We start from the raw sequence: 72,089 nt of genomic DNA on the forward strand, positions 1-72,089 counted from the left end.
ACCTTCCCTTGGCAGCCTATTCACAGGCACAACAGCACTGGGGATCTGTGCTTTCCCAGAGATGTCATATCTCATGATGCTCGTTCTCAGCAGAGCCTGTTTCGGAAAAGGCAAACGTCTAGCTCCTTCTCCCACATGGAATGTGCCAGCCCTAAAAGGTGTTGATGGTCTTCACCTTCCCTTGGCAGCCTATTCAGAGGCACAACAGCACTGGAGATCTGTGCTTTCCCAGAGATGTCGTTTCTCACGGTGCTCGTTCTCAGCAGAGCCTGTTTCCGAAAAGGCAAACGTCCGGCTCCTTATCCCACAAGGAATGTGGCAGCCCTAAAAGGTGTTGCTGGTCTTCACCTTCCCTTGGCAGCCTATTCACAGGCATAACAGCATTGGGGATCTGTGCTTTCCCAGAGATGTTATTTCTCATGGTGCTCGTTCTCGGCAGAGCCTGTTTCCGAAAAGGCAAACGTCTGACTACTTTTCCCACAAGGAATGTGCCAGCCCTGAAAGATGTTGCTGGTCTTCACCTTCCCTTGGCAGCCTATTCACAGGCACAACAGCACTGGGGATCTGTGCTTTCCCAGAGATGTCATATCTCATGGTGCTCGTTCTCGGCAGAGCCTGTTTCCGAAAAGGGAAACGTCTGGCTATTCCTCTACAAGAAATGTGCCAGCCCTGAAAGATGTTGCTGGTCCTCACCTTCCCTTGGCAGCCTATTCACAGGCATAACAGCACTGGGGATCTGTGCTTTCCCAGAGATGTCGTTTCTCATGGTGCTCGTTCTCGGCAGAGCCTGTTTCCGAAAAGGCAAACGTCCGGATCCTTCTCCCGCAAGGAACGGGAGAGCCCTGAAAGATGTTGCTGGTCCTCACCTTCCCTTGGCTGCGTATTCACAGGCACAACAGCACTGGTGATCTGTGCTTTCCCACAGATGTCATATCTTATGATGCTCGTTCTCGGCATAGCCTGTTTCAAAGAAGGGAAACGTCTGGCTATTCCTCCTACAAGGATTGTGCCAGCCCTGAAAGATGTTGATGATCTTCACCTTCCCTTGGCAGCCTATTCACAGGCACAACAGCACTGGGGATCTGTGCTTTCCCAGAGATGTCATATCTCACAGTGCTCGTTCTCAGCAGAGCCAGTTTCCGAAAAGGAAAACGTCCGGATCCTTCTCCCATATGGAAGGGGCAGCCCTAAAAGGTGTTGCTGGTCTTCACCTTCCCTTGGCAGCCTATTCACAGGCACAACAGCACTGGGGATCTGTGCTTTCCCAGAGATGTCATATCTCATGATGCTCGTTCTCAGCAGAGCCTGTTTCGGAAAAGGCAAACGTCTAGCTCCTTCTCCCACATGGAATGTGCCAGCCCTAAAAGGTGTTGATGGTCTTCACCTTCCCTTGGCAGCCTATTCAGAGGCACAACAGCACTGGAGATCTGTGCTTTCCCAGAGATGTCGTTTCTCACGGTGCTCGTTCTCAGCAGAGCCTGTTTCCGACAAGGCAAACGTCCGGCTCCTTCTCCCACAAGGAATGTGCCAGCCCTAAAAGGTGTTGATGGTCTTCATCTTCCCTTGGCAGCCTATTCACAGGCACAACAGCACTGGGGATCTCTGCTTTCCCAGAGATGTCATATATCATGGTGCTCGTTCTCAGCAGAGCCTGTTTCCGAAAAGGAAAACGTCCGGCTCCTTCTCCCACAAGGAATGTGCCAGCCCTAAAAGGTGTTGATGGTCTTCACCTTCCCTTGGCAGCCTATTCACAGGCATAACAGCATTGGCGATCTGTGCTTTCCGGGAGATGTCATATCTCATGGTGCTCGTGCTCGGCAGAGCCTGTTTCCGAAAAGGCAAACGTCCGGCTCCTTGTCCCACAAACAATGTGCCAGCCCTGAAAGATGTTGCTGGTCCTCACCTTCCCTTGGCAGCCTATTCACGGGCACAACAGCACTGCGGATCTGTGCTTTCCCAGAGATGTCATATCTTATGATGCTCGTTCTCGGCATAGCCTGTTTCAAAGAAGGCAAACGTCTGACTATTCCTCCTACAAGGATTGTGCCAGCCCTGAAAGATGTTGCTGGTCTTCACCTTCCCTTGGAAGCCTATTCACAGGCACAACAGCACTGGGGATCTGTGCTTTTCCAGAGATGTCATATCTCATGATGCTCATTCTCAGCAGAGCCTGTTTCGGAAAAGGCAAACGTCTCGCTCCTTCTCCCACATGGAATGTGCCAGCCCTAAAAGGTGTTGATGGTCTTCACCTTCCCTTGGCAGCCTATTCAGAGGCACAACAGCACTGGGGATCTGTGATTTCCCAGAGATGTCGTTTCTCATCGTGCTCGTTCTCGGCAGAGCCTGTTTCCGAAAAGGCAAACGTCTGGATCCTTCTCCCACATGGAAGGGGACAGCCCTAAAAGGTGTTGCTGGTCTTCACCTTCCCTTGGCAGCCTACTCACAGGCACAACAGCACTGGGGATCTGTGCTTTCCCAGAGATGTCATATCTCATGATGCTCGTTCTCAGCAGAGCCTGTTTCAGAAAAAGCAATCGTCTGGATCCGTCTACCACAAACAATGTGCCAGCCCTGAAAGATGTTGCTGGTCCTCACCTTCCCTTGGCTGCGTATTCACAGGCACAACAGCACTGGGGATCTGTGCTTTTCCAGAGATGTCACTTCTCATGGTGTTTGTTCCCAGCAGAACTTGTTTCCGCAAAGGCAAATATCCGGAAAATTCTCCCACAAGGAAAGGGAGAGCCCTGAAAGATGTTGCTGGTCCTCACCTTCCCTTGGCTGCGTATTCACAGGCACAACAGCACTGCGGATCTGTGCTTTCCCACAGATGTCATATCTCATGATGCTCATTCTCGGCATAGCCTGTTTCAAAAAAGGCAAACGTCTGGCTATTCCTCCTACAAGAAATGTGCCAGCCCTGAAAGATGTTGATGATCTTCGCCTTCCCTTGGCAGCCTATTCACAGGCACAACAGCACTGGGAATCTGTGCTTTCCCAGAGATGTCATATCTCATGGTGCTCGTTCTCAGCAGAGCCTGTTTCCGAAAAGGCAAACGTCTGACTCCTTTTCTCACAAGGAATATGCCAGCCCTGAAAGATGTTGCTGGTCTTCACCTTCCCTTGGCAGCCTATTCACAGGCACAACAGCACTGGGGATCTGTGCTTTCCCAGAGATGTCATAACTCACGGTGCTCGTTCTCGGCAGAGCCTGTTTCCGAAAAGGCAAACGTCTGGCTATTCCTTCTACAAGAAATATGTCACCCCTGAAAGATGTTGCTGGTCCTCACCTTCCCTTGGCAGCCTATTCACAGGCACAACAGCACTGGGGATCTGTGATTTCCCAGAGATGTCGTTTCTCATCGTGCTCGTTCTCGGCAGAGCCTGTTTCCGAAAAGGCAAACGTCTGGATCCTTCTCCCACATGGAAGGGGACAGCCCTAAAAGGTGTTGCTGGTCTTCACCTTCCCTTGGCAGCCTATTCACAGGCACAACAGCACTGGTGTTCTGTGCTTTTCCAGAGATGTCATATCTCACGGTGCTCGTTCTCGGCAGAGCCTATTTCCGAGAAGGGAAACGTCTGGCTATTCCTTCTACAAGAAATGTGCCAGCCCTGAAAGATGTTGCTGGTCCTCGCCTTCCCTTGGCTGCGTGTTCACAGGCACAACAGCACTGGGGACCTGTACTTTCCCAGAGATGTCATATCTCATGGTGCTCGTTCTCAGCAGAGCCTGTTTCCGAAAAGTCAAACGTCCGGATCCTTCTCCCGCAAGGAACGGGAGAGCCCTGAAAGATGTTGCTGGTCCTCGCCTCCCTTGGCTGCGTATTCACAGGCACAACAGCACTGGGGATCTGTGCTTTCCCAGAGATGACATTTCTCATGGTGCTCCTTCTCGGCAGAGCCTGTTTCCGAAAAGGCAAACGTCCAGCTCCTTCTCCCATAAGGAATGTGACAGCCCTAAAAGGTGTTGCTGGTCATCACCTTCCCTTTGCAGCCTATTCACAGGCACAACAGCACTGGGGATCTGTGCTTTCCCAGAGATGTCATATCGCATGATGATCGTACTCAGCATAGCCTGTTTCAAAAAAGGCAAACGTCTGTGTATTCCTCCTACAAGGAATGTACCAGCCCTGAAATATGTTGCTGGTCTTCACCTTCCCTTGGCAGCCTATTCACAGGCACAACAGCACTGGGGATCTGTGCTTTCCCAGAGATGTCATATCTCATGGTTATTGTTTCCCGCAGAGCCTGTTTCCGCAAAGGCAAAAGTCTGGCTATTCCTCCTACAAGGAATGTGCCAGCCATGAAAGATGTTGCTGGTCCTGACCTTCCCTTGGAAGCCTATTCACAGGCACAAAAGCACTGGGGATCTGTGCTTTCCCAGAGATGTCATATCTCATGGTGCTCGTTCTCAGCAGAGCCTGTTTCCGCAAAGGCAATCGTCCGGATCCTTCTCCCACATGGAAGGGGACAGCCCTAAAAAATGTTGCTGGTCTTCACCTTCCCTTGGCAGCCTATTCACAGGCACAACAGCACTGGGGATCTGAGCTTTCCCAGAGATGTCATATCTCATGGTGCTCGTTCTCAGCAGAGCCTGTTTCAGAAAAGGCAAACGCCTGGCTATTCCTCCTACAAGGAATGTGCCAGCCCTAAAAGGTGTTGCTGGTCTTCACCTTCCCTTGGCAGCCTATTCACAGGCAAAATAGCACTGGTGTTCTGTGCTTTCCCAGAGATGTCATATCTCATGGTGCTCGTTCTCGGCAGAGCCAGTTTGCGAAAAGGCAAAGGTCTGGCTCCTTCCCCCACAAGGAATGTGCCAGCCCTAAAAGGAATTGCTGGTCCTCACCTTCCCTTGGCAGCCTATTCACAGGCACAACAGTACTGGGGATCTGTGCTTTCCAAGAGATGTCATATCTCATGGTGCTCGTTCTCAGCAGACCATGTTACCGCAAAGGCAAACATCCGGCTCCTTGTCCCAAAAACAATGTGCCAGCCCTGAAAGATGTTGCTGGTCCTCACCTTCCCTTGGCTGCGTATTCACAGGCACAACAGCACTGGGGATCTGTGCTTTTCCAGAGATGTCATATCTCACGGTGCTCGTTCTCGGCACAGCCTGTTTCCGAAAAGGCAAACGTCCGGATACTTCTCCCACATGGTAGGGGACAGCCCTGAAAGATGTTGCTGGTCTTCAGCTTCCCTTGGCAGCCTATTCACAGGCACAAAAGCACTGGTGTTCTGTCCTTTCCCAGAGATGTCGTTTCTCATGGTGCTTGTTCTCGGCAGAGCCTGTTTCCGAAAAGGCAAACGTCCGGCTCCTTCTCCCACAAGGAATGTGGCAGCCCTAAAAGGTGTTGATGGTCCTCACCTTCCCTTGGCAGCCTATTCACAGGCACAACAGCACTGGGGATCTGTGCCTTCCCAGAGATGTCATATCTCACGGTGCTCGTTCTCGGCAGAGCCTGTTTCCGAAAAATAAAACGTCCGGCTCCTTCTCCCACAAGGAATGTGCCAGCCCTGAAAGATTTTGCTGGTCCTCACCTTCCCTTGGCAGCCTATTCACAGGCACAACAGCACTGGGGATCTGTGCTCTTCCAGAGATGTCATATCTCATGGTGCTCTTTCTCAGCAGAGCTTGTTTCCGAAAAGGCAAACGTCCGGATCCTTCTCCCGCAAGGAAGGGGACAGCCCTGAAAGATGTTGCTGGTCCTCACCTTCCCTTGGCAGCCTATTCACATGCACAACAGCACTGGGGATCTGTGCTTTCCCAGAGATGTCATATCTCATGATGCTCGTTCTCAGCAGAGCCTGTTTCCGAAAAGGAAAACGTCCAGCTCCTTCTCCAACAAGGAATGTGGCCGCCCTAAAAGGTGTTGATGGTCTTCACCTTCCCTTGGCAGCCTATTCACAGGCACAACAGCACTGGGGATCTGTCCTTTCCCAGAGATGTCATTTCTCATGGTGCTCATTCTCGGCAGAGCCTGTTTCCGAAAAGGCAAACGTCTGGCTATTCCTCCTACAAGAAATGTGCCAGCCCTGAAAGATGTTGCTGGTCCTCACCTTCCCTTGGCAGCCTATTCACAGGCACAACAGCACTGGGGATCTGTGCTTTCCCAGAAATGTCATATCTCATGGTGCTCGTTCTCAGCAGAGCCTGTTTCAGAAAAGGCAATCGTCCGGATCCGTCTGCCACAAACAATGTGCCAGCCCTGAAAGATGTTGCTGGTCCTCACCTTCCCTCGGCTGCGTATTCACAGGCACAACAGCACTGGGGATCTGTGCTTTTCCAGAGATATCATATCTCATGGTGCTCGTTCTCAGCAGAGCCTGTTTCCAAATACGCAAACGTCCGGATCCTTCTCCCGCAAGGAACGGGAGAGCCCTGAAAGATGTTGCTGGTCCTCACCTTCCCTTGGCTGCGTATTCACAGGCACAACAGCACTGGGGATCTGTGCTTTCCCAGAGATGTCATATCTCATGGTGCTCGTTCTCAGCAGAGCCTGTTTCCGAAAAGGCAAAAGTCCGGCTCCTTCCCCCACAAGGAATGTGCCAGCCCTAAAAGGTGTTGATGGTCTTCAGCTTCCCTTGGCAGCCTATTCACAGGCACAAAAGCACTGGTGTTCTGTGCTTTCCCAGAGATGTCATATCTCATGGTGCTCCTTCCCGGCAGAGCCTGTTTCCGAAAAGGCAAACGTCTGGGTATTCCTCCTTCAAGGAAAGTGCCAGCCCTAAAAGGTGTTGCTAGTCTTCACCTTCCCTTGGCAGCCTATTCACAGGCACAACAGCACTGGGAATCTGTGCTTTTCCACAGATGTCATATCTCATGGTGCTCGTTCTCAGCAGAGCCTGTTTCCGAAAAGGAAAATGTCTGGCTATTCCTCCTACAAAAATGTGCCAGCCCTGAAAGGTGTTGCTGCTCTTCACCTTCCCTTGGCAGCCTATTCACAGGCACAACAGCACTGGGGATCTGTACTTTCCCAGACATGTCATATCTCATGGTGCTCGTTCTCGGCAGAGCCTGTTTCCGAAAAGGCAAACGTCCGGCTCCTTCACCCAAAAGGAATGTGCAAGTCCTAAAAGGTGTTGCTGGTCTTCACCTTCCCTTGGCAGCCTATTCACAGGCACAACAGCACTGGGGATCTGTGCTTTCCCAGAGATGTCATATCTCATGGTGCTGGTTCTCGGCACAGCCTGTTTCACAAAAGGTAAAAGTCCGGCTCCTTCTCCCACAAGGAATGTGCCAGCCCTAAAAGGTGTTGCTGGTCGTCACCTTCACTTAGAGGCCTTTTCACAGGCACAACAGTACTGGGGATCTGTGCTTTCCCAGAGATGTCATATCTCATGGTGCTCGTTCTCAGCAGAGCCTGTTTCCGAAAAGGAAAATGTCTGGCTATTCCTCCTACAAAAATGTGCCAGCCCTGAAAGGTGTTGCTGCTCTTCACCTTCCCTTGGCAGCCTATTCACAGGCACAACAGCACTGGGGATCTGTACTTTCCCAGACATGTCATATCTCATGGTGCTCGTTCTCGGCAGAGCCTGTTTCCGAAAAGGCAAACGTCCGGCTCCTTCACCCAAAAGGAATGTGCCAGTCCTAAAAGGTGTTGCTGGTCTTCACCTTCCCTTGGCAGCCTATTCACAGGCACAACAGCACTTTGCATCTGAGCTTTCCCAGAGATAGCATATCTCATGGTGCTCGTTCTCAGCAGAGCCTGTTTCCGAAAAGGCAAACGTCCGGCTCCTTCTCCCACAAGAAATGTGCCAGCCCTAAAAGGTGTTGCTGGTCCTCACCTTCCCTTGGCAGCCTATTCACAGGCGCAACAGCACTGGGGATCCGTGCTTTCCCAGAGATGTCATATCTCATGGTGCTCGTTCTCAGCAGAGCCTGTTTCCGAAAAAGAAAACGTCTGGCTATTCCTCCTACGAGGAATGTGCCAGCCCTGAAAGATGTTGCTGGTCTTCACGTTCCCTTGGCAGCCTATTCACAGGCACAACAGCACTGGGGATCTGTGCTTTCCCAGAGATGTCATATCTCATGGTGCTGGTTCTCGGCACAGCCTGTTTCACAAAAGGTAAAAGTCCGGCTCCTTCTCCCACAAGGAATGTGCCAGCCCTAAAAGGTGTTGCTGGTCTTCACCTTCCCTTGGCAGCCTATTCACAGGCACAACAGCACTTTAGATCTGAGCTTTCCCAGAGATGTCATATCTCATGGTGCTTGTTCTCAGCAGAGCCTGTTTCCGAAAAGACAAAAGTCCAGATCCTTCTCCCACAAGGAATGGGACAGCCCTAAAAGGTGTTGCTGGTCTTCACCTTCCCTTGGCAGCCTATTCACAGGCACAACAGCGCTGGGGATCTCTGCTTTCCCAGACATGTCATATCTCATGGTGCTCGTTCTCGGCAGAGCCTGTTTCCGAAAAGGCAAACGTCTGGCTCCTTCTCCCACAAGGAATGTACCAGCCCTAAAAGGTGTTGCTGGTCCTCACCTTCCCTTGGCAGCCTATTCACAGGCACAACAGCACTGGGGATCTGTGCTTTCCCAGAGATGTCATATCTCATGGTGCTCGTTCTCAGCAGAGCCTGTTTCCGAAAAGGCAAAAGTCCAGATCCTTCTCCCACAAGGAAGGGGACAGCCCTGAAAGGTGTTGCTGGTCCTCACCTTCCCTTGGCAGCCTATTCACAGGCACAACAGCACTGGGGATCTGTGCTTTCCCAGAGATGTCATATCTCATGGTGCTTGTACTCGGCAGAGCCTGTTTCCGAAAAGGCAAAAGTCCAGATCCTTCTCCCACAAGGAAGGGGACAGCCCTGAAAGGTGTTGCTGGTCTTCACCTTCCCTTGGCAGCCTATTCACAGGCACAACAGCACTGGTGTTCTGTGCTTTCCCAGAGATGTCATATCTCATGGTGTTTGTTCTCGGCAGAGCCTGTTTCCGAATAGGCAAACGTCCGGCTCCTTCTCCCACAAGGAATGTGCCAGCCCTAAAAGGTGTTGCTGGTCTTCACCTTCCCTTGGCAGCCTATTCACAGGCACAACAGCACTGGGGATCTGTGCTTTCCCAGAGATGTCATATCTCATGTTGCTCCTTCTCGGCAGAGCCTGTTTCAGAAAAGGCAAACGTCTGGGTATTCCTCCTAAAAGGAATGTACCAGCCCTGAAATATGTTGCTGGTCTTCACCTTCCCTTGGCAGCCTATTCACAGGCACAACAGCACTGGGGATCTGTGCTTTTCCAGAGATGTCATATCTCATGGTGCTCGTTCTCAGCAGAGCCTGTGTCCGAAAAAGAAAACATCTGGCTATTCCTCCTACGAGGAATGTGCCAGCCCTGAAGGATGTTGCTGGTACTCACCTTCCCTTGGCAGCCTATTCACAGGCACAACAGCACTGGGGATCTGTGCTTTCCCAGAGATGTCATATCTCATGGTGCTCGTTCTCGGCAGAGCCTGTTTCCGAAAAGGCAAACGTCTGGCTAATCCTCTTACAAGAAATGTGCCAGCCCTGAAAGATGTTGCTGATCTTCACCTTCCCTTGGCAGCCTATTCACAGGCACAACAGCACTTTGGATCTGAGCTTTTCCAGAGATGTCATATCTCATGGTGCTCGTTCTCAGCAGAGCCTGTTTCCGAAAAGGCAAACGTCCGGATCCTTCTCCCACAAGGAATGTGCCAGCCCTAAAAGGTGTTGCTAGTCTTCACCTTCCCTTGGCAGCCTATTCACAGACACAACAGCACTGGGGATCTCTGCTTTCCCAGAGATGTCATATCTCATGGTGCTCGTTCTCAGCAGAGCCTGTTTCAGAAAAGGCAAACGTCTGGGTATTCCTCCTACAAGGAAAGTGCCAGCCCTAAAAGGTGTTGCTGGTCTTCACCTTCCCTTGGCGGCCTATTCACAGGCACAACAGCAATGGTGTTCTGTGCTTTCCCAGAGATGTCATATCCCTGTTGCTCTTTCTCGGCAGAGCCAGTTTCCGAAAAAGCAAACCTCTGGCAATTCCTCCTACAAGGAAGCGACAGCCCTGAAAGATGTTGCTGGTCTTCACCTTCCCTTGGCAGCCTATTCACAGGCACAACAGCACTTTGGATCTGAGCTTTCCCACAGATGTCATATCTCATGGTGTTCGTTCTCAGCAGAGCCTGTTTCCGAAAAGGCAAACGTCCGGCTCCTTCTCCCACAAGGAATGTGCCAGCCCTAAAAGGTGTTGCTGGTCTTCACCTTCCCTTGGCAGCCTATTCACAGGCACAACAGCACTTTGGATCTGAGCTTTCCCACAGATGTCATATCTCATGGTGTTCGTTCTCAGCAGAGCCTGTTTCCGAAAAGGCAAACGTCTGGCTAATCCTCCTACAAGGAATGTGCCAGCCCTGAAAGATGTTGCTGCTCTTCCCCTTCCCTTGGCAGCCTATTCACAGGCACAACAGCACTGGGGATCTGTGCTTTCCCAGACATGTCATATCTCATGGTGCTCCTTCTCAGCAGAGCCTGTTTCCGAAAAGGCAAACGTCTGGCTAATCCTCCTACAAGGAATGTGCCAGCCCTGAAAGATGTTGCTGCTCTTCACCTTCCCTTGGCGGCCTATTCACAGGCACAACAGCACTGGGGATCTGTGCTTTCCCAGAGATGTCATATCTCATGGTGCTTGTACTCGGCAGAGCCTGTTTCCGAAAAGGCAAAAGTCCAGATCCTTCTCCCACAAGGAAGGGGACAGCCCTGAAAGGTGTTGCTGGTCTTCACCTTCCCTTGGCAGCCTATTCACAGGCACAACAGCACTGGTGTTCTGTGCTTTCCCAGAGATGTCATTTCTCATGGTGCTCGTTCTCGGCAGAGCCTGTTTCCGAAAAGGCAAACGTCCGGCTCCTTCTCCCACAAGGAATGTGCCAGCCCTAAAAGGTGTTGCTGGTCTTCACCTTCCCTTGGCAGCCTATTCACAGGCACAACAGCACTGGGGATCTGTGCTTTCCCAGAGATGTCATATCTCATGTTGCTCCTTCTCGGCAGAGCCTGTTTCAGAAAAGGCAAACGTCTGGGTATTCCTCCTACAAAGAATGTACCAGCCCTGAAATATGTTGCTGGTCTTCACCTTCCCTTGGCAGCCTATTCACAGGCACAACAGCACTGGGGATCTGTGCTTTTCCAGAGATGTCATATCTCATGGTGCTCGTTCTCAGCAGAGCCTGTTTCCGAAAAAGAAAACGTCTGGCTATTCCTCCTACGAGGAATGTGCCAGCCCTGAAGGATGTTGCTGGTACTCACTTTCCCTTGGCGGCCTATTCACAGGCACAACAGCACTGGGGATCTGTGCTTTCCCAGAGATGTCATATCTCATGGTGCTCGTTCTCGGCAGAGCCTGTTTCCGAAAAGGCAAATGTCTGGCTAATCCTCTTACAAGAAATGTGCCAGCCCTGAAAGATGTTGCTGATCTTCACCTTCCCTTGGCAGCCTATTCACAGGCACAGCAGCACTGGGGATCTGTGCTTTCCCAGAGATGTCATTTCTCATGGTGCTCGTTCTCGGCAGAGCCTGTTTATGAAAAGGCAAACGTCCGGCTCCTTCTCCCACAAGGAATGTGCCAGCCCTAAAAGGTGTTGCTGGTCTTCACCTTCCCTTGGCAGCCTATTCACAGGCACAACAGCACTGGGGATCTGTGCTTTCCCAGAGATGTCATATCTCATGGTGCTCGTTCTCGGCAGAGCCTGTTTCCGAAAAGGCAAACGTCCGGCTCCTTCACCCAAAAGCAATGTGCCAGCCCTAAAAGGTGTTGCTGGTCTTCACCTTCCCTTGGCAGCCTATTCACAGGCGCAACAGCACTTTGGATCTGAGCTTTTCCAGAGATGTAATATCTCATGGTGCTCGTTCTCAGCAGAGCCTGTTTCCGAAAAGGCAAACGTCCGGATCCTTCTCCCACAAGGAATGTGCCAGCCCTAAAAGGTGTTGCTAGTCTTCACCTTCCCTTGGCAGCCTATTCACAGGCACAACAGCACTGGGGATCTCTGCTTTCCCAGAGATGTCATATCTCATGGTGCTTGTTCCCGGCAGAGCCTGTTTCCGAAAAGGCAAAAGTCTGTCTATTCCTCCTACAAGGAACGTGCCAGCCCTGAAAGATGTTGATGATCTTCACCTTCCCTTGGCGGCCTATTCACAGGCACAACAGCACTGGGGATCTGTGCTTTCCCAGAGATGTCATATCTCATGGTGCTCGTTCTCAGCAGAGCCTGTTTCCGAAAAGGCAAACGTCTGGCTATTCCTCCTACAAGGAATGTGCCAGCCCTGAAAGATGTTGCTGGTCCTCACCTTCCCTTGGCAGCCTATTCACAGGCACAACAGCACTGGGGATCTGTGCTTTCCCAGAGATGTCTTTTCTCATGGTGCTCGTTCTCGGCAGAGCCTGTTTCCGAAAAGGCAAACGTCCGGCTCCTTCTCCCACAAGGAATGTGCCAGCCCTAAGAGGTGTTGCTGGTCTTCACCTTCCCTTGGCAGCCTATTCACAGGCACAAGAGCACTGGGGATCTGTGCTTACCCAGACATGTCATATCTCATGGTGCTCCTTCTCGGCAGAGCCTGTTTCCGAAAAGGCAAACGTCCGGCTATTCCTCCTTCAAGGAATGTGCCAGCCCTGAAAGATGATGAAAATAAATAAAAAAAATAAATAAATAAAAAATTTATTTCTCCTGAAATAAATTCTGGGAGAGTCTTGCTGTTGGAAGAATATTGTCATCTCAAACGAGTGTTGTCTAGTCCTTGACATTTCGCCATATAAATATTGTAGCCATAATTTCTTTGATGAAGCCAGAGAAAGATGCCAAATCAGATTACACCTTTGCAGACTTCTTCATTTGTAAATAAATAAGTAATAAAAAGCCACTACATTCTCTTTCAAAGACAGATATATGTATTGGTAGAAATAAAGCAACTCTTAAGATAATGCTTTAGCAAAGAAACAAGCACAATCCTGGTTAATTCACCATCTAATACTAATGGGAAGAGGTTGGGATCATGAAAGATGTCAATAACTCAGGACTCTATACCTGGAAGGATTCCGTAATTTTAAAAAAAAGTGAAATGGAAAAAAAAATGTGTTCAGGGAAGCACAGAAAAGCATTGCTACAACAGAAAAACAAATCAAACACTGATCAATATCACTGTGGTCACCCGTTAACAAAGACTCGTGATGTGTTTTGAAATGCACTTTGTATTGAAGCCATATTTTCCCATTTCCCTGATGCCTTATGGTAATGAAACACATATGAAATAATTCCTGGAAGAAGGATAGTCCTCCTCCTCCTATTTTCCTTTTATACATACTTTGTGGTGGTGCCTAAATTGCAGATGAAGGTTGGAAAACTGTGCTTACAGCTAGATCTGACTGGAGATGACAGAAAGCCATACCAATGATAGATCTGAAGGACTTCAAAACAGGATTCAAGCAGAGTCAGTTCAGTCACATTTTGGAGACATTAGTGTCTTTGTTTCAAGCAGCTTCTGTCCTTCCCTCTCCATTCATACAGAGCCTGGAAGGCAGAGAGCAGGGAGGAGACTATTTTGACTTCCTGACTGTGGAAGAGTATAGTGAAAGAATTTTCTTTTAAATACAAGGACCTGAATTTTAAGATCTCCTGCAGTCTGTCTCATTTACAAGAACTATTAACATCCTAGTAAACCCCGTGTTTGCTCATCCCATTGCCAGATGCATGCAGTTTCTCAGGGTAGCGAAGCTGCTAAGCACTGTTAAGACACTGATACTGCTGCCTAACTCATATCCTTTAAGAGGCAACTGCTATACATTAGCATAGCTTTTGGGAATTGGTACCACCATACACACCAGGGCACTGCTCAGTGGTGCTCCTGCTCATGCACAACCTGACAGCAGCGCAGCTATGGCCACACAGCACCTGTAGGTACACCAACCAGCTGGCCCAAAGATAGGACTGTGCTGACATGGTCACTCTGCTTTCAGGAACTGACACCCCCAACATGGCACCAACCTGCACGGCAGAGAGACATCCCTGTGCAGCACAGTTATCTCTGCTGCCCTGGCACCTACAAATACCAGCAAAGCAGGAGGTCCCATTTTGTTTAATTCTGTAACTCCCCAAAAAAGCCAGAACTGCTTCTGACATATCTCAGGAAGAGGTAACAGGAGGCTGGGTTACAACAGGAATCAAGCAGGTGATGAAAAACAAAACAAATCAAACCACACACACTGAAACACACTTAGTCCCTCTGATCTCCTATTGTTGTAATAGGAGTCAAAGCCACTATCGAGCAGTCCAAGAGCATGACTAACAACAGACTTAATTGCAGGTTGAGCCTCTGCTCTTTTAGTTCAGGCAAAGATCTAGAAAGGCATGTTTTGGCTAGCCTGTACTTGCAGGATGCTAACTGAAAGCATCTTTCTGTTTCAGATCAATATAGCTGCATGCAAGACCCTTCTCAAGGCAGCTCTACCCAGAGCAGCGAGATCTTTGCTAAAGTATGAATGCAAGACATGCCATTTTCTGCAGCGTAGGGTAATGAAAGAAAATGTAACGGTAATCAAATCAGACTCAAGTGTTTTAAAGAAAACCAATTTTTTTTGTTATCTTTGAAGGCTTTGAGCAGTAGCAGTCTCTCTCCCTTACCTTTAGTGGAGGACTCTGCAGCAGAAGCAACCCCCGCATGTGGGGCTGGGTTCCATCCCTTGACAGCTTGAGTAGGGTGAGTACATGTTTTTGTCTAGGGACTGCACTTGTCTCCCTGGGCCAGATAAATACTTGGAAAAGGAAACTTTGTACTGTCACCACACCCCATTTCCAGGGATGCTAGCTGCCAAGCAAAGCTCTCTTAGAAGCAGCTTTGCATAGAGAATACAAAAGGAAAAAAAAATCAGTACGTTTTCCTGATTGCAATAACTTAATACAAATATACCATATTATATAGGGTACTACTTAGTTCAATGTCTTATCTTTAAAAAAAGAAAATAAAATCCATGGCTTCTTTTGGAAACCATCCATATTTTCTTCAGATGTGGTTTACAGTCTGGGGTTTCCAACTGGAAATATTCTGACAAGGATCTGATTTTCAGGATAGTTTTTCATTCCTTTCAGAGAATCTCTATAAGGTATTTCAGATGGGAATTTTAGGGATGTCTGTGGAGTGGAGACTTGTCACTAGTAAAGGTTTGAACTATAAGGGAAAGGAGATTATAATCTATACCCATGTAATAGCGACTGTGCTAGCAACACACAGAGAGAACAGAGTGGAAAAGAGCCCCATGCCCTATGCCATGGTACAGGCTACCTCACCTGTGACTATTCTCCTGCTTAAGAACCCCTCATGAAGACTTGTCTCCACACAATTTTCCTATGTTTTACTTGAAGTATATAATTGTCTAACTTGAGGAGGCAATTTCTAGTTTTGTCCACAGTTGGTCTACATGTTAGAACAGTGGCAGAGAGAAAAATCAGCATGAGCATGCTACCTCTGTTCAGCTGAAAACAACCCTGCCATTCACCAAGCTTTGATGTTAAAACCCAAACACAAAAAAATCCACATTTTTCTAGCCACGTCACCCTTTTCTGATTAGACTCTGAGATCTCACACCATTCCCATTGCAATAGCTCCCCTTCTTCACAAGCTCTAAAGAAAATTCACAGTAGCCTTTCCACTATCTAATACAACTGGTGCCCTTCTAACTCCTGCGATGCCAGCTGCTGCTCTCACAGATCAAGGTGACAAGCTTCCACCTTCTGCAGAGAACTGTATTTTGACATGGCATTGCAAAGACAGGAGACGCAGGGACAACCTGTGGCATCATTTAGCAGCAAGCTAATGCTGGCTTTGGCCAACTTGCAGATAGCATGACATGTTCACAGCCATTTTGCTATCTTTAAGGATGGTCTTAAAGAAGGAAAGTTTGTGGAAAAAGGTAGTATCTTTGATTGGAAAAAAATAAACCAAGTCTTCAAGCACACAAGTCTTTCTTTGAGTCTGAACTAGATTAGATAAAAGAACATAAGTAATTTAGGATAAGGCTGAGCCCAGGTTAGCCATGGAAGGAAGAAATATGCATACATGATCATTTAGATTGTTTTCTTTCTGAGCTCACAAAAAACCTGACCCCAGTGCAAAGTTTGCATAGGGACAAGTGAAAATCATAACAAGCTCTCTGGAAGCAAAACTCTATGAACTCCAGGGTTATTGCAACTCTCCTACTTTTTTTTGTGACTAGAGCACATTATATCACCTGCCAAACTTTTTGTTGTTCACAGTAAAAGGTCAAAGTGCTTAATAAGAAAAGATAGAGCAGATGTGTTTTGGATAAAACTGCATTTTTGATCTGGTCACTGGCTTTATGAATACCATTCTAATTACTTCATAAATTTTCAGTGAGTTTTAATCCTACTTGCACTTCTAGTAATTTACTTTCAACCACATTTTAATTAGCTAGAGGTGTAAAAAACACTTTTGAAAAGCCCTCTTCAGACAACAAAACAACATCAGAATACAGTGCATACTTTGACACAAAAACCTCCACAATGCTTACTTTTATAAATCATGTTGCTTTGAGGTAGACAAAGACAGATTGCAGAAAAGCCACTCCCTAGAACCACAGCCCCACACCTCACCTTCATCCCAGCCTATTATATGGCACTGCCATTCTAGCTACAAATTTAAGCCAGAGTTTTCAGGTGTGACCCATTTGCCTCATTGCCAGACAAAACCCTTTCCTGCTCCAGGTGTACTCTATCCTGCAGCAATAAAAGCAAACCCTCAGAAGGCAAATCTTCTTGTCAATCCTACCTAGTTAATTTCAGTTGTATTAGCCAGCCAAACCAAGTCTCTCCCCTGCTCTCTGAGGCTCTTTCAGGTCAATTCCTGATTTCCAGTGAGTTACCATGTCCATATTTTGGTTCACACAGTTTTAGGGACTTGTTTACCTATCGGGTATCAGTTCTGATTTACCACCCTGCAATGTCTGAAATTCTTTTCCACTAATGACAGCAGCAACAACCTTGACTCTCCAGAGCTTTGACACGTAGCAAATTAAAACCGTGGGGTAATGGCTGTTTCCCTGACCCTGACAACATGTTACCTAGAAAATAGCCTACTATGCTTATGCCTAGAAGAGGATTCAAATATTCCCTTCTTATAGATTCACGTTTATAGGCAGGGATTTTCAGAAAGAGTACAGAAACTGCATTGGCAAAAGATTATTTTTAACTGTAAAGGTGTAGCTGTCAGCTTGTAGAGGTACAGTTTTAACAAGCAACAAGGAGATGAAGGTTCTCAGCCTCCTGGATCTGCATGGGGGACCTCGTAAACTGTTCCCAAGGTAAACGAGTAGAACAGTCAGGCCCAGAAATTTTGAAAAGTTCATATTGAGGAAACCTGCCTGGATATGACGTACTAGTTGAAATCTGGTCTCTCAAGCCCTCCTTTCATTCTCAGCAAGTCCCAACATCCAGTGGTGCAAATTATAGAGAGCGCCAGTAAATAACAGAATATGAGATGTGGAATAAAGAGGGAACAGGGGTTTTCAGGGGATTTGTTTTTCTAGCGGTATACTCAAGCCCTGATCATAGCGCATTGGTGGACTCACTAGACATCTTTTCAGATGTTTACCACCCAAGTTCTGCTCTTCCACTTGTGCCAGGCCACTGAACATCAAATGGATGTTTGGTGTGTCAGGACAGCTCTGCTAAAAGCCCAGCTCCGTTTCGTTACCATACAGAGCAGCATGGAGGGAAAAGCATATGTTCCTCGGTCTGCAGCAGAGACGCTCCTTTCCCTTTAGAGATGCCTGTCTGGCAGCTAGTTTCTCTTTTCAGATGCAGTTTTTCTGGAGGTGATAATCTCTGATTACCTCAGAAGTACCTGATGCTGCAGTTTAGTAATGAATGCTTAGGTTATTCTCTGAATAGGCTATGACTCTCCTTAGCTTAAGTAGATGGGATTTCATGATATTCTACATTCTTTTCTTTCAAATCTTTTCCTCACATAAGGAATATTGGTTTGCTTGCTGCCACCGCTAAATAAATAGTAAACAGAGAGAGCCCTGAAGTTAGTCAACCTGGAGAGTTCAGAAGCTTCTCAAAAATTGCAGGGTAAATGTATGAATATCCATATCAAGTCAACTAGCAGTCTCTGTATCTTGGATGCTTTTCAAAAAGCAGCCTGGAGTCAGTAAGTCATACTGACACGTTACCGATTTTGGCCCTAATTGACGATCTGTCTGAAAAGAACAAAGCTGCTACTTAGGTTTTGGTTTTGAGACTGACCACAAATGTTCGTGTCCTAAGCCTGCTGGATTTTATTTGACTGCTCTCAGTAACAGAAATACCTCAGTATACAGCAATGCCAAGAAGCCAGACTGAAACCATACTGTATTCAAGACACTGCACAGAGACAAGAGTACAAATAGCCAGAAAAAGGGGGAGAGGTGAAGAGATTTAGCAATGGGTAAAGCAACTAGTAAAAGAGCACATGCCTGGTCAGCAGAGGCACTTAAAGCACTGACAGCTTTTCCCTAGTGGACTTGTTCTCCATCAGAGGCATTTGTGGAGTGACATTCCTCTGAGCCTTACCTAGCTTAACAAGCTGCCTTCCCTATTTTCCTGCTTCCTTGGAAGAAACAGATAATCAAGATTTCTACAGGAGACAGGAAGCCAAGAGGAGCTTTTAACTAGCAGTGGGGAGAAGAGAAAGGGACAAAGTCCACTTACCTAAGAAGGGTATAGACAGAAAGAGGTTGGAAAGCCCCCTATGGTCTCCCTCTCCTCTGTCTCCATCTGTCCCACATCCTACCTTTTGTAGAGGAGATGCAATTCCAGTGTCATTCTCAGACTGGAGCAGGACAGATCCCTGGAGCTGCACAAGAGCAGAGAGACACTAAACGATGCTATGGAGAATGTGAGCAGGGGTATATGATGTGGGTATTCTGGATTTGGGGAAATGGAAAAAGATCCACATGACCAGGCAGCTTTTTAGATAAATCTGTGTAAGATGACCTTGTCTGAGGTCACTTGGGGAAATTCTGGCAGCATAGCCCAAATCAATTTAAGCTTTACATTTCAGAGAGCTGGCAACAGGAACAGCCTTGCAGTGTGTGTGCGTGGCAATTTCAAAAGTCAAGTGGCCAACTCAAACCAGAGCTCATGGCTTTTGGGCCCATCATCATCTCAGTGTAGGAGGTCTGACGGAAGACTCTGAAGTGGTGGGTGTGCTACCAGCTCACCTCTCAGAGCACCCAGTTGTATGGTCAATCTCTGAGTCCATATGCTACACCCAGCTTGCACATAAAGAGCCCAATTTTCTTGGCCCTGGGAGCAGCCAATGCATAGCTTCCTGCCCAATCACAGCACTGTTCCAGAGAGGTAGCTTGGATACCTCTACCTGGCATAATATCGGATATAAACAGGTTTGTAATTTCAGAGTTAGAGCACTAGAAAAGACACAATATGCTTCTATTCTTTATGTAAGACTTAAAAAAAAAATCAATTTAAGCAACAAAGCAAATTTGATAAAAGTTTGATGAAAGTGTACAGCCCTCCACAACAATCAGTATGGGGTACTCCTGCACATACTTGCTGCTTTGGACAATGTTTGGACTGCGCTGAGTACATAGTCTTTCCAGCAGTTTCCCACACAGCATCCTTGCATCCGCAGGGGACAAGCATCAGTGGCAGCCAACAAACCAACAAGATCCAAAGGAGATCAGCAGGACACTGCAGGATTATATTATCATGCCAGCCCAGCCATTCAGCTGAATACATGTTAAATCCAGCAGCTGGTCAACCTTCTATTTCTCCTCAAGCCTAAATAGCCACCAGTCAGTTTGCAAACAATTGTCCCTGCACCAGACAGGCTGACTGGTACCATCTTCGCAGGCTACTGGGGTTTTCTTCGCATCACACACAGCCTTTGCCTGAATTACAGCATGTGCTAAAGAGCAGTCTAGTCTTTGCAGCTCCCAAGGAGCCTGCTCCTGCTCTTCCCCACATGAGAACCAGAGATTGGCCTCCAACTCTACCAGAGGGAGGATCCGGCCCCCTTGCAGAACAAGCGACTACCAATTAGTGACACTTACTGATTCTATCTGTAGAGAATCATTATGAAAAATGCAAAGCATTATGCAGCCACTATTAATCTTCTGCTTTTGTTGCATTTACTCATGGTTTATGTCCCTCCAAGGAGGATAAATGATCAAGGCATGTACTCACATTGCTATTTGTCTATTTGTCTGTGCAACAATACATGTGCTCAGCACTAAGTAGAAGTTATTTTTCATGGGGAATGCAGCTTTAAGGCTTTTCAAGGTCAGAAGGCTTTGTGAGGAAAAAAACCTGCAAGTGACTCTGGCTCATTTGCTGCCAGCTCTTCCTTTTAAAGTTACAACCCACACAAGACCATAAGCAGGGTAAGACTCCAGGAGGAATGACCACAGAAGTGCTCTTGTATTTTTGTCTTTTGCTAGGGTACAGGATGGTGCACAGGTGTGTAAGTATGACAGGTAAGGTCATTGTTGTCAAATGACAATTCCTGTTCCAAGTTATTTAACAGTGGTGGAACAAGCACTTCCACTCCGCACTTGTGATATTGAAATCTTTCCTCTCTTTACTGCTTTTCTCACTGGCTTACAGCTCATTGTGAGCAACAATATTTTAGTCCAGTTTTGTTTATGGTGGCAGGGATATATTTCTGGAGGTTGAGTTCTAGCACATTCAGGCTATCGTACATCTGCAGTGGTGCTTAACTAGCCAGCAGACACTAACAAATAGCACTAAGAAATGTTCTTTGGCACTGTATAGCTCTTTGCAAGAATGACCATCTCCATTATGAACACAGAGTACTTAAAACAATATTAGTCCAAAAGTGGGAATGCAAAAGCAATACAAATATTTTAGTAGCTGGTACAGAAACTACATTCTAGTTAAAATGACCAGATTTCCATGTTTACTTTGAAAGCATACAGACATAAGTACAAACTTTTTGTAAGTTTTTAGTCTTAATATAGAAATGTGATATTATGGTAGGGATGGCACTCTGAAATTCGAAAGATGATAAAGATGAGAAGCAGTATTTTTCATCTAATAGTCACATGGCAAAGCACAGCATTTGTCCCTTCCTTACTCAGAGAAACAGTGAGACAGAACCTGGTCCAAAGCCAGCAGTGTCAATGCAAGTCATCTGCATCACTTCTGCAGCTTTTGGATCTGGCCTGGTATCCCCAAAAGACTGTAAATACAAAAAATGGCTTCAGCAGCATGTCACGCGAAACAGGGAAGTAAAACATGCTACCAAAATAGATATCAGGTAAAGCCAAACATCTGCTGCCTGATTCCCCCAAACAAAGCTCCATTCAGGCAGAGGGTAATATAAAATATTTATAAAACATAGTCACAGAGGAACTCGGTTTCACACCTCCCAATTATCTTTTATTCTTGTATTTCTTCTTCTCTGTTTCAAGTCAACCAAAAATAGTATGAGAAATCTGAGAAGATGACTTTTCCCAAGACACTTGTTAAATGTGTTCTTTAAAATAGTTTTTGTTTCCAGAAAACTGTTCAGAGTGTTCACATTTGCATATATCAGATCCACTCAGTCATTTCCATTGGTGGATCTAGCAGTCATTAAGTTAAAGCAATCTAATTTCAGTAACTCAAGATGTGCAAAGAGCAAAGGTAGTGAAGTATTTAACAATAAATATTCAGACATCTTGGAAGACACTGAACAATATCTACAAACTATTTAATGAGATATGATTCAATGCGTCTTGCCAGGTGATAAATGGCCACTGTTTGAATAGCAGATAGTTCGCAGGACATTATCAATGCTATGCCATGAATATTGTATCGCTAACAATAAATATTTTGACACATAACAATCCATTTATATATAAATCAATCAGATACTACGCTCTTAATTATCCATACTGTTAATTGTTCAATCTTTTTAATTGTTGTGAATGGTGCCTTCATCAAGAGTTTTGCCTGTTATAAATTAGAGTGGTTCATCTAATACCTCCTTGGGCAAATTCATTTACCTTGGTGGAAATGCAGAGATGTGAAGAGAGTAGAATTTGGCCTATAACCTTTGGAAATGATGGATTTCTTTTAACCTAAACTGTTGTCTCCTGCAACTTCATTTACAGGAGGCGCTGACACTGATACCATGTCTTTTTAGAGACTCTATGGATATGCACAAGCTTCAAACATTATCCTCTTAATTACAAAGGTGTAGGGCAGGAGAATCTACTAAATAGTTCTCTTTTAGTATTTGAAAATTAGTGCTAAAGCCACATAGCATTTTACTATCTTTTTTCTTTAACTATAAAAATATATTTCTATCCCATTAGTTGTTGTTCCTGTCTTTGGCATTACTCTGAGTTGCCTACATTTTCTCCTATTAACATGGCTATTGCCTCCATGTTCTAATGACGTTATTTGCACTTCCAGAGCTGACAAGTACCTTGACCTTTCTACTTGCCACTTAGCATTGCACTACAAGTTCACTTGCTGTCCACTATAATTTTTGGCCTACACATCTATTTCCCTCTGTGACACTGAATCTCTGGGTCTAGTGTTATTTTTCCTCCCAGATGCCCTCCCTGGCTTTTATCCAAGCAGATTCTTATTCAGTGGCATTTAGGTCATGTTTCTAGTACCTATACTTGCTGCTGTATCTTTCCTTCATCTTGAGTGGCATCCATATGGAGTCTACTCTGGCATCATACATGCTTTCACATGCCACCAAGTACTCTTTTAGACTTGTAGAAAACATCTTAGGCAAGAATGGATCTCATGTGAGTGTGGTAATTTCCACTAGACATCAGCTTCATCAACCCCCTGCTCTTATTTCTAGTTGTTTCTTTCCCTTCTGCCAGTTAGCAGCCAAAAGACACTTATAAATACCAAAACATTAGAAAATGCAATTTTATGAGTAAGACTTCACCAGAAACCATGTTAATATCAAGCCAAGGCTTCTTCATTCACAATAATCCAGTTTTCAAGCCAGGTTTTGTTTTTATAGCCCAATAGAAAGCACCTGTTTATGATTCTGCAGTGGGTGATGTACTTCAGGATACCTGCGCAGACTCATATGGAAACCTCTGCTATTTGAAAAGGAGAGATCACTACCCCTTTTCCAATAGAGGCCTGTGACAGGAGGTGAGCATATAACAGAAAAGGAGAAGCAGCTGTCACTGTATGTAGGGACACTTTAGTACATTGCCTCTGAGCCCTGGTTATTTGAGGTTTCCAGGCATGGCTGGAGTAGGAGCAGCAGCTCGATCAAAGCTATAGCTCCAGCTGGCTGGATTGCACAAACAGTTGCCACACATATATGCCCTTGCATGTATGAACAGTCCTCTCCTGGGACTCACTGGAACTGCCATGAATGTGTTGAACGTGAATCCACATTATGGTAGAGTAAACCCTACACATTAACCATTCAAAAAGCATCAGACCTACTACACATCTGCAGGACACCTTGCAGCAGGTCTGCATATGCTTTTGTTCTCATTTGGGAAACCCCAAAATAAGTATGTCAGTCCTCTCTGTACAAGAGCTTTTCTGAACAGAACTTTGTACCAATCCATCTCTGTCCTTGAAGTTTCCTTAGCAGAGCATGCGTTTGTCTCTGTTATTGCAGAAAGGATTAGGTGTCTATGTTGGTAGCAGACCAAAAGAAAATATAAAAAGGAAGAGGAGGCTGCTTGGTCTCAGACCTCCACCTGGTTTTGGAGAATCTGTAATTGTCAGCTGTGTCTGACCTTTCTGGTCATCTCTGCACTGATGCTTCACTTTAAAAAAGAGCACCAGCCTGCTCCTAGTGCTGCCTTCTGGGCTGATCAGCAGTGTCTTTCCATGGTCTTACTAGAGCTTGAAATTAGATCTACCAGACGTTTTGAATTCTACTATTTCTATGACATTCACAAATGCTAGACATGTCTCTCACCCACCTTATACATCCTAGAGGTCAGAAGGAAACCTCATAAAAACATGACAATTCAGAATCCAGAAATAAAAGCTGTCAGACTGGCATTTTATTACAGTAATGAAAGTTATCTGACGTGAATAAATGAACTCCTAACAGCATTCTCATGTATGCACACACTTAGAAAAACAACCAGCAGAGGGAAAAGAGAGCAACAAAAATCCTTTCTTAAAGGCTCCTGTTACATCTTTACTTTTATAACTTAAAAGCTGTACTAGAGAGCAAGACAGTCGGTGGTCATGCACTGTAGCCAGCATGGACTTTGTTTCCTGGTCCTTCTTGCCATGCAGCACACAAGCTGTCTGGTGCCTCTATGTCCTGCAGAGCACCTCACATAAGAGGCCTCTGGTGAAAGCAAGTGGAGATATGGCCTGTGATGCAGAAAAGAGCTCCTTCCTGAGGCTTTCCTTCCATCCAAACTCTCCCTGGCTCTGCCACCGAAAGGATGGTAATATCCTGTCACTGCAAGGTTCAGGTCCCCCTTCTACCTCGATATATCATGGAAATAGGCAGTAAGCCTTTATCCTTCCTGTCCCAACCACCTCTCTTTCTACAGTCTGCTCTCCCCTCAGCTTCCATGAGATTGTATTCACTCAGAAGCACTGGCTTTGAAATGAGAAGACTGTTCCTCTGAGAGCCGTTTTGCGCCTATGGCTCTCTATACAGGTTTCAGCCCATTATACATACAATGCATTGCCAGGTAACAATTAGCAATGCCTACCATATGGGCCCTAAATTCTGCACGTCATGGACTCAATTCCAACCCCAAAATTTAGAGGCCCAGATCGTCCTTTGGTTTATCCTCATCTGGAGTCACATCAACAAGAGACCAGGTAGATACAGTAGAGTGTTCCTTGTCAGGTCCTCTCCTCTATCATACCAACTGCCCTGTCTCTGTGTCCCTCTGCTTGGTCCTGTGCTTGGAATCAGCCTGTTTCCTGCCTGGACTCCTTCTCTCATCCATATCTAAATAAGGGTCTGAATCCACAGACTTCATTACCCAGGTTTGCTTTTCTGTGCACCATCATTACTGGCATCACCTACAGAAACTAAAAACTCATGTATATTCTTTCTCTCATGGATAAAACCTGTAAGTCTCTCCATGTGCTAAACCATCTCATTTAGTTTGCCTCTGACTCTTCAGCTTTATATTTCACATAGCAATTAATTCATCCTCTATTTCTCACTACACTGAAGGCTGTACCATATTGAAGTCTGTATCTGAGCAGAGCTAGTAATTCATCAGGACTCCAATATCTCTATGTACAATGTGCTCATTTTGCTAAAATGGGCTTTTTTAATCTTGCTGACAACTGAAATGTTGATATTGTTAAGGTTAAGGACCCACTGATAAATACCAGAAAACACTTTTACACTCAAATAGTTTTTAATCATGGCTGTTGCAAAGTGTGACAAGAATGCTTTGTGCCTAAACAGGCTTTAGCAGCAGTACTTTCTAAATATCTGAAGTCCCATTTTACTATCAAAGTGGTTTCTCTTGACAGTTACTGGGTTTGCTTTTATGCCAGGTTCTTAGGTTTATTATATTGAGTTTGTGTGCAAACTGGCTGGCTTTTCTTTCACACTTCTTAATGGTCTGCACTGTGCGTTAGACGTGCTGAGATGCCTTCGATCTATACCTTACAAATGATGAAATCAATTCAATCAGTAAGCAAGCTAATGGAAGGAACCAAAAACCTGTGAGGGTTTTATTGGGGTATAGTCACCTAAAAGGTACTCTCTCTGATAAAGTACGTTCAGCTACAGTGACAGGGTCATAAGGAGGCAAGATTAACACTGATTTTTCACATTTTAACTGTGCACATTTAAACACCAAGTTGCTTGTGGGGAGGTGTTTGCATTGTACTAAGAAAAAGGCATGCCCAGTTATTTCATGTAGTTACTAAGCCAGCATGCAGAAAGGGCTAGATAAGTAGTTTCCATTTTTAATTCACATTGGTTTTTGCTGGATTTCTTCCAAGCATTGAACCAGCAAAAGAAATATGAAGCACTTTACATTGTGTTCTCAGAGATACTGCCCCAGCTCTCTTTAGCCAAACAATGTCAATATAGCTTCACTGGAGCCTGAGCAGCAGGTGTCTGTCAGCTGATGATCTGACCCTAAACAGAGATTTCTGACTGCATAAGCTCTGTGGAAAGGACAGCAGAGATGGATATCACAGTATGAAGTCATGGGAATGCAAAAAGAAAATTCCCATTCAAAGCAAGCAGTATTTTGCAGCACTGAAGGGATTCAAGTGGGGAAATAAAATCCAGGATGTGCAGGTCTCATAAATTACATGTGTATTGTATCTAGATGAGGGGGAAGAAACCCTTTTGCTTTGACATTTACTGTCCTTGATTTGTCGTGTTAATTCCAAAAAAAGGTGGCTTTAGAAATAGCTGGTATTTGCAAAGACTTTCAGATGAACTGAGTGTTTCAGAGCATGTTAGCCAAATGCCACTCAGATCCATTCTAGCCTCACACTGAAGCCAAGCAACTAAGCCAAAGGACAATGCTGGGGAAGGACAATGAACTGATGGAAGTGGCTAGTGATATATTACCTCTGAAAGTAAGAGGCTTGGTGAGAAATTATTCTTGCTATTTGCATTATGAAGTATAGCTCTTTTGGAAAAGTCAAGGTAACCATTTTCCCTACAGAGACTAGCCAATATGTCTTAGCTCTGTTCTGAAACAGTCTGTGTTACTTGTGCTAGCAAGAGGGCTCCACAAAGAGTCCAACTTCTGATTGCAGATTTGACAAGGACTAGACTTCTAAAGCTGAACAGCTGTTCAGCTGTCAGCTGAACCTGACAACCTGCGCTGCTCAAGTGCAAGTTATATGAACAACATGAGGATGTAACAACTGCCTCCTGGGTCAGACCAATGGTTCATCCAGCCCAGGATCCTGACTCAGATGGTAGCAACAGGATAAACTATTTAGAGACAACATGTCAACCTAGTCACTCTCTGCTCTCCATTTACTTTTTATTCCCCCAAAGCTGTTGTATCAAGGATGTTATAGGGTATATTGCTCAGTCCTTTCAGTATCCATTTAGAGACTCTTGATCTGTAAATGTCTAATCCCTTTTTGAACCTGCTCATACTATCTGCTTCTACAAACTCCTATGGCAGCAAGCTCCAGAAGTTCACCACCCACTGCATGAAGAAGCACTTTCTTTTATCTATTTTAAACTTTTCCTACCAGCTTCACTGAGGTTTGTGAACACTTGAAGTGATTCAAACAGTAACCCCTGCTGCATCACAAGATAACAATAAAAATATATATGTGGTCCCTATTCCAGACATGAGAGTTCCAGAGTCCAACAGAACAGCTTGTAAGACTCCAAGAACAAAGAAATGATCACACTTTTGGACTGATTTAGTTCTAAAGTACACTAGTAACATTATGTTGGTTTGGCCCACATAGCAGCACCCAATGCAAAGGAAAAATAAAAAAAGCTCATTTTATATATACATATGCACACACACCAGATGTTCTATATTTTTAGCTTGTCTGCAGGTGTGTGTAAAAGCAGTTTTGAGACTCATTGATTGTGGAGTTCTGCTAACTGTCTTAAGCTTGTACCATTCCAAAAGAGATATAGTCCTAAGAGCCTTACTGCTAACAAGCTAAGCACTTTTCAGGAGCTGGCTTTTGGTCTGGCTACATTTATTTCAAACTATGTTATTCTCTGCTAATTAAACTTTTGAAAAGGAACACAGCTGACAAGAAGTTCTGAGTAATTTGCTCAGTCCTTGACGTTAGTCAGGAAGTCTCAAAGCAGAGGCCACAGAAGTACAAGTATACTAACCTCCAAGAGAAGAAACAACAGTCCTTAATTAGAGTCTTACCTCTGATGTTGTTGTAAGGGATGAGCAGAAGATATCAAAGATATCCAAAACACAGATGATTCTGGTGGTAAGTGATCAGTTCAGATACACTGTGGCTGGCGGATCCCTAGAGGCAAAAAGAAATGGGAGAAAGTCTGAGTATAGCTTGGAGACACAGATGCACAGACTTGGCATTTGCCCTGTGGAATTTTTGGATGCACTTGAAAGGTTCCTGTCAAGGATGAAAGTGCAGTCTCTGTTTGTTTTGTGCCTGGAATGAGCTGACACCATCATATTATCTTAGACTCATTGGCAAATGGTCTCTTCCAATGGCTGCAACTGTAATTAGATTACAAAATATGCAAAACAACAGATGGCCGCTAAATTAATTGCCAAATGATTAACTGCATGTTAATGATGCAGGGGTTTAAGAACAAAATTTAAGTGAAGAGTCAGGTATGAAGGAAACTTGAAAAATGCTTCCATTTTCATGCCAACGGTGGGTAGCTCTATCTTATTAGGGTTCACCGTTAGCCAAGGAGACACTTTTTTTTTATTTTTAAGTCATGAGCAGCACATAGATTTTCCCTATTCAGAGCAGGAATTAATAATTCAGGGACACTTCACCCTGTCCCCTAACTTCAGTGGAAGTCTTTGAACTCATTCTTTAAGCAACAAGACTTACTCCTCTCCCTCGCTCCAGCTAAAACTACCCTCCAGTAGAAATTGTCTAATGCAGTGTTTGTGGAGACTTGGAGACAGCCATACCTTTTTAACCAAATGTTGTGTATACATATTAGTGCTGTTGATGTCTACAGCAACTCTGGACTGTATAAGTAAACCCACTAAAAGACATAAACACCTCATCCCCAACATGAACCATAGATTTAGGCACACCCCAGTAGTGAGATGGGAAGTATGGGACATAGACTTACAGAAAAATGGCAGGTCAGTAGCACTGTCATGTCGGTAGTATGAAAAAAAGGCTTAATTTAACATCTCAGAAGCAACAATCAAGCCAAAAAGCCCATAACACAAGTCAGCCTCAAACTACCACCTGGCATTGCAGCTGCTAGGCACCCAAGCTAAGGGAGTCTGCAGCACCAGCCCCTATGGCCTCTCAACCCCCCTCCACTGTTGGCCAAAGACCTGCTCCGCATCCCTGCCGCCCAGTTGCAGTGGGGGCTGCAGGGCTGCTCCCACACTACAGCAGGCAGAAGCACTCTGCTGGCCATCACTGGAAACAAAAAGCCTCTGATAAACAAACCTGGTCTGTGACGAAAATACCACCAAGACTTCATTGCCTCCCATTTCCTACAAGGTAGGTGATAGATAATGCCAAAGACATTTGAAGGAGGAAAGGCAAAGCACTGTCTGTAATGGCAGTCTCCATTTTTCTTTTCCCTTGATATACTACTATACACAGCTACATATCTTCAGTTTCCAGGCTCAGGTCAGCGCTGTCAGCAGCTCTCTGCTCACCATCAGTGCTCTAGACAGCGATGCAAGGACACCCTGGGAGTGCTTTCAGAGTCACCTCAGTCTTGCAGCTCCCACTAGCTCTGCTTCGGGCCTGAATGTAGTTAGGCTTCAGCTAGAGACACGCAGATGTGTCCCAGCTACAGCACATTCCCTGGCACCCCCAGCTAGGACCTGCACACTGGCTCTACGTGTGGAGACATGAGAGCCAGGCAGCTGGGTCTGGCAGGGTTGCTGCTCCAGGCTTCTGCAGGTCAGCTGTCCTGACCAAAAGTAGCTATATTGCTTCAGACACCAGGCTGGTCCCTGAATACAGGGATCATGTTCCTTTCTTCCACATACTGTTAATTTACAAAACCAGCACTGACATCTATTTAGCTCTGCATAATGCTTTCTGAGAGGTTCTGGAAAAGCAGACCTTTGTCTGTGATTCTGCACTGTGTCAGGCCTAAGCACAGGAGACGGAGAGGCAGGACGGAAGCATACAGAGCAGTGGCCAGCATCTCCAGCCCTGTTAGGCAAATTTTCAAGGTAGGGATTACTTTTTACTTTCTCCATATGATTCCTTAAACTTTATTGTTCTGGCCTAGGTCATTGTTATTACCTACCAGCACTACATGACTAACGCTAAGTGCATGAAAATGTCACAGTAGATGATTGAGAACTACCAGAAAACAATGTATATTCAATTAGTCAGTCGGACCCAGAACGGCAATTTGCTTGCTCCTGTTCGTTTTGCAAATGTCTGCTGACAATTTTAAGTTTCACAGATGTAAACTTACATATAACAATTTGGGGGGGACACAGCAGCAGAACTGCAAGACTCTCTTACGTCTCACAGTTAACACATACCACCAAGTATTCCTCCTCTAAGCTGTCTGGCTGCTAGCACTTACAAAAATATCAGTGTCCAAAACTCTGTTAAGACTTCTTTATTAGCCCCACTGACCCACTTCGAATCCAAAACTTTGTACAACGATCTCAAACCTTACCAAAAAAAACCCCAAAACACTTAATTCTTCTGCTCTCTTGAGTTTCTGCCAAGCTGCCCAAATGCTTAGCCTTCCGATGTGTGATGGGGAGTCTTGTTCTAGCTATTGACCTGATATACACAGAAAAAAACCCAGTTTGAATCCTGCTCTCACTTGGCTTTAGAGAATTTGGTTAAGTTTGTTTTGGGACATGTCACTATGGTCTTTTTCCTTTTAGTTACCATGGCTGCCCAAGACAGACATAACGTGACAGAACATCTGCAATGCATGCAGTTCTCCCCAAGTACCAGACCAAGAAAAACAGCCTGGCAATGAAGTCAGCTAACTGCAAAGTAGCACACAAATTTTTGTGTGCTTTTTGCTGCTGTTAAGCAGTTCGGACACTTCTACTCTTTTTTGTGTGTGTGGTCCTACATGTTTCTAGAAGTGCTCCATGAGATACCCTCTACCTCTGCATGCAAAGCTGTATCATCTCTCTTCTGCTCTGTTTCCACTGCTGCTTTTTGGAAAACGCAGCTGCCTGCGGTTATGGGATGGAAAGAAAACATGTAAGGGATGAGTAGAAGGAAGATGTATAGTCAAATTTCTGGCTGGGAAGGAGTGGGAATGATCTCCCAGGAAATATTAGCTACCGTTTTATTTTTCAAGAGCCTGAAAAACTGAGGAAAGAAAAAAAATTACACAGGAAAAAGTCTGTACATCCAACCTTAATTATGGTAATGGATCACAAGTGGCTTCTGGCACTCAGTTGAAGCATGTCACCCTATCAAAGACCACTGAGATGAAGTACCAACTTCCAGCCATAAGCCGGATCAAGACAGGCTAGTGGTTGTGAAGCAGAGAGCCTCAGTAAATCCAAAGTAGGAGAGTCCAACAACGTCACAACTCCAAGTACAAGCACGCTGGATACCCTGTTAAAAAGTCATCATACACAGTGGGTTCATCACATTTCTCTTTAAATGCATCTTTCTGTATCAAATGGCACTTATAGTTAGGCTGTGTTATTTCACATTGCATTAGCCTATATCATGTCATATCATTTGGCAGTAAAATGATATGCCATGACATACACATAATCTGGGGCATGTCACACCCTGTATTTACATTGGTGTATTTGCTTTAAACATATGACCATCTTGTCTATCATTTTCACATCTTCCTCTTAATGAAGCTGATGGGAGAAACCTATGAACAACTGACAGGATAATCAGGATCCAGAAGCAGAAGGAGAGGATGAGTGACAGTCTAGTTCCAGTGGCTTATTACTAGCAGCATCATGTCAATTAACCTTGCATACTTCTAATTCCCCTTCCTGCCTGTGGAGCATCCCCTGTTGTCATAATGTCAGTGAATGCCATTAAGCCTGGATAGTCACTTGCAAAGTCTTGAATAAACCCAAGGAATAATATTGAATTTTATTAAAGCTGTTCAACTTCTTCATTTGGTCTCTTGCTTCTTGCTTTCTCAAGGATATCCTGAGGAATTTGATTGTTTTCTTCTTGCCAGATGAGGTATTTTCTTTCCTGGCCTAGATTAAAGTCTATATGGCAGCTTTTGTTGATTAGGCACAACTAATTATGACAACATAATATATAATATATTGTCCACATCTATAAATACGATTACATGATATCTACGTTGGTGAAATTTTCCTCACAAAAGATTTCAAAACAGCCAGTCACTACATACTGTAATAGCATTCTGAAATCTCGCCTCAGCACTTATCAGATCAATATCAGTAACTGGAAAGGAACTGGTCTGGAGCAAGACATGAGGATACAAATTTGTTATGATGCTGATGAGCCTTCACGTAGAAGCATGCTGCCAAGGTGGAGATGAGAAGAGACATGGAAGAGCTCAGACAATAAAGCACCATTTCCTAATCTCCTAAAATTCAAGTGCTTCACTTCCAGCACACCTGTTCTTCAAAACTAATCTGCTCTTGGATGAAGACTTGCACAGAATTAAAATAAAAAACCATCTACATCACTCCAAGTCACAGTCACAATCAATCACAATGGACAACCAATAAACGCAATATATAGTGTCTTCAGTGGAAGACAGAGTAAAATTAATGAAGATGCCCAGACCTGGCACCCATATACGATCATAAAAATGTAGACAACCGCTCTTGTTAAAAAACAAACTCTGTATAGAATTGTATATTGCTGTGCACAGGCACTTTCTGGACAGTTTCTGTGTTACAGTACAGCAATAATTTAACTGCACACAGCAGCCCTGCCTGGCAGTTTATGGAGAATCTATAAGGGAGCACAACATCCAAATAACATGTCGGGGGGATTTAGATGGGCACAGTGCAGTAACTGAAATTGGATTTGGGACGCTCTCGCAGCCTCTCTCACAATCAATTACAAGGCCTTTTGGAACTACACATGATCAAACTCTTCATTCCCACCTCCCCAAAAGACTGCTCTCAGGTACATTCCTCAGGAGTGGTTGGGGATAACATACTGCCACATTCCCCTCTCTCATTTTACCTGCTCAGAGCACCCCCAGGGATCTGGGGCTAGAAAGCCCACTGCAGAGCAGGAAACACCAGGCATGTGCTGGAGGGTGGTGTCAGTGGCCACAGCTCAGTGCCACATTTCTCCCAGGGGGAGGTGTGCAGGCAAGGTGACTGCCTGGGTTCTCAAGCCTGGTTAACTGGGATGCCCATTTATGCTCTTTCTTTTTAAGAACTCGGTAACAGAACAATTCTTGACTCTCTATTTCTCTAAGTAACCTTTTCATGTACAAATGAACACTGTTTATGTTATCCTCCCTTCTGTCCCCAATTTCACAGGCAGTGCTCAGAGGTTGAAATGACCTCCACAAGATCTTTTGCCATTTAAGAATTAGAATACAGGAAATGACTCAGATTAGAGCACATGAAGTGTATCTATATGTCAAACATGCTGTTCGTTTGTGTCAAAGACGAACATGTACAATATCTGATGTCTTCAGCCCATTTCTCAAATTTATTTCAAAGAGTGTATCAGCTAATACTTAAATAAGCATGGGAAGAAACAAAACACAAATAGTGCAGCTGAAAGCTGTGCTGAAGGAGCTCACAGAGCCAAAAGAGTTGAGTGACCCCATTTTTTTCTGCACCTATAAAATGTGGTCACTCACTCTTCTCATACCTATGTCTGGCAGAGTTCTCGCACCGATATGCTTTAAAAAACTAAATCTCTGCTTTTGGGGTAGATAGCCATCACTCAAGCCCACTACTTCTTCTAGTTTTCCCTGCAGCTGAGCCTATTTCTGAACATTCCCAGCTGCTTTCTGGGACAGCTTTGTCTTTGGGGTGTGGGGATCCCAAACAAACAACACTCCTTCCCTGGGCATAGCGAATGTGGGACAATAGGATGGGAGGTACTGACAGAGTCAGCTTCAGGTTACCTAGGTGTTATTCAGAGCCTAATTTCCCAGTATGGTCAGTGGTCCCTAGGCAGTGGTGGTGGGAAGGGGAAGAGGGGGTGATTCTCAGCACTGAAGTAGGACCCCAGCCTCAGCTGTGGCACCATGCATTCATGGGATGGTCTCGGTAGATTCCTCAGGGAAAGCATCTCAGCCAGACATGCTGCTCAGCCACTGAACGGAAAACATTTGCTAACTTGGCTTTGCATTTCTTTAATATTTCATATTATGTACGTCAAGTCACTCATTTCTTGGGGATTTTTTTCCAGTGAACATTTTATTCATTATCATTTATTGCTTGGTGCTCACAGGAGAGTTTCTCACTGAACGTTCACTAGATTAAAAGCTGGAACATTTCCTGACCCAAGCGGAGCTTACCAGGTTAATTTTCATCCATGTCAAGATGTTACAGCATCTTGAATCAACAGAACAGTTTTGTGCCTACTGCTTAGTTCAGAGTTAAAGAGAAACCTACAAGGTTTAATGAGTAACAGGAAGCAATTCATTAAAGTTTTGATAATGTAATGTTTCACAGCTGTTTCACTTCATAATAAATTTTACATCCTAAAGGAAGAACGAAACCTTGGAAAAACATGTGCCCAATGTAAGAGACTGGCAAGCAGGGAGGACTGCTCAGCACTGTCCAAGAATTTTAGCAGCTTTAACACTGTCTATGGAGTTGAGGTCTTTATTCAGAAGCACTTATTCATTGAACTGCTTTCTTAAATATGGCTTTTTGTGATAAAATATTTCATAAAAATTTTGATGTCTTCTCTTTAAAAATTCAGTTCTGTATGGTAACACCCTCAGAACATCTGCAGATAAGTTTCAGATAACTCACTCTGTACCTTGAGAATTAAATCTTTTTAACAAAGAAGTATAGCACATGTATCTTCTGACACATACAGTGTTAGCCCCTCCTGGAGACAAGATGCCAGACTGGACAGACATGACATCTAGTCTACTAAGGTTGTTTCTACAGTACCGACAAACACAAAGGAATTCCTGCGAAGCCTTGTAGCCTGCAGTGGGCTCCACAATGAGTCCAAATGGGTTTACTTTCCTTTTGAAATGAAAACTCTAGAGTCTAAATTAACTTCCCAAACTGAAAAATCCAGAGATTTGTCTTTTTAGCCTAACAAGGATTATCAACTAGAACATTAAAATTATGGCTTCTACTTTCTCCATCTCCCTACTTCCCAGAGTTGCTCAGAAAACAAAAAGCCCTTCCTTCTTAATGACTGAACAATAGCAAAAATACGAACATGACACGAAAATGTGATAGATGACAGCTCTTGCAATAGCAATTGAAAGCTAGGGCCCCCGGCACAATTCTACTGAATGCACAACATTACTATAGTTACAGATTAGAACAACAAATGTATTTATTTATGCAGTGATTATTGTGCATTTTAACAATTGGTAACTGGCATTTAACTTCTGGAATAACAGCTTAAATCCAGCCATTAAATTAATTTTAATTAAACGTTTGTGAATGCTTTTTGCTACACAGCTACTGCTAATGACCTGCTCCATCTAGTCTCTGGGTAGCATTATTCCTTATAGGAAGCCCCTCACTGCTTTGCCTGCCCTGTTTTGGGGAGAGTGTCAGTGTTAGTCTTTATGCACAGGGACCAATTTTTCTGCTGCTGCGGGAAGTCATCTCATTCCTCAGACCGTTCATCACTCAACACCGCAGGGGATCAGGATCACATACTCCGGGGAGACGATGCATGGGAGGATGGAGCATAGTTTGCTGTGCTCACTGCTGTAGTCCTCCGTGTTTCTTTTCTGCAACTCTTTCCCCTAAGGATATTTCTTGCTTTCTGATAGGTTTGAACAGAGCTCCTGGGTGTTTACATAAACTTAAAGGATACAACTGATTTCCAGAGGGTTTGGATTTTGCTGTCAAAAAAGCTACCGGCACACTTAATGTTAGAGGCATACCTGTTGTCTTCCCAGACAAGCCCCAACACGCACAGAGGAATCCACAGTAGTAACTGTAATCACAGTCACCTTTTCTTCTCACCACCCTCCCCATAAATCTTCCTTGGAGTTAAGCATGTAAGCCAGTTGAGCAATATGGCTTTTAGAGGTCGTTGTCATAGTACCTCTCCATCGACAGAGACTTCGCAGAACAGAACTGCCATTATCACCAAACACCATCATGTCTAGCCCATTTCTGCAGACCACCACCTCATATAATGTTATTCATGAAGTGATCTCTTTCCACCTGACAATTAAGATCCCCCTCATTAGTCCTACTGGGAGCTGCACCAAAACTCACTGCATTTATGGTGAAAACTTCCTTCTACTCTCCAGAATTTGTATTTGCTTAATGCCCATTTGTTTCTATCCCTTAGGCATGAAAAGTTTAGGTTTAAAAGGTTAAGAAGGAGAACTTCCTAACATTTCCTTGCCTAAGTCACCTCTGGTACTACACAATTGTGCTGCAGGTCAGATATATACTAGTAGTTAATCTTTTTTCTAATAGATAGCTGTATCACAGAAGAAAGAGATTTTAAAAAAAAATACTTTTATCTACAGTGGGCTTGGTGTTAGGTGGGTGGAAGGATAAAATACCAGCAACGATGCATGGGGAGGAAGAACTCTATGGGTGGTAAGCAAATCCTAGCTTCTTCACTGGAACCAGTTAAAGAACATTTTGGAAGGAGTGTTGCAGCATATGACTTGGTTAAGCTTTCCATAAACTTGACAAATAAAACTCCATCAATATAAATTGGGAAATACTGTTTTCACATGCTTAAAGCACTAATCTCTGAAACAGAGGGACTATTAGTGGGACAGTCATTTGTCTGCAGCTGCCAGAAAAGCCACGAACTGGGAGAAACGGTATTCTCTGCTGCTAGTCGATGGGAGAGACTTTTTTTGGCTAGTGGGAAAATGGAAGGAAGATCAACTCTTTGCCTGCAGAAACAAGCAATTACAGCAACAGCAATCATAACTTGCTGGAGAAAGCATGAGAAACAGGCCTACAGCTCACAGGAGCTCAGAATTCCCACTGCATTAAAACAAACGCACAGACACAATGTCTGGAAAAAAGTTAATTCTCCCATTTAAATAATCCTTAAATTTTACTACAGAAAGAGATTTGAACTGATGAAAACTCCAAACATATGAATGACTAGGACATGGAGGAGGGTTTTCTAAAGTCATGCCTTGGTAACAGTTTTCTAGGTTCCATTCTTCCAGTCAAGAGTGGGGAAACCTTGTAACACCAGCCAGACCCACTAAGGCCTGTGGCCACTGCTGTAAGTGCTTCTGCTTGCTTTGAGATGTCCTCCGAAAGGCTGCAAATCCAGCAGCAGACTGCTGGGAAGGCAAGTGAATTGGCAAGAAATTGTTCCCGTTAGAGAACTGTGAATAAAAAACTGCAGTGTATTCCTATAGACTACCTTTATTTCACTGCATACCTTTACTTTCTGACTGAGGAGCAGTCTACTGGAAGCCTTACATGGTGCTCTGAGTAGGATTATTGTCTGTACGCTGATCAAGTGAATCAGAAGTTCCTAAATTGATGAGCACTTCAGACACATTCAAGGAGAAAGGAAAGGATTTCAGACAAGCATTTCAAAACCAGTTCCTGAGATGCTATTTCAAGTAAAGAGACATATCACTTGATTTTCCAGACCACTTATCCCACAGCTCCCACTGCGATGAGTAAGAATTTCTGGATGCTCAGCAATTTGAAGAGCAGGATGCCTGATTTGAGAACAGATGAATGGTGCCAGCATGAACGTGGTGGCTCAGCAGGAGGCATGCAATACTGGGGAGGTGGCAAAAAGCTCACCCATTCCCATTCAGGAGGCAGCCCCTGTTCAGCAAATGCTCCTGGATTTGACATTTCCTATGGCTATATTCATAGCAGCCTTCTCTGAATCCAGCTGTGATACCCTGCAGAAGAAGAGGTTGCATGACTTGCCCACTGGCCAACTATATCAATTTATTTGGTATGAGGTAGTCCCTCGCTTACAAACCCTGCTGCTCACCGTCTCTCCATACATTGCACAAGGAACATAGGCACATTGTTTGCATGCTGCTGCACACAGGTTTATGGGGTTTAAGTCCTGTGTGTGGATTCAGCCCTAAGCATGACAAATATAGTATTGAGGTACTGAGCTGTGAAGATGTTGGCCTTGATCTTCCACTTTAAAGAGGAATATTTCACATGAGTCAATGGAAAAGAACACTTTCAGCCACTATGGATTCGGCACATTATTTCCTTCCAAAACTTGCTGACACAGAAGTTACATGTTGGGCAGGTGGAAAACCAGGTATTTTAGCTGATTCAGCTCCACATCCGATGTGATGAAGAAACTGAGGTTCATCTTCTGGAAATCCAGAAATTATTTTTTGGAATGCTGAAAGGACCTGAAGAATGTGGGAGATAGACTGAAGCTTTTACCAGTTCAAAGCACCTGTGACCTACGAAAGAGAAATTTTTTGTTTCAAACTTTTCAGAGTAGGAAGCCTGAAGGGCTAATTCACTTGCAATTTCTTGCAATAATCTAATTTAGATGTCAGACAAAGTTCTGGGTTATTACTTTTCAGAGAAATTACAGTGTAATTGTTATTGGTTTCTTCTATAATTATTCTGATGGAGATAACAAAGGATATTTTTAATAAGCTTTGCTTATCTGAGAGATAACACTTGAACTACCACAATATAAACAAAATTTAGCCTTCATTCAATGCCGTAATATTTTCTGTAGACTTATTCACAATACAGAATTTTGCATGATTTTTGCATCTGGCTATATTCACATATCAGCAGTATGAAGTGGACAACAAAACTGTTGCACCAATAACGAGTTTGCTATACTTTTATTTAGAAGCTCATATCTTAGGCAAAATACTATCACTCTTTTTTGGAATATATCAACATATTCCCATGTACTTCAATGAAGATTACAAGATACATCTGCACAGATACTGCTGTCTGTCAAGGCATTTATTTAATGATTTTACTGGCTTTAAAGAGATTGTGCTAGCCACTGTTTGTACAATGAATATCAAATATCAACTTTGAGAAATATACTTCGTAGACATGATTGCACCTGGAAGCACGGGCTACAACATTAAAGAGTGCATTTTGTGGGAAAATCATAATACTTTAGCATAAACAGAAGTTTCCATACCTCAAAGTTTGGAAAGCAATTAGGCATCATAAAATTTAATTTTTAAGGTCTCAATTTAAAATTTCAGATTTCAGCATCGCGCTCTGCCTTTTTTTGCAGCAGCAGCAGCCAGCATTCTGATGTCCAGATTTGCAAAGAAGGCAATGGCTGAGCATGCATGCATGTACACCATCATCCATACATCAGTGTTAGCTGTAAACCATGCAGTGCGCTTTCTCGTGGGGTTTCAAAACTGTCTTCCACTATTTGGATGCAATTGTGTGGATAATCTCACTCTTTAAGGTTTTCACCTCTGTTGATGGGGTCTGTCCTCTGGAAAAAGTCCTAGTAAGGGCTATATGTCAGATCTACAATATACAGCAGTATTTTCACAGACCTGAATCATGGGAGTTCCCATGAGGTAGTGACCTATGTTTATAGAGCTGAAGATTAGGAGCTATATATTTTATTATATGACTGTCTGAAAACCATATTGTATTAAGTACTCCGCATTGTCATGAATCACTGTGAGAGTCACTGAGAAAATGTATAGGCTTCTCTCCTTCAGGGTCAAGAGCACATTCCTCTGTGACCCTTCATTTTAACATGAGGCAAGGTTGTAAAATGCCAAAGGCTCTTTTTCCACTGGCTTGAGTGGAGATGGCCCAGAGTTTATCAAACAGTGAATAATTCCACTATCAATCCAGCATCTTAAAACTGGAAACCACCTACAGAGGACAGACAAGTATGAGTCAACATTAACACATAGATACATACACACACAGTCTGCTATTCAAAGAGCGTGGCTTTAATAAAGCTCTTTTTCTGGAACATATTCTTTCTGTTGCCTGAACAACTGTGGTCTTTTTTTACCTTAACCATTGTTCCCAGAGAATTAAGGCAATGTAAATTATTCAGGTATGTCTTCTTGTGAATCTTTAATGAAGAACCTCTGTAGCAAAAGAAAAAAAAAAGACACAAACCAACAACTGGACATGTAATGTTGTCCATCTGCAAAGGCCTTCCCTATTTCCATTAAAATACAGTACATTTTATTAAAGAGAGAAATCATAAAATTACCAGCTCATTTGACTCTGGTCTGTACATTTCTTGAATACTAAGAATAACTTGGACTAAGCATTATTTTTACTGTCAGATTTTCATAATGAGAAATCTGAGGTGCATGATACATTCACAGAATGCTTGAAAAAGCCTAGAAATTGTGTATGAACACCAGTTAATTTTTGAGAGTGAAGAATAAGATCCCCTCCCTTTCAAGGATCACAGGTTTTCAATTTAGAACGATAGGCAGACATTGTAGCATCTAATTTCACAAACAAAAATGTTATCTACTTTCATCTACTGTAAGCATCTTAGGATAACTAGAGAAGTTATGTTTTTATATATTTCATTTGCGTTAAAAGTATTGTTCAGTGAAGAGATAAGTGATATTGTGCTTTTAGAGCAAACCAGTGAACATAAATGCTTTGGAGAGAAAAGATATTGAAAGTTTAAAAAAATTTACTGTATAATAACTAAACTTTATGAAATGTTTAAAATCATTTATTATTCAACATTGCAGGTTCAATTATTTAAACTATGAAAAAAACCCCTGTTGGCTGGTCAGTGCCACAGTAGCGTGTTTGGGAGCCCTGTACAGGGCCAGTCGCTCTGTCACACTCTGAATTCAAATTACACGGCACGTGCCCGGAGCACCTACTCCCGCTACAAAGATGGAGGTCCCTATGTTCAAGGCAGTCTCTCTCCCACTACCTGCTTTCCAGCTGCACTAGGCCAGTCACGTCCTAACACGTTCATGCTCCTGGGTCACTAAAAGAGGTGATGGTGTCATCTTATCCTATATGACATTGAAATAGTAGGGGCATGAAGTACTGCAGGAGTGCTCACTGTATCTGCCTGTGGGACCTAGCCTCTGTAAAGCTAAAGCTTGTGCTTGCAACTTGCAAGGAATCAAAAGTATGTGCTCAACAGGCATGTGGTTTAACTGTAATAAACCTGAACATTGCAGCTTCCTGTGCCGGCTCACACTGCTTCATCATACGTGTGCAGGGGACAAGACAGAAGGCATTCACATGCGATACAAACTGCTCCCAAACAACACTCCAGAGACGGCTGCGGTGTTACACCAGGACAACGGGTTTCTGCGTGTTTTGAGGCTTGTGGGTCAAGCTCTACCAACACCTGGTGCAAGCGTCCACCCTGGGAAGTCTACCCTAATCCATCAGACAATTACTTATACTAGCAGGAAATGTAGGCTTGAATCTTATAAGAAGGTACAATTGTTTTTATTTGTTGAAGTTTATGAAAGAAAAGGTTTGTCTCAAAATGTAAGTGCTCCCAACAAGGCTTCCAGAAATAGCAGCCCTCTTGTTTCAAACTGTGTAACTAAGGCAGTGATTTACAGCAACTCACTTTATTTTCTTGAAAAAGCTCCGAAGTGAATCATCTCCTGCAGCATCAGGCTGAGCTGAACTTTGTTCTCAGGTTCTTCAAAGTCAGCTGAAAGGTGTAGGATAGTGTGTATTTGTGGTTTTTTTGTTTTTTTTTTTAAATGGGGCCTTAAGCTTCAATGTGTATGTCCTTACATTAGGCATCCAAATAAGTTGGATTGGTCCTCAAAAGGGCTGAAGTTTAAACAGACAACATCTAAATGTTTTAAAAAATCAAACAATCATTCACATGCTTAAATATAGCTTTATGCTTCTAATTGTAAAATATGATTGCTAGGGCTTAAGATTTTCTTCTCCTGAGTGGCCTATTTGCCAGGCTATAAAAAGTCATTTACTCCCTCAGTCTGGCCCAATTAATATTTAATTATGTCAGGCAAAGTGGAACAGCTGGAGTGGAAGGACTTGAGGGTCCTCACACAGCCCAGGGTAGCCCAAACCTACAAATTCATGTGGCATGACAAAAGCAATAAGTGAATCCAGGTCTTCTGCATCCTAAGCAAATGCCCTGACTGCCAAATTGCTGGATAGCAGGGAACAAAACAGTATTACCTCTTTTGTCAGCTGTATTTGGTGCTGAGACCAAACCACTAGATTTGCTCTGAGGCTCAAGATCCTTTGAGAAAGAGAAGACAGACTCTCAGTCTGTGAAGCCTGGCGAGGATTAAATGCGAGAGAAGTGCCTACCTACCCCCAAAATAGCCAAAACAGTGCACATCCGCAAGTGCTGAGAGACAGCTTCAGCACCCAGTTGGAGTACTCTTCATTTTGGATTTCAGCAGCTCAGTGGCAGTCAGGCACCTAAGTCCCCCTCTGATCTAACCTCTGATCTGGGGCCAGATTTTGACTCAACAGTCTAAAGTGACAGTAAGGGGAAGAGAAAATGAATTCATTTTTCTATATACCTTGTCTTCTAGCTGCCATTCAATGTTTCATGTCAGGTGTTTTATACACAGGATGTTACAAAGACAATTGCTTTGTGTTTTCTTTAGGTCTAAAAAAATATTTTTTTTAACATTCGCTTTTGTCTCCCTCAATTCAAAATACATGCTTCCTAGACTGAAAAAACACATTTTCCCACTGATATAAGAGAAAGCTTTCCAGTTCCCATCACTGTTTTGTAAATTCAGCTTGCAATCCCTAATAAAAGTAAAGATCTATTTATGCTGTTATACTGTACGTGAAAGCTTTAGGCAACCAAGGGCTAAGGTGAATTAACTCAGTTTACTCTGCTGTTCAGAGAAAATGAAATGTGGATGTAAATGACTACATTATTAACCTGATGGGCCTATGTATAAGAATAGCCCCTAAAGTTGAATCAAAAGCCTGAATGTTGAAATAGCATAATTGTAACGTAAAGGCAGACTCTGGGGCTTGAGTTCACACACTCCGACTATGCATCAGGCAGGGAAGGCAGCATGGGGAATGGGTGGAAGGGAGAACTGTGCCTGCTCCCAAGCCAGCATCCCTGTTAAAGATGCCCAGATGGAGTGAGCTTGTGATACCTACAACCCTCGTGTCCTGCAGTGCTTCACAACCCGCAGTGACTAGATCTCTCACACTGGAAGCTCGTCTCCCAAGATCTGCAGCTGCTCTGCTCTCCCAGTGCAGAACTCCTGTTCCCAGAGCTCTTGCCCCACATCTACTCCAGCCCAAGTCCACCACCATCCTTTCTGTCAATACTTCGAAGACTTTCAGTTGTCTACCCCAAAGCCTCCCATATCCTGCACACTTGAGCCCCTCACTGCTTCTGTCCCACATCTCCCACTTCCCTCTCTCCCAAACACCTTCCTGCCTGGCTTTGTGCCCACCACAATGCCCCTTCACTTTCATTTCGTCACTCTTTACGGCTCCATCTGTACCCAGCCAGACTCCCCACTCTCTACCGCAGGGGCACAAGCCCTGCTGGGGTCCCAACTGTTCTACTTGTGCTGACATGACTACTGATTTTGTGCCCTCTGCTGTCCCTCATCCGAGCTCCGACTTCCTGCCAGCATTCACTGCCATGTTCTAACTTCCCACCCCAGCCAACCAAGCTCACATCTTCCCAGGACTTTGCATGCAGAAGGTTGTTCTCCCTTCTGGTTCTGGCAAAAGTTTTCAAAATTTGAACACAGGTTATGCTTGCCCAAAATCTGCCTGGCTCGGCTCTGAAGAAATTAAAAATAAGCCACATCCAAGAATAGTAGGATATATGGCAGCTATAAAGATCTGCTAGTGTGAATTGGCTGTTAGGCCCCCAAAATAGGCAACTACAAGTCCAATTTCCCTGTACGCATATGTGAAATGAGGTTTTGTTTCCACAGTGCATCCAGTTATATCTGAAAATGATTGGATGGAACTGTAGAGGTATATATATCTTGTAAATAATGTGAAGAACCTTGATGCTTTAAAATGTGATATAAATATCAATAAGCCATCATTATAGTACTAAGCTGTAAGCAATGCACATGGGCTTACAGCTGTCACAGTTTAGTTCCTGGGAATGACCGCTTAATATATGTTAAAGCACTCCCTTTTGCCTCAGAAGTAGCAGATTACAGAGTATTTTTTAACTTCTTTTATCACACGTTGCACATTTCTCAGAGCTCAGGCATGAAAACGAATTATCTGTAGCAGCAGGATGTTCAACCAGACCTGACATCCAAGTGTGATACAATTTGTGTGGCCATCATCAATGATCAGGCTGACCACGCTCAGATCTCACCTGCTGATGAATCCTGAGTATCAGGAGTACAAATTACAGAATACATTTTGCAAGTGCAAGAAGGCAGTGTCCAATGCTCACAATGTCAGTTGCCAGTCTGATGGCACAGACCATAAACAGTTTAAAAGATTATCTTGTAAGGATAATATTATTGCACTATAAGTGTTATTCATATTAGTACTTAAGTCAGCCGGTAAGGATGTCCAACATCCTGCTGATATTCTCCAGTTTGGGGTTTTTCCTGCATTTGGTAAACCATGAAAATATCTGAAGAGTTTAGTGACATAGTTGTTGCCTTTGGGGCTTCTTCTAAATATTGTTAGTACCTGTGGGAGAATATTATGTCTTGATTTTAATGGGTCTCATCTCCAGTCCTGCTTTCCAGTAATTTTATTCATGATAAGGATTTTATCATTATTTTCCCCCCTTTTTTCTAGCACTTATAATTTCTATTAAGATAATGAAATGAATATTTGGTGATATATTTAATTGACAGGCATGTACTCAAATTGCTATTAGTATTAGCATTCTCTGTTCAGTTAGGTTAATCTGTTATTCAGATCTTGTGGTAGACAGTAGATCAGATTTATTCTTTTTCCAGTATGAAGAACACAGACATCTCAGCATTAAAAAAAGAAAGAAAGAAAGAAGGGTAGCATGTACTTAATTATTATGGAGACTTCAAGGCACTTAAATGTTTTTAATGTGTTTACCCATTTTTTGAGAAAAGGGACACTTTAAATATCTGCCTATTTGGAAACTTGCTACTGTCCTGAGCCATTAAATGCATTCACACAAGTTTTGCTACTTCTGAGAATACTGTCCTTACAAAATATGGGTATCACCTAGTAACTTTGAAACTGTTCTATGAACTAAAATATGGGTATCACCTAGTAACTTTGAAACTGTTCTATGAACTATCTGTGGATGTAGAGTCAAATTTTCGAATATTTAGCCCACAAAGTTGGACAGCCATTTTAAAAAGGCTTGATGCTCACACAAGTACCTACTTGTAATAGGCTGAGTTTTAGAACAGCTCATCACCCAGCAGCTGCTACAACTTCAGCAGCTCACTCCTCATGTTCAGATCTTGTCCAGTACCTACCACAGTTTTGCTCAAAATAGGGGCTTTAAGCTGTAACTGAAGCCAGTTGTAATACACTGTCTACCTCAGGACACATGTGAGAAATGCACAATTCCACATAACAAAATGCCTATGCAGTTTCCAATTGCTATATTCAAAATGCTATAAAAGGCAGACACAGACTTACACAAGCTTCCTTGTAATTAGAAACTTTATGGATCTTTGTAGCAGTTTTATATAATAGTTTAGTAAAGAACCAAATCAACAGAGAATTTTTATGAGGCTCCTAAGCCCTGCATGTATTAAAGCAGTAAATATTTCATTTTCTTTATAAATGTTAACAGGAATAAAATGCAGTAAGATGCAGTAAGATTCAAATATATAGTACTTGGTTGGAGACATACACTGTTCTGTCATGTTTGCAGAAGTCAGGACAGTCGGTGGAGCAGCAGAGCCAGAAACAAAGCTGAGCTTCTGCTCCAACTTCAAACATGACTCTCCCAAAGGAAATCCTCATCACACTTGTCCCACCACATCCTGTGACCTCTTCCCACTACCACCATTGCATCACTATCCACTTTTCCCTCGCCCAAGCCAGCTCTGCCTGCTCCTGCTTTCCTCTCTGCCCAAGGGGAGCTGTGGGAACGCTGGTAGGAAGAAGGGAGGCCAGCTGCGGCGGTGACTGCTTCCCTGGCCGGTCAACTACAAAGGCAACTTCAGCCCATGAATTACTGTGAGTATGAACGAGAGCCTGGGAATGCCTCAGAAATCATTTTCCCTGCATCTATAGTGTAGCAGGAATATTTTCCCCATCTTTTCTATAAATGCTCAGGGAAGGAACTTATGCTGGCACTAGCATCATGTCACTCACGAATAATTCTATCAGATTTATTACGTCTAAGTGCTTCAGTAAATATTTAAAGAATCTTATTGCAGCATATAGGGTTCTAAGAGATTAAAAAGAAATAAATTACCTTACATTAGCATATAATATTATTTACCCAAGATAATTAAATCAACTCAGTACATCACTAAATCAACTAAATTTTCATTACCATGACATGCTTAAGGAGTACAGGTGATGTTTGGTTAGAAATGTTAAAGTAAAAATAATAACAGTTGGTTGGTTGAGCTAAAATGAAGTAGTATTAAAACACACAAACTATCCTTGCTGTTAATCTTAGGCAAAAGTCAAGTTTGCACTGTCGGAGGGGAAAGTACTCATTCAGTTGTGAAGAGAAAAGTGTAGTTTAAAAATATTTACCACTTTACCCTCTACAAATATTAAATAAATATCATAGTGCCCTTAAGCACTTCATAGGTGGGAAACCAACGCACTGCAGCATACACCTTCCAAAGCAACTACTGACTTTCATGAGGCCTAACCTTTTGATGGTTTATTTGATATTTCACAGGGACCCCATCATTTGAGTACTTACTTACAGCTATTTAATTGTTCCCTATCAGGGTGTTCAGGATAATCAGAGGTGACTATTATATAAAAAGGTGGCTGGTCAGAATCATTTTACTGCCAAAAAATTGGAAGGCAGACCGATAGCCTGTATAGCAGACCGATAGCCAGGGAAGAATGATCAGAGGAATCAAGTCTGAGAAAAGATGGACCACTGTCATTAGCAGTAGCAAGAGAGACTTTTTTCATGTGAAACAGTGCCACTGTATGGGTCTATTTCATATTTTGTTTGGTCTCTGCACCTCTGTGTATCTGATAACAACTGAATGCTGCTCTACTTGCACAGAAACTCCTTCCTCAGGAGAAAAATCTCACAATCCCTGTAACTGCAGACAACAGCAATACACTCAAAGAGTCAGAGCTTCCCATCACTGCTCCAGGCAGCTGAGCCAGAGCTTTTCCCAGGGAAAAGCTGAACTTCTGCAATTTTACTGTTCCTTTCAACATGTAACTTCCGATTAAAACTTCCTTCAATCAGAGGCATTCACTGGCAATACTAAAACTGTTGCTCCTCAGCAACATTTCTGTAGCAGCTGATTACAGTGAAGGGAGCTTGTTCTCAGTTAGCAGACATAATATTACAAACTGCGGTGTCCCAATCTCACTACTTGCAAATGGAAAGTAAGCCAATTTTTATTGCTGACCACAAAAAAGCATTAAAATTAAGCTTCTAGAATATTTTATTTTATGGTTACTAACAAAATGAATTAATAGTGTTTTTTGGGTTTTTTTTAAGGTTTGAGTACTCTGTGTGCTTTTTTTCCCCACATACAATATTCAGCATAATTTTTTTTCTGCTAACCTCTCTATAATACCTATATTTGTCTATATTCTTCCAGTTATAGGCCTGGGAAACAGAAATAAGGTCATTCCATCAAAGGCAATGGAAAAAGTGGTACAGAGGGAAGTAGGAGCAAACATTCACTTAAAATCATGATTAATTTATGTAATCATCTACTGGTCACTGCCTGTTAGGAACCTTCCTTCCCCTGTGCGGATCCATTAGGACTTTTAATGTCTTGCAATTGTCGGCTTGAGAACCATCTTCTCTCACCCATATGCAAAAGCCTTGTATTTTTAGCCTAGATGTGTTGATCCAGGTGGCATCCCTTAAATTTCCATTTACTGGGAGTCCATCCAAGAGGAGACGGAAACCTTCCTGGCCAACTGCACTGCAGCAAATGGGCCACAAGTGAAAAACCATGGCTGAGCATCAGTGAATAGCAGATAGTGGAGCTCCTGTGACAACGTAATGCAAAAGGTAGGTGGGAGGGAGGAGCTGTGAGAGCTGGGGACTTGTCAGGACAGCAAACAGCTCTACACTGGATATGGAAAGCAAAACTTTCATGCTTGCTCTGTTTTTGTCTGTGGTCAACGTTCTCAGTTATAATGCAAAGTCTCACCCCAGTTATTCTGAAAACAGTGGATTGTCTGATCAGATGAGCTGGGGGATAACTACATTTCAAATACTTAACACTTGCAGTTTAGGTTCACCTTTCATGGCTCATCCTTGTCAGCACTTTCTGTATTTTCTATTCTAGTATATAATGTACAGTTTCTATTCCTTTATTCTTAATCACCTTTACTGTGTAATTTTCTTAGGTACTTATCTACCTTTTCATCTCCCTGCTTTGCCTAATTACCTGTCCCTTTCCTTCAGACGGTTCTTTTATTCCCTTCTTGCTTTTCAAAATCATTAGCATTGCATTATTATTCTTAACAGAAGTACATTTATGTTTATTATGCAGTGTTTGCAAATAAATGGAGAACTGAACTTCTGGCTGTATTTACCTAATGCTAAAAGGAGAACATGCAATGCAGGTTGAATTCTCAGTTTGTTTACTTGCTTATTTTTGGAAGGAAGAATTTTTAATGACTTTAAAGACCTTTGCTCTGCATTCAGTACTTTTTATAGCTTTGGTGTTTCAAGGAATGTTGGAAATATTTTGGAAATATTTGTCAAATCATATCATTTGAGTACCAAAAAAAAAATACACTGATATTGAATCCAATTTTCTTCTTTCTTGGGTACTGCTCTTTTCCTTAAGGAAATATTTGTAACTATATCAGGTAACTGAAATGACCCTGACTGAACTGTGACATTCTGTCCTGTGAAGCACTTCTTGCTAGTCCATGTTTGGCTCTATAAACTTCATAAAAGGATAAACCTACCTATGGGGTGTTTTACTGCTGTAACCAGTTGCGTTGTTAGTTTGTTTTTTTTCTTGTTTCCTCCTGTCTGTGTAGCTACACTGCCATTGGGTAACAAGACTAAAGTGATGCCTGGCCCTTCTCCCATTCAAGTGAAGGACAAACACTCCTACAAATTACAGTGAAAGCAAAGTTAATGCCACCCAGCTCCCCAACTAGGCAAGCGTGTAGATGTGCAGTAGTCACATTTAAGTCAAAAGGCCTATTGAGTGCGTGAAGTTCAGCACAGGCATCCCTACCTGATCAAGGCCCAGTATGCCTGGTGATCATACATCTAGAGATTCATCTGTTTTTTCTTTTGTAGAAGCAGCAGGAAGGTGGAAGCTGTTGGAGTATACTATTTCTTTGCTTGAGCTCATTTTAGTTAAAACTAGCTCATGCCGTTGTGGTTTTGTATAAACTAGTCTTGCTTCCTGACAGCCTAAGCACTGACTGCCATAGCCACCGCAGGCTCTGGGCCAGACTCCATTCAGAAAATTGACACAGAGAAGCTAGGCCTTTGAAGAAAGAAAAAGACATTCTCTCTTCCTCCGGGTTAGGCAGCAGCACTTTTAATTAGTCCAGAGAAACAGGGAACAACTTCTGCCAGGAAAGGTCCCAGTTGCCCAGGTCTTTGTGAACCACTCACTCCATGACTCCATTTCTCTGTCTGCGCTGGTCTCTGTTTAAAACCAACAGCTATGACTTGTGCCCCTTGGCTGCTCTCACCCCCTCAACTGCCATACCTCATCATAATTTGGGGTCTGCTGATAGCCGAAGTCTTTAGGTCCCTTCTATTGCTTATGTTCATATGAAAAAACACTTGTTAAACACTAAATACTAGGCATGAAGTGACCCCAACATCTCAGTATTAATCCAAAGGTAATTTGATTTGTTACATGTATTCTTCTCCCTTTGCCAGCAGTATGTGACTACTTGAATTCTAATGGGAATTTGGGGCCTTACCCATTAAATGATGTGTGTGACTTCCAGGACCAGGCTGTACTGTGAGGTGCATGGTTTTATGAATACAGGATGCTGGCTGGTTGCCACTGCATGGCCTTCCTCGCACAAGAACAAAAGCCCAGGCTGCAGCTGGGTTCACAGAACCAGTATGCATCCAGCTGCCAAAGTAGCAGGTGCTATTAGCTCATGGGATTGCATCTCACTGGGCACAGATTGAAATATTGGGGTGGCAATTATTGCTTGTTCTCCTAAGAGGCTGCTGCTTCTATCATTTCTTATTTTTTCCTTGTTTTATTCTTTATGTCAGAGACATTACCAGTCAGTGAATACATTAAATCATATAGGAAGCAAAGCACCTACACATCAATCTTTCCCTGAGAAGCTACAGTTGTGTTTTATTAACAGAAACATTTCAGTTTCATAAATACTTAATGAAGTGACTGCCTATAGCAGAAAGTCGCTTCAGAGCTAATTGTTGCTGTGGTCAAACCACCAAGCTGCTTAGTATTTGCTTGCAGTGTCACATTACAATGAACACGGCTGACAAACTAACTGGTTATTAAAGTGTTGCAAACATCTCCTTGAAAACAGTGATTATTCAGTTAGTACAAGGCACTTGAATTACCTCTGGAATGATGTAGACCAAAAGTCTATTGAAATACTGCATGAAAGAGAAGTCAAGGTAATGAATACATCCTATACAGTAAAACTAGAGGCTACAGACTATGGGGCAAAATGTCAGTGACAATTGATTTGTATCCATTTATTTCCACAACAGTACCAGAAACCTAAAGTTATCCTGCTGGCTTATACTGGTAGAGCAGTGAGCTACAAACCAAAAGGTGCAAGAGAAAAACACAAAAGGGCACTGCTGATCACAGGAGAGGTCTGAGCAGTATCTGAAGGCATGCCATGAAACGCCCTGGCAGTGCTAACAGGAGCGGTACAGAGTGGCCACTCATCAAAAGAAGCGAGGGCAGTGGTGTCTGCTCAGCTCTTCTGAAATTGGATAACGCAGAAAGAATATTGCAAGAGTAAAGCAGATAAAGAGCTTGCACAGCTAAGATACTGAAGAAGGAAAAGAGTAAAACAGCATCCTGATGAGAGGAAAACATCAGGATATGAAGTCAGAAACTGATTTGGACAGCCAGCGAGGGATTTCTCTCATTAAAGATAAAATAAATTTATTGTATGTGTTACCTTTGTAGGATGCTGACACATCTTGACACAATGAATTGTACATAATTTTCTCCAAGATAATCCTTGCCATGTGTGCATTCCCATACCTAACAGAAGGGCACTAACACCTAAATGCAGGTAGAGGGTTTTCTTCCCCCTTTTATCCCTTTTATTCCCTGTTATTATTATTAGTAAACTGGGTTGCACTGGGTTGTTCGTTTTGGTTTGCCCATGGGACAAAGCCTTATTGATGGCCTGAGAGGACAAAGGTGTGTGGCAGAAGCTAAAGGAGGGCTTCATGCTTCAGCAGTCCTGGGTTTTATACAGCAGTCCCCAAATGACCTCCTCGCCTGCTATAGCAGGCGTCCCCATGTCCCTCAGGTTCAGAGCCTAGAGCAGCCTGGCTATACTGAAACCCCTACCCATAAAAGCCAGGGGAGAAAATAAGTAGCAGATACTGACCTACTGGGGCCTAGGGCTTCCAAAAATAATCTGTTGGTCTCACTGTGGGATGGGTGAACTCCAGATGTCCTGAATCACCATATAGGGCCTTAGGTATGACTACCACAGATTTTTTGCTATTTCTATCATTACTTTTCCCTGCTATACTACACAGTGAGTCAGAATTCATGGTTAAAACAAGTGGTGAGTCATAACAAGAATCACTCTCCCAAACCTATAAAAGTTTATTTATTTATATTCCTTTTTGGATACTCTTGCTGACCAGCCACTGCTGTTACAAGGTACGTAAGTCAGCAGTCTGACAGGGTTGTTTAAAATATTGATCAACCTCCCCCCCCCCATATGCTGAATCAAACAATGGAAAAACAGAGCAGGCATGCAGAGACCTCAGTACTGAAATGCGATTTAGAAAGAAGCAGAAGTTGCAGAGGAAAAAAACCCATGTCAGGTTGAAGTCTGGCGGGCTGCAAGGCTGCAGCTAGCATTCTCAAAGGGTTGCCTACAACAGACAGTCTTTAAGAGTACTGGATTTCATCTCCAGCTATAATAGAGATTAAAACAATGAAAGATATTAGAAAATATAAAGTGGCATTGAAAGACTGCCAAAGGAAAGACACACATGGTTTATTGAAGGAAAATTTAGTTGGTTATTATGGCAGACAGCATGTTGACTACATATAGATATTTAAAATTATAAAAGAGCATGTGAGAAAATAATCCATTTAGTGTTTTGCTTTCGTGTTGTTCCATTCCCTTATTCATCACATTTATATCTCAACTGATAAGTTCCTTTTTAATTTTTCAAACATAACTAACGGTCTTGCTGTGGAGTGGAAGAATACTGTTGAATGCATGGGCAGTAAGAAACATATAATTCCTATTTGTATTGGGAAACTTCCTTGCTCTATGGCTTCCTGCCTACTGCTGTGTAACACAGGCTAACTAGCATTCAGACAGTTCTGGAGAAAGACTGCTGTGACGTCAACTTGCCGCAAGGACAACAGCTTACTTGATGTTTTCCTTTGTGTTTTTTACTGCTGATATGAAGACTTATGCTCAGTAGTGGGGAAGCTGGCTAGGAAATATTTAAACAAACAGGACGTATACAAGTCCATGGGACCTGATGGAATGCACTTTCAAGCACTGAGGGAGCTGGCCAATGTCATTGCAAGGCCACTCTCAATTATCTTTGAAAGGTCATAGTGATCAGGGGAATTTTTCTGAGGACTGGAAGAAAGAAAATCTTCCTCTTATCTTCAAGAAGGGCAAGGAAGAAGATCCAGGGATCTACAAGCCAGTCAGCCTCACCTCAATCCCTGGGAAGGAGCAAGTCCAGGGAAGGGCCACTGTTGTGGTTTAACCCCAGCCAGCAACTAAGCACCATGCAGGTGCTCGCTCACTCCTCCCCACCTCGCCCCCCATCTTCCCAGTGGGATGGGCAGGACAATCAAAACCAAGTAAAACTTGTGGGTTGAGATAAGAACAGTTTAATAATTGAAATAAAAAAGAAAATGTATTAATGATAATAACTGTAATGAAAAGGAAGGTAACAAAACCAGAGTGAAATATAACCCAAGAAAGACAAGAGATGCACAGTGCAATTGCTCACCACCTGCTGACCGATGTGCACCCAGTTCCCGAGCAGCGACTCCCAGCCAGCTCTCCCCAGTTTATGTACTGGACATGTTGTCACATGGTATGGAATACCTCTGGCCAGTCTGGGTCAGCTGTCCTGGCTGTGTCCCCTCCCAACTTCTTGTGCCCCTCCAGCCTTCTTGCTGGCTGGGCATGAGAAGCTGAAAAATCCTTGACTTGGTCTAAACATTACTTAGCAACAACTGAAAACAACAGTGTTATCAACATTATTCTCATACTAAATCCAAAACACAACATTATACCAGTTACTAGGAAGAATATTAACTATCCCAGCCAAAACCAGGACAGCTACAAAGATGATTAAGAGACTGGAGCACCTCTCATGTGACGAGAGTCTGAGAGAACTGGGATTGTTCATCCTGGAGAAGAGAAGGCTCAGGGGGATTTTATCTGTGTGTATAAATGTCTGACAGAAGAGTATAAAGAAGACGAGCCGGATGCTTCTCAGTGGTGCCCAGTGAAAGAACAAGAAGCAACGGACACAAATTGAATAAATGAAACTCCATTAAACATGAGAAAAAAACCCAAACACTTCTTTTACTGTGAGGATGGTCAAATCCTGGACCAAGTTGCTCAGAGATTTTATGGAGTCTCCATCCTCTAAAATGTTGAAAACTCAACAAGACATTGTTCTGAACAACCTGCTCTATAGAGGTCCCTTCCAACCTTGATGATTCTGTGACTTTGTGTGATTCTTGTTTTGTGTTAAACCTGGACACTTTAGTTCAGACTAGATTCTCCTAGGTTTATTTTTCTAGAAGACATTCTGAAGATTTGAAAGTTCTTTTCAGATCAGTGATGATCTTCAAATCTGAAGACCTTAGATTTAAAAGGTCTGCATTATGAACTATCATACTAAACATTACCTTTTTCCAAAACATTTTTTTTTCATGAACACAGGGTACGCTTAATTGCAAGTAAGAAGTTAGATGTGATCTATGTGGTCTGTCCCTTCCCCACCTTGTTTATTGCTTTCTTTACTAGACTTTTGTGATGCTGTGATTCTTGCCAACAGTCTCCTAGAAGAAGTAAGACAACTTAAAATCCCAGACTTCTAAAGGTTTTCAATTGGTCTCTATATATCAAAAAGTTTTATAATGACAGGTGGATAGGTACTTTTTTAAAAAAAATTTGTACTCTCTACTATAATCCACCAGATAGCACAGGAAACCCCAGCTATATGCTTTTCTTTGACTTAATATAAAATGCATTAATTCTCATTACTTTAAACCACTGGGCTGTTGGAAATCAGCATAACTCCACTGAAATCAGAGGAATTATACCAACTGACTTTAGAAGATGATCTGCCTATTAATCCCAGTGCAATAGAATTTTAGATTAAGATCTAAGCATGCAGGTCTTTGGTGACAGCCAAAAGCAATCTGATTAAAAGCAATTCTGACTTCACTCCAAAGCACAGAACTTTATTTCAAAGACTTCTCATGAACCTAAGGGCTTACAGGGCTACCTGACAACTCAGTAGTTTCAAATCATTTAAAAATAAATCCCATGAGCTTCCCTTGGCATTTAAGAATACCAAGATTGGAAGCATGGGCTACAGCATCTGACCCCATTACAAAATCTTTTCACAAACTGATCAGGTTTTCTCTCGTTTACAGTTTCTGGTATTACTGTGCCTGTACTACTACTACTTCCAGGTTTCTCTTCTAAGTTCTAGACACCAGTCATCAGATCCTGCTTATTTGTTTTTATGGAACTGGTTCTGCACCCAGCCTCTGGCGTTACCCCACAGTGTATACTTAGAGAACAATTATTTTGCCAAAGTAAACCATCTAAGTCTGCTTAGTCTCCACTTATAAGATAGCTTTTCCACTCCCCTACTGTCCTAGTAGCCTTTTTCTGTACATGTTCCAGTGTGAATTAATCCTTTCTGAACACAAATAACTGGAATTATTCACACTGTTTAAGATGAAGTTAACTCAGGACCTTGTGCATAGCCTTATCTCCAGTGGAAAAATATTGCCTGACAGTTCAGGTTCAAATTCACTCCACTTACAGTGACAGTCATCTTCTGATCAATGAATGTATTGATGCCTTGCTTCTGATTTTTCTTTTTCAAGTGTAGAGCTCCAACAGTGTATAAAAAACTATTATTATAAGTCCCTAGCAGCACAGACTTGCCCTGTGCACTGTGGAATTTCTGCTTACTTTGTTAGTTCAGTCCTTAGAGCTCTCTTGTTTTTCCTGTATATTTTGGTCTTCTAAATCTGGGATCAATTTTATATGTGTACTCCCACCTACCCATGCCATTAATAAAAATATTAAACAAGATCAGTTCATCTGTAAATCTCCTCTAACCTTTACTCCCCCCTTCAGCATAACCTACTGTTGTCTTACACTCAGCCCACTTAACAATTCTTGCCCTTGTCCATATCTTCATCATCTTGACTATGAAGTTCCCATCTGGCAAGGCCACATGGGTTGCACACTTGCTGAGGCACAAAATACATGCGTGCAACCACGGAATGAAAAATGACTGCCAAAGATAACAGAATGAAGGAAAGGGTCCTTTTGTGCTTCTTATCAGTCATTATTACTTTTGGGGTGCTTTAAGGATGAATATCTGAAGATGCAAATACCTGACCACTCATTTTTGGAAATTAAGTATATGATAAAGTTGACTTTATATCAACTCAGCAGTTTCAGTTTTAGCTAGATTTATGTCAGGAGTGCCTTTTGCTTACACATCTAGAGATGAAGACTGAAGAGAAATCACCAAGCACATGAACGGGACTCTGGAGACATGGCTTCCAGTGCCATTTGTGCCAATTTGATTTCCTTTCAATCTATGTCCAGCCCGGTAAAATGGCAATAAGGCCTGTTATCTTCTTTGTTCAGTGTTCCCAGAGCTATGAATGCTAAGTGGAAAAAGCATTTCGCTTCCATACAGACCTTGCCTCACTTAAAACCACTGCTCATATATGACTGCAACAGTGTTACTACCACAACCTGGAAGACAGCATAAAGCATTCAAGACAGCAAATACACAACATAAAGAAGAGTGAAGCTAAACTGCACGTACTTCCCCAGTTAAAAAAATACACACCTTTGGGATTCATTAGCCGTATCTGTCTCTTTGACTACCAAATGCAATGACAAATACCACATGAAATGAAGAGTGCTTGTGCCTGTTTTGTTCACCCCATCAGATGGTGTGTAATACTATATGCAGTAAGCTTGCTAGAAACTAAGTATGATGTATCAATTATCATAACAGTGGAGAGGATTTCCTGTGAGGAAGTTCTTCCTTGCCCCTTTGCTCTGATACCACAGTATCATCATCATACTGTCTTCAATACTGTGCTGTTTCCCCTACACTGTGTAAGACAAATTTCACGTGCTGATCGCTGCCTCTAAAGAACCAGAGACTGATACCAGAGGATAAATGGGAAGAAAACAGAGTGCTATGTTGGTGCTGCCATACCTGTCCATTTCCCTTACAGAGTACATCTGGAGCAACCTGCTGGCAAGGGAAGGAGAAAAGAAAGCCTATCCTTGCTAGTAAGTTCCTCACAATTATCCATGAAATGCCAATTATAGATTCTATTATATCAGTAATAACAGAAAATCATGACCCAGCAAGCTTATTACAGGAGCAGCAGCAGACTGAAAACCTATACTACTTTTGTACAGTTTATAATAAACAGAGTGCTGAAGATGTGAACCTGGAAAAACATTTTTCAGGTATTGGTAAATTATTACATTTTTTTTTTAGCCTCTCCCTAACAAACCTTTCAAAGTGTGAACCAATCTGCTGTTAACCGTTGTTCCAGTATATTGTGCTTCTATATCAGGTTTTACAGGATGTGTTATCGGCTTCTTTAATAAGCGCTATCATTAAATTGCCCAGTGAACATTTTAGGGGGGGCACACCTCAGAAGTAAATGATACAAAAGATTATGATCTCTTTATAGGTTATTTTCTGACCAAATCTCTTGGCTGGGCGGGGGAAACATTCAAGACCTAGAGCCATTCAGCACTGCAGCTCAAAGGTTCATAAGGTTGGGCCCCTGGGTGAGCGAGCCGAGCCAACCCAACTGGTAAGGCCTACAGGAGGGCAGCTTGCTCTCAGCACCACTGCCAAGAGCAGAAGAGACGTACCAGCCGTACAGAGAGCACCTAGGAAATACAGCCCTCTGTCACGCTGAATCCTGAGACTAACAAAGGCTAACAAAGGACACGGCCTTAGGAAGTGTGCTTATTAAAAACCTTCATTCTCACACAGAGTGCTGAATAATTTGTTAAGCCCCTGCAACAAACACAAAAGACAAAGGGAAATAACCACAGGGCGAACACCCACCTGCTGGTTTTGAGATGGAAGAAAACAAAGTACCTTGTATGTTAAGATCTTTTGTTCCATGAAATAATGTGCTTGTTCTAGTTAAACAAACCACACCTGGCAAGAGCTCATTCCCATTGTTCCCAATGCTTCAGAGGATTCACAGAGTAGAGAAGAACTGCACCGCTAATGTTTCATTTCATCCCCCTTCCATGCACGTTGTGAATGACTAAGTGTCAAACACACCCCTACCGGGTTCAAAAATGATAAATTATTATAATCCTTGTACTGGTGAGCAGAATGGTTAGCAAGAGCGTAAATGAAAGGTTGGTACTTTAGCACAGCAAGTAATTGTGAACGGAAGAGGGATGGAGGGTTGTGAACACGCAGTTACATAGGAAACCATGCCATGATTGATAGTCATGCTGTGAAGAAAGAAGTAAAAAGCCACATGCCCCCTGGAAGGAATGTTTGTGTTTTTAAGGACTTAAAGAGAGCAATGCATATTTCTCTTTATCAGCAAAATTTGTAAAGCAAGAAAAGGAAAGTATAAAGGGAGGAAAGCAGCCAGTAAGTTAGTTACAAACAGGTGTTGCATCATTTGATCACACAATTTCTTTTTAACAATTGCAGCATTTTTCTTATTTTACTTCTTTTCTGCTCCTGACACACACGACAGACATGCTTTGTCTACGTATGACATTTCGCTAATGCCAGAGTATTCTCTCAGCTCCATGTGCTCAATGAATCATTATAACATTTGGAGCGGAGATTTATTCACAGTAATTAGAAATGATTCCCTAGTTTTCTCTGGGAAAGGTGGGGGTCACGCATCCACCCTTGCACAGCCTCTAACCATTCTTGATCTGAAGGGCATGCCTTCTGTCAGAAAGCACTGTGCTCCCAAACTTGCCAGTTTTTCCAAATCCATTCTGGAGCCTGCACTCAATAAGCGGATATGCCACACTTCTTAAGCCTGCTTGCTTAGCACAGCAAAGCCACAGGGTCATTTGGCCTGTTCCTGGAGAGATACTTCCCTCTCAAGTCCAGAAGAGGAGCCTGGAAAGGGACTGGCCTGGTAACACCAAGCCTTCTAAGTCCAGTTGCTGCTAAGAGTGCAGGAGAAACACCATGTGTGTTTCCAAGGAAAAACTTGAATACCCCATGCTACAGTTGTCTTTGTGGAGTGCTTCTTCAAAATAAACCTGCACAAGTGGCTACTAAAACCTTTCTACTTTTGCTGCTGAACTGAGGCAGATTTAGAAAACCGTTTGTATGCTGCTGAGCAGTTGCCAAGATTCATGCTCAGAAGGGTTTTTTTGCATGGTGTCGTGGTTTAATCCCAGCCAGCAGCTAAGGACCACACAGCCACCCACTCAATCCCCCACACCCAGTAAAACTTGTGGTTTGAGACAGGAACAGTTTCATAGAACAGAAAAGAAGAAACTAGTAGTGATGATAATAATAATAAAAGGATTGGAATATACAAGTGAGACACAATGCAATTGCTCACCACCTGCCGATCGATGTCCAGTTAGTCCCCAAGCGGCAATTCCCCCCGCCCCCACTCCCCCCAGTTTCTATACTAGATGTGACGTCCCATGGTATGGAATATCCCGTTGGCCAGTTTGGGTCAGCTGCCCTGGCTGTGTCCTGTGCCCACTTCTTGTGCCCCTCCAGCTTTCTCGCTGGCTGGGCATGAGAAGCTGAAAAATCCTTGACTTAGCAACAACGGAAAACATCAGTGTGTTATCAACATTCTTCTCATACTGAACCCAAACCATAGCACTATACCAGCTACTAGGAAGGCAATTAACCCTACCCCAGCCGCAACCATTTAGATGAAAGTTTAGCCTCTGGAGAAGTGGATGGCAGCAACAGAAGTCTCCCAGGAAACTACTGTGCTGCCAGCCTTCTCATTTTTTTCAGGGCAGAAGAATTTTGCAAGCCTGTCAGAAATGAACTGTGCTTACTACCTGACTTCCAGGGCATTCCTATTTGAAGCCTGTTACACTCAGCTGAGCATGTCTGACACTGATACTTTAGAGCTATTAGTAGAGCTTATCAGCATCTATTTTGGTGTTTTTTCCCTTTGCTGAGCATGGATCCTACAGCAGTTTTCATGTGCGTGTCTTCTCCAAACCTATCAGAAGGTTAATAAACACGTTAGCTGGCTCTGATGTGCTAGATGGCCCCAGCTTATTTGAAAGCCGACATTCCTTGATGCCAACTCCTCCTGGCTCAGGAAATAGACAAACCCAACCAAACTCATGGCTAGTTATGCTGTTCATGGTACCCAGCAGGAATCAGGGTAGTTGTTTCTTCTTGCTCATGTCGAGAATTTGTCCACCAGAGAGAAACTCCCTCCAACACTTCCCTGTGATAGCCAGCACTGCTGATGAGATGCTACACTAGGACTGTCCCTGTGCAAACCACATTTTGCTGTGGTCCCTAAATAGGGGTAGAAGCCCAATGGGTTTGACTGAACAGTTTCATTCATTTTTGCAGAGGTGGAAATCAGAAAGATGCTTCCACAGTCTTCAACTCAAAAACCTTTACGTAAGGAGGACCTTATTTTTCAGCACTATGAACTTCAACTAGAGGCTAAGTGAATGTTTGATGAATGAATTTTGGTTCTGTGGCCCTGTGTATTCTTCTGGATTACATGGATTAGCAGCCCTTGAAACACAGTTTATCAGATAAGACTTGAAACTGGATGAATTGTAATCATTAGTAATTTCAGACATCTCATACACAGTATCATCAATTGCCATAAACCGTCCTCCTTAGTGAATACAACCTATGTTTCATCTATTTACCTCTTAAGATTAAGATTACTGGCCCATTAAAAGCAGGGCGGTAATATTTCAAGACATTAGCGTATTCTGTTGCACAAAGTATATGTAGTTTGGAAAACTGATATTGTTGGGCTTGATAATAAGTGTTGAGAAATCAGTTTGGTTTTCAAATTTTAAAATTTAGTGAGGCAATAAGTAATTAAAGTGGACTGGGCAGTTTCCTCTTTGCTTCTTCCCAAACGTCAACTTCATTTGGCAGCTATCCCTGTGACAAAGAATACTGTGAATCCAGCATAAATAATGCAGTCCAGATCTGTGCAGACCAGGCAAAAGAGAGAGCAAATATCTTGCAGAGACAGAGGAGAAAACTGCTCAGTTTCATCGTAGAAGAGATACTACCCAGTGCCTTAACATGTAATAGCCTTAGCTAAAAGTTTGCTGTCAGCTCAGCCCAGAACAACATTCAAAATCATTAAGTACTAGACCTAGCAGGCAATGGGAAAATCAGCTAGACAGGGTCTAACGCGATGAAAGGATTTAGTGTGTGTCCTGCGTTTTAATTTTTTTTGTATGAACTCTAATTCTAGAAATAGTTTAATAAAAAAATAAATCAAAACAAATATGAGACATCCCTATGATGGAATAATGAAGTCAAATAAGGCTAGCATATGCATCAAGAAATACATATGAAACGGTAACAGGATGCAGTTATAATGACCACTCCTTGTGAGAGAGTGAAGTAAAAGCAGGGACACTGATGTTTCTAATTCATCTCACCAGTGGATCCAGAAATGGTTCTTAAAAAGCAAAGGCCCAGTTAGTGGCCTGCTGAAGCCTTATTATCTCCTTTGCAAGCACAATCCTTGCAGAGACTGAACCCAAAGACATTGTACACAGACTGGAAAAACCCAGGATTTCTGCCCTAGGGGAAATTCTGATATTTTGTGAAAGGCTTTGTTCTGAATTAGAACAACAAGAAGAAATTTAGAAATATCCAGAACTAAGGACATTATGGAAGAAGGGGGGGGGGGGGGGGGGGGGAGGGCAGGAAGTAGAGAAGCCCAAACAGTTTTGTTGTTATTTTTGTTTGGTGGTTTTGTTTTGGGTGTTTGGGTTTTTTTTTTCTGAATGAAACAGAACAGTTGATTGCTCCCAGCTCTGGAGGATTTTCTGCATGTTTGCTTACTCTGAGTGACTTCACAAGAAGTCCTTGAAAGTCATCAATGGGACCCTACATAAAGGACAAGTACAAAACCTTGAACAAGGGCCTTGGAGGCTCTCTGCCAAGGAGACTAGAGTAAGACATCTCACACTGAAGCTGAGGGCCCAGAACTTCCCATTTCTAGACCCCATATCAGAGAGCCCAGAAGGCCCGAGGTCCCAGACCTCTCAACAGCCCACACACAGAGCCTGCGCTTGAACTGTGAGTCCTTCAGCTCCCCAGCATCAACAAGGCAGCAAGAAACCAGACAGCTCTCTATTAGAAACTGCTGAATATATCAGCAATAGGTTGTCAAACAGCCAGGTTTCCTCAAACATTTTGGTTTTGACATAACTGACATTTTCCAACAAACTCCCTCTCCTGGGGGGGGGAAAGGCATTCTTGGAAAGTTCCCATCCAACTGTACTTGTGATATACACTTACAGAAATCGCACTGCATTTAAAGCCCTTTCAAGCTTAATTTATACGAAGCCTACAAAAAAAAGGAGTACAGTCCCATGTGATGAGTGCCTAATAGTATGCAATAACCTCCTGCGAAAAAGCATCTCTTAGAGAGTACAGTGCATCTACGTAACATTCATGTATCACAATCTGTACATGTCTGGCTCTTAGTCACTGAAATAACACCTTGGTATTTCATTTTTGTGACTGCTAATTAGAGCATACTACCTTCCTTTGTGGTAACATTCTCATGCACAGCTTGACATTACAGTGCACACAGATTGCCCAGAGAAATGCAAGCTTTTCCTTTTTTTGGTGTGATAATTGATCTGAACTTGCCTGCATTCATTTCCCTCAAGATGCTTCAGATTAAATGAATGAATCTCATGGCTGCAGAAGAGCTGAGTATTAAAAGGATTATGCTCACCACAAGAGACCCAGTACTCCTACATCCACAATCACTTTTACACACTTTCTACCCGCTCTTCAAAGTACGATGTCTCCTCACTAAATGTCAGCAAGTTGTGGAGTTGTGCTGAATTTAGAGGTAGAAGTGCACTGACATATTTTGCTCAGGCAGACTGCATACCAAGAAGTACTGTTAAGGTTAATGACCTAATGATTAACAGCAGAAGGCACCTTTGCAAGCAGATGAAGTTCACTAACAGAATTACTAAAATGACAATGAACTTTGCTCTATTCCAGTTTTATACATCATTGCACCCCAGGAAGGTACAATCTCCTCCCAGAATCACAACTGGTCATTTAGCAGTGGTGTTTTAAAACTTAATGATGGCTAGACAACCCTTCATCATTTTTAAGAGGTGGACTTACTGTCTTAGTAACACTAAAATGATTTCTAAAAATGTAGGATGGAACTAGAAATTATATTCACTGAAAAAAAAGGTCATGAAACAGCAATTGCTACAGGTCAGCAGCATAGTAGATTTTGCCAGCATTTGAGCAGAGGAGATGGTGGCAATAGATTAAAGCGAAGTCACCAGCAGCAGGTACAACATCCTTAGCTCTCATCATGGGAGCTGCAGAATCAGAATTATGCTCTTTGCAATGGATGTCCCTCCCTGCTCGGCTGGACCCTTGGGAAACAGGCCACGCTTGTAAACATCCCTATCTAATATCCTCTTCTCTTTAATCCCCCATCTGCCAGTACCTGATTCAGGCACAACTTCCCTCACTCAGCAGGATGCTACTCTCTAGATCCAGTCCGGATCTTACAGAATAGTTTAGGAGATCATCTTCTCCAGCTCCCTGGTCAAAGCACCTGGTTGCTCAGGGCATTCTCCGGTTAAGTATTGAATGTCCCAAACCTCTCAACAGCCCACACACAGTGCCTGCACTTGAACAGTGAGTCCTTGAGTCCCCCAGCATCAACAAGACAGCAAGAACTCAGGTGTTCACTTTCCATTAGGATACAAGCAATCTCCTTTAGTTCAGAGAGGTGTTCTCCAGAATGTGAATTTTCAGTTTGCAAATTGTGTATTCATATCAGAATTCCTTCCTATTAACTGGGGTGAGACATGGTGGAGGGACAAGGTCCCAGAGTACCTTGCCAGAAGCTTGGCCAGAAACAAATAAAATAAAGATTTTACCACACTCTTTACTGCTTGAACTACCATGAACCATACAGTTTATGCTGGGCTACACCAGAGACAGAAAGCTAGACCAGTTAATGGGGTCCATCAAATGAGAGACTGCAGAGAACTACCTAGCCACTGCTTTAAATATATGCCTTAGATGGTATTTTATAAAGCAGGAGAGGAAAGTGTTTCCTCACTAGAAGTAAAGAAGCAGTCAAATCAGATAGCAGGAATTACAGGCACTCAAGCATTCTTACATTGACTTTCCCTGTTTGTATGCCAGAAATAAGAAGGGGAAAAAAAAATGTAAAATTTTCACATACGGTGCCTCCCTGCCTACATCTCCAACCAAATGAAAAGTCATCCTGTAGCCACATTTTTCTGGGAGTGATGACTTAGATATGTCATCCCATTCTTCCCACACACACATATGCACATACAAAATCACCAAGGCTCCCCAGTTGTGGCCACTGAATTATGCCATCTTTGTGTTTACATCATCCAATTCACCACAGGACCACTCAGACCTGATGGCACCCCTCTTTCCACAGGGGAGTCACCAACTCCACAAGCCACTGAAATGCAGATATCTCATGAGAAGAAAGTGCTTTCTTCACAGTATATGGCAAGTCTGCACAACACACAGGGCTAGAAAGAGACCACCACCAGACCCCGCTGAAACTGCAGGGGCACCACTCATAACAACATACCAAGCACAGCAAAAATATGACCAGGGCATGGAGCCTCTAGCACTCAGTGCTTAGAAACCCCACTTCACACCTTGTCCCCCCAATACACTGTAACACGAAGTTTGCTCTAAGCAGGTGAAACAAAATGAACACATATGAGATAATAAGAAGAAGGGAATGACAAAGGCTAGGTACTATCCCAGAGAACTTTAAAATTTATTGCATGTGTTTTAACTATATCACTAAATAACCCTTTCTAAAGGGGAATCACTATGGCCACAAAATCAGCACCAGGGGGTTGGGGCATGGGGGAAGGTTAAGTGAGAGAAGCAGATTGCTCTTTAAAGCTCTTTTACATAACATGGCTGCAGAATCCCTCAATGGCTCTTAAAAACACTTCAACCAGAAAAACACATTGGATGACTGAACAGCACAGGGGGAACAAAGTGTAGCTCTGTTCCCAACCTGATGTCTGTGAAGCTTTTTAGATAGGAGCAGTATGGGAATCTCTTGCACTTGTGCTGTGCAGCACATTCATCATCAGACTCCATGGGAAGCACGCCATCAAGGAACCAAAAGTATCCAACACCTAGCTGTCCTCCAGCAAGTGTGGGCCAACCGGTATGCAGATGTGAGAGTGAGCATGTGTGAAAATGACTTTTATGTTTTTTGTGGGGTTGACACAAGAGGTCACCTTTAGGACATGCTAGCACTAAAAAAATACTGACCATGTTGACATAACAGGGTAATGTTGAACTATTTTTTCAAGGTTTGTGTTTGGTTTTTTTTTTAAAACATGTATATAATGCATTGGGAAAAAAAAAAAAAGAATGCTTTGGCGACCAAAAGCTGGCATTAAAAGGCTACTTGGTTTTTCTTTCTTTGTTTTTAAGGAAAGCTTGAACCTTTTAATAGGAAAATGGGATGTCAGTTTTATCAGTTTTTCCAGAAAGCCATTTACCTAGTTCTTGAGTAAATACCCTCTGCTTATAATGGAGCTTTCCCCTGTGGTTCCTTGCCCACTGGTCCCAGAACTGAGCAAATTCACCTGTAGGTCACCTCTTGCAAGGATGCAATTCTCTGCTTTCTTAAAACATGATAAAGCTGCTATGAATTCATTTTTCAGTGAAGTACTGGATTTCCTGCTCTTTTCTGGTTTTTCAGGACAGGCTGCCTACTAGCACTAAATTCAAACTGCTGGCTAAGCAGAGAGGAGGGTTGGAAAAACAAAGAACAGGGCTGGAAAAACCCATTCCAAGGAATGGAAAGCTGTTTTATCAAATCAGAAGAAGATTAAAATTGCTCCATTTGAAGTACTGGCAAAATATAATTTAGCTCTATAGGGCGAGTGTCAACAAAAGCACTCTAGTATGTTTTCACATCTCATGTCAATACATTACCTTTCTTGCTGCAGGTAAGCTAGAAAGGGAAATTTATTGCCATCGCATTTTGACAAATATGGCACTCGGGCAAGTTGTGAGGGTGTGTTAGCCTTGGAAAAATAAAGCATCTGGAACCTGGAAACCAACATGTTCCCCAAAAGTCACCCACCCCAGGTCTGTTTGCTGTCTGAGCAGGTGAAAAGGCTAGAGTTCTGTAGTCAGAGCTGCACGCTACCAGAGACCTTTGTTTGGTAGGAGCACAGGCTCTGTTTATGCAGATGGGACAGGTACTCTTGCACCATTTCAGGAAGGAACCGGCACATTCATTAGTTGCTCTTTTGGGAGTTGCAGATGGCATCCCTCCTGTGTAACATGGTTTTCAAGTACTGACATGAAAACCCTTGAGACAAAACATACATACAACATAAGCCTAATATCAATAGCTCCACTTGGGCTGGCTCCAGTGTACCTCCTTGCAGGAACAGGCACTAATCCCCACAGGGCACCATGTCGGGCAGAACACTAGGTCACTATACCTTTGCAATGAAAGCAAAGGCATAGATACAGACAAGCAGAAAAAAAAAATCCCACCATGACAAAACAGGTCATTATTTTTCATTTAGTAACAAAATACTTTGCAGATGGTGCCATCATCACCTGTGGAGAAATGGAGCAAACCGTTCTTCTCACTGTGGATAGCATGAACCAATCACCACTGGATAGTTAGGAACTTTGCTTTATCAAAACACACTACCTGCTCTGGCTCCATCTCTGACACCATTTAAATTATGTGTCTATGCTGCAGGGCCGTCAATAGAGCCAATGCACTGGGGAGGAGATGAGAGATTTCTAGGGTAGCATACTTCTCATTTAAACACCAGATGCCTTGTTGACTACTGAGAGAAAAGCTGGGTCATTTGGCTGTGGTTTTAGCTTAGTCTTTGTGTGAGAGGATTGCAAGAAATATAGTCCATAAACTCAGCTGGACCTTAGATCTTGCAATAGTCAAGGCACAACAGGGGTATTAAGGCTAGAAAGACAGACCAAAATTTTTTGCCTTTTCAAGATCCTAAACCAAGCACTTTCAAAGAACTGCCTAGAATTCAAGTTGCAAGCTCCTGTGAGACTAAATCCCAGTACAACACTGGGGTGGATGTTATTTAAGCTTGATTTCTTTTCTGTCTCCAGTTTCTTAATTCACCTCAGTGGTTTCTCAAGCTAACTCAGTAATTCAGGCGATACAACAGGATTTTTTGCTAGTGATTCATACAGCTCAGAAGACTCACTAAAACCATTTTAATGCTCCTGCTTTGATGCCAGAAGAAGTAATCAGTTTAGACCAGATGATTTACAAAGCATGGGGCTTCAAGGGGATCCCTATTCCCACTGCAAAGCAACACACATGGACATCAACCTGCCTTTCCATAGCTGTTATCTCAGACTTTAGGCACAGCAGAGTTGCCATCTCTAGTCTAGGTTCTACATACAGAACTGGGGGCCAATGGGGGAGCACAAGTGGGAGGACTATGCTCTCACTTCACAGAGTAAAAGCAGACAGGACACAGTAATAAACCAGTGGTCCTAAACCTTGAGTTTTGGGGAGTCCCCTCCCTTTCACCACTTGTCACCTTCCTGCTTTTCTCATGAGCTGTGGCCAAACACCTCTCCTTCTGCAAGCAGCAGTTCAACTCCACTCACCCAATTAATGCCTATCCTCATGCTCCAAGCAAACAAGCCACTCCCATCTACCTCTTGCAGAAGCAGCCTGTTCTCCAAGATCCTTATGCAAGTAGCCACCATCCTCCAGTATGCACCCCAGAAAAGCAGGCTGTTGCCGAGGAGAGTGACACATAGTCCCAGGCCAGGCAGGCTGCAGCTGCCTGATCCAGAGGTTTAGCTGCTGCTGAAGGGAGACACAAGGCAGAGTTACATCTGGCAGGATCTTGCAGATCCTGGCTACTGCATCCACTCTCATGCCTTCATCAGGGCATCATCAGCTTGATGCTTTTTACCAAGCTGTGGCAGGTTCCTGGCTGTTTCTGCTGCACTGAATACTTGAGCAGAGCTTGCTCTTTCCTATAGGGAAAATGTGACAGACCACCTGGAAGCATCCTACAGGCCAGGCTGGGGCCAGCCTCTGAAATCAGTGCATCACCACTTAGGCTCCATTAGCAGAGTTTAGAGGTAACGATACAGTGCCTCCTTCATAAAGGAGTGACCTCCACTATGAATAGATCCAATTACTCTGTTCCTTTAGGGAGAATACTACACGTGGGAGGTTCTGTCTGTTCAGAGTTTGGGGTGGGAAGGGAGAGCGATTTTGCTTTGCAAAGGACATAGATTAGTTTACTGTGTGGGTACAACCTAGCAATTGGAAAAGTGTGAGGCAGGTCCGATATTTCAATGTAACAGTACAGCTATTACTTATCTTCTTTTGTACATGCAGAGTTTAGGTAGCAAGAAAATTGGTCCCTGCTCAGACAAACCCCCTCAGCCTACAGCAAATAGGGTTAGTGAGAACTGTCTTGCAACACTGGGACATTCTCCAAAAACAATCTCCAAAGGAACACCTTGTTTTCTTGGCAGAGATGGAAGAGGACAGAGACTGGATGTCGCATACAGGTCCAGGGTTAGTCTAGAAGTGGAAGGAAAGACTGAAGAAAAAAAAAAAGATTCAACTAGTTATGCAGCATAAATGAAGACAATTCATACAGACGTCTGGCAAAATAGGTAACAAAAGGCAGGCAACAAAAACACTCCTCATGGATAACAGCATGGCTTATGCGGTCTTCAGAAAGATGGTCATGTGAACGAAATAAATTGTCCAATATGTTGGCAATTTAAATGAAAAGCCTTGGATCGAGAAATATAGTTTAATGTCACAACACTGTAGAATATGTTGTCCTCCAGGCAAAATGAAAGCCAGAATATTTTTCTATGTTTTTGCTTTAATTACTTCTTAGGAAAGAAATGGCCACATCAAACTAGGTCAAGATGACAAATCACAGTAAATAAAGCCTGCCGTTTTGGTTCATCAAAATTAGGCTCTGCAACATGTTCTTGATCTAATTGGGATTCCACAGTAACTGGTGAACCTGGCTGGGCAGCCCATGTTAACCTGTAGGGGCAGGGCACAAGGAACAGTTCATCACACTGAGCTTTTGGAAGCTGCAGTGGTGCCTGCAGAACGAGTCTATTTCGTATTCTCCTTTCAGGGGAGAAGTATTTCCACAGACCAAACTGAAGTGTCATTAACACTGAACAAAAGTACAATAGTACTCTTGAGTAGGAAAGAGAGATTTCACAGCACTTGTAGATGAAAGACAACATGCCCCATAACACAGTATAAAAATATCCCCAAATCTCCTACTTTGTAAAGTGATTCAATGAAGAGCTACAAATAAGCAGGAGAGAGTCAGATGTTACAGTGAGAGAAGTTGGTGACTTAACGGCACATTAAGCTGATTTGGATAGTTAAGAATCAGTAAGTATGTTAACATAGCAATAAGATAAATAAGCAAATAAAAAAATATATAAGCCTTTCCATGGCTCTTGACAAGTAGACGTAAACAGAGAGAAGATATTTCTATATACGCTGATGAGATTATAAAGATGTGACCAGATATCTTCTATGCTTCATAATACCCCATGAACCTTTGAGACATCTGTAGAAAATGCTTTGAGGATATAATTTTGATATGCTGCCTTCTGCTTCCCTTCACTAATATTGTTTCCCTTAACAGTGGACACCGAGATTGACTTCAAGCAGCTGTTCAACCCAGAGCAATCCAATTCTCTTCATTTTAACAGGATAAGGAGGCTACAATAAGTATATTAACTTGAAGGCCCTAGAGGAATAGTTTCTTGCTTAAATAGTACTTGCACTGACAAACAGAATCAATACAAAATTAAAAATGTAGAACCTCCCCCACCAGATCATGTTTGCATTTCCAGGTTACTTGCACAGCATCTTCAAAACCTTATCTTCCAATATTTTATTTTTTTTTATGCTGAGTGGCAGAACTTAACCATCAACACAAGATAATTTTTGTCTTATTTCATTTTATAGTCTATATGAAGCTAGCAATAAAGCTATGGATGATTTGAGGATTGACTCAATGTGCCATTTCTGATCCACTTGAACCAATTGCTGATGAGCCACTGGAGCTAAGATCAGGAGCAATTGGACCAGTCATTACTTGAACAAGGGCTGTGAAAACAGCTATTTGCATCTGCCCACCAACTATTTGCTGGTTGAATAAAGCTATTTTATTTTTAATTTAATTACAGATGGTTACAAAAAGTTTTGGGTTTATTTTCTAAGGCAACTAAAAGTACTGGAACAAACCATGTCCAGTCTATAATTTAAAAAAAATAGATAAAAGCATGTTTCAAAGTTAGAGAGGGGCATATTCTAACTTTTTTTTTTTAATCTTTAAATGACTGAAATAAAAAAAGTTCATACTGAACTCACAAAATTTTCTGGTGGACTTTTTTTTTTTTTTTTTTTGACAAAGTTCTGATGAAAGAATTTCATGTAGCTTTTCTTGGAGCCAAGTAATTCCTGTGGTACCCAGAGAGAGATATTCTTGTAATGACCCTTGCTTGAAGGCAATATCAGATTTAGGTCTGGCATCTTCTTATTTCCTTATGTTTGCTTATAAAAATTAACCATAAACCATACCCTTTCTATCCTGAAACACTGCTAAGAGGAGATATGAGGTTGCCTAATCAAGCCAAAGAGGTGGTCCACACCACGTTTAGTTTTGTACCTAGTTCTTTGTTCCAGCTCTGTCTCCTTCCAGAAGGATTTCCAGACGTGCCAGAGAGACAGCAGCACTGGTTCCACTGAACCGAAATTAGTGTTGCTTGTTGGACTCTTAAGGCAAGCTCCAGGGATTTTACTCCTCCAGCACAGCAGCCCAGGGGCCTGTGGAGGACTTCAGCGAGAGCCACCTTGCATCTCTTTTTGCACCAACTTTTCAAAGATCCAAATAAGGAAACCATTTGGCATTTCATGTGTCAGACAGATGGGTGGGAGGAGTGGTGCTTGGAATGTCAAATAGTGTGAATGAGGCATTTGGGGATGGATTTAAACGATAATATAGTGAGCATGGTATACTGACAAAATCATTGGGGCTAGGGAATCTGGTTGTGCATTAACAGAGCAGCCAATTAGTTAAGATTTTATTCTGGTTTTGGCTCTAGGTTTGCCTCTGTAGCCTTTCACTAGACACCATTCCTACTAAAAGTCAGTCATATTTATACCACTGTTGAAAAATGCATTGGTGAGTTGCTAAGACTAATTTTAAAAAAAACTGACAAAGTAAGTTTTAATGAAGAGACAGGAGACTAGAGAGTGAAGATTATTTAGATGGATGTGGAGGAGTAAATCTGCATTTAACTCTCAAAAAGTCAAGATAACTTTGCAGCTAAGGATTAACATGAATTCTCCAATTAATTTTCTTTTCTGCATATGTCTGCATGGGGAGGGGAGAAACAGGAGATGGGAACAGGGAGACCTGTAAATAGGAGACAAACTGAAGAACATTATCATTCCGCATTGTTAGTGGGGTATCTGAGATGAAATTATTTTCATTCTTTTTTCTTGCTCAGACTCAGCTGAACAACCAGGGGATGAAGAGAGCTCAAAATGCATATTCTGTGAATTGCCATAAATAGGAGTTATACTTGGGACTTCGTGGACTCTTATTTTGTTGTTCCCCCTTATTTATTGTCTGGACTACCATAATGCAGCTCTAGCTTTCATTAAGGTCTCTTAAAAGTTTGCCTTGACTGAAAGCTTCCTTGCATATTTCATGCTTGTACATTGCTATTGGTTGTCACTCTCCAAGCTCTCTTCCATTTTCTGACCATTAGTTTAAAAATATGATGATACACACAACCATGAACATCCTTTTTTTTTTTTTGTTCCTTCCACATTTGCCAACAGATACACAGTCCAAGTAGTTCTTCCCTAAAACTTCCATTTCTGAAAAATCATTTGAATTACACCAGAGAACCCTTCAAGCCTGTGACACCAGATCTAGATGAAGACTCTACATCACTGACATCCTCTCTGGGCACATTGCTGTGTCATCACTGCCAGTGATGTGTGGCTCAAGGTGGAAAACACTGGATTTGCCAGAATTTTTTTTTTTTAAACAGCTAATTATTTTGCCAATGTCCTCCGCATGACCTTCCACAAGCTGCTTTCTGTCTCTTTTACTTCCCTTCTACTTTTCCTCAGGATTTATCATCTTTAGGGAAGGGACTGTCTGTAAATAGGCACAGTGCATGCCACTGTGGATCTCTCATTTCAAAGCAATAAGTACTGATACCAAATGACGACAAAGGTGTCAGAAATTAGAGAGAGAAGATGTGGTATGAGAAAGAATAGCATTGCCTCTTTTGATTCATGAGAATATTCCTCATGCTAGGTTTAGAGCTGGAACAATGCATACCCAACAGTGCTTTTACAACTCATCTACACACAACGCAGTATTTTATATTTTTTCATTCTTCTGTTTCACCCATGTTTAAGTAATAAGTTTGTCTGTGGTGAAAAGTGTGGGGGGAAAATCCTTAGTACAGTGCAACAGTAAATCTCACAGCCCATGGGACAGAGGGAGCTATTTTCACTAGCAGTGCT

The sequence above is a fragment of the Buteo buteo genome, chromosome 7, assembly GCF_964188355.1.
Source record: "Buteo buteo chromosome 7, bButBut1.hap1.1, whole genome shotgun sequence".
Taxonomy (NCBI): domain Eukaryota; kingdom Metazoa; phylum Chordata; class Aves; order Accipitriformes; family Accipitridae; genus Buteo; species Buteo buteo.